The sequence below is a fragment of the Centroberyx affinis genome, unplaced genomic scaffold (genome assembly GCF_046629955.1).
Source record: "Centroberyx affinis isolate AG114_WGS23_722 - 3 ecotype Tasmania unplaced genomic scaffold, CSIRO-AGI_Caff_v1 ptg003856l_1, whole genome shotgun sequence".
NCBI classification, from domain to species: domain Eukaryota; kingdom Metazoa; phylum Chordata; class Actinopteri; order Beryciformes; family Berycidae; genus Centroberyx; species Centroberyx affinis.
In genome coordinates, this window is record NW_027281703.1 from 117,979 (window position 1) to 187,786 (window position 69,808).

Genomic DNA, 69,808 nt, shown 5'->3' on the forward strand with positions numbered 1-69,808 from the left:
TATTGTCGAGTAATTGGGTCAATTTAATATGGGCTACATACTGATGCTTGCCCTTAGTGGCAGTCTTTTTTGTTTTAACCTTTATCTATCCAGAGAAAGTCGACTGAGCACGCCTGCACTTCCACAGAAATGCCCTTCCTCACATTCAGACGGTTACACACAACACAGTCTTCTGCTGTTTGCCACTGGAGCAGTTGGGGGTTCAGTGCCTTGCTCAAGGGCAGGTTGAGGTAGTTGATGAGGGAAGGATTAGCATTACTCATCCACTTTCCCTACCCATATTTCCCCGGTCATTCCAGGGATTCAAATCAGCCATCTTTCAGCTACAGTCTTGCTTCTTTAACCTCCAGGCTACCAAGGTATATTTAACTAAACTCCAATGTATGTCTGAAAATCTGCTCTGAATGACACATGACCTGTTTCTCCTTTGTAAGTCAATTCTTAGTGTAATCTTAGAGGTTTGTTCAGATCATGCATGCATATGTGTGCATGTGCATCAGTGTGTGTGTGTGTGTGTGTGTGTGTGTGTGTGCACGTGCGCGTGTAGATGTGTGTGTGTCTGTGGAGGAGTGTGTGTTTGGTCACTGGTGTGATGTCATACAATGTGCGGGAGCGGAAGGATTTGATGAGCATAAACCTCCATAAGCTAGGACCTTAAGGCTTAGTGGCTTTACACCCATCTGTCTCTCTCTCTCTCTCTCTCTCTCTCTCTCTCACTCACTCCCTGACCGCCCTTCATACTCACCCTCCTCTCTCTCTCTCTCTCGCTTTTTCCCAACCTCTTTCATAATCACTCACCACTCACACAGTGGTGGAAAGTAACTAGGTACATTTACTCAAGTAGTATTTCAGAGGGAAATATTGTACTTTCTACTCCACTACATTTATTTGACAGCTTTAGTTACTTTTCAGATGGAAATTTGACACAATCAATAATATAACAAGCTTTTAAAATACAACACATTGTTAAAGATTAAACCAGTGGTTTCCAACCTTTTTGGCTTTTGACGTCTTACAAAAAGCAGTGTGTAGTCGGGGTCACATTTCAGATGTCTATGAGTTGTTAACAGCTCCACCAAATAGTGATTTTTCCCCTCTAAACCTCACATGGTGTCATTTCAATAAATGTTCAAATGATCCAATATTTCAGCAAAAATCAAAGATTAGAGAAAAAGTCCAAAAACTGAAAACAGTTTTGTGTATCAGAACTTTGTTTTTTCTTAATTAATCATCTCATGACCCCTCAGATTTATCTGGTGACCCTTTGGAGGGGCCCGACCCCTAGGTTGGGAACCACTGGACTAAATTCTAACTGTATATAAAGTAGTTCAAACTAGCTCCACTTCCAGCAGCTACAACAGTAACATGCTGCTTACACACTGCTGCTTCAGTATTAATAATCTAATGATGTCATATATAATAAAATATCAGTCAGAGGGACCAAACCACTACTTTCACTTTAATACTTTAACTACATTTTGCTGCTAATACTTATGTACTTTTACTTAAGTAGGATTTTTCATGCAGGACTTTTACTTGTAATGGAGTATTTTTACATTGCTGTATTGGTACTTTTACTTAAGTAAAGGATCAGAGTACTTCTTCCACCACTGCACACACACACATATATCCAACACATGCACACATACAGTACTGTACACAAGCCTCTCAATCTGCTCAGTGGTCGATGTTTCCAGATTGTGCATGTCGTGTACCACTAAAATGTCTCCTGATCACGATACAGTATGGTGTTCCTGTGGATTAGAACGGCCTGCCTACCTCATATGACTCGGCTGTTGTCTGCTCTCCAACACACATCAGTGTCTGTTGGATCAGAACCAGCAGCCAGCAGTAGCAACAGCAGGAAAACTAGTCCATGGCTGTAGCTGTCAACAAGTCACACCAAAAACGATCCATCCATTACATAGAGAAGTCTAATATTGTGTAGTGTTGTGTTTGGTCCTGTGTATCGATCTGACACTTAGTGCGTATGGATTTCTCATCCCTCAATAATAGTATGCAGGGTGGGAAACTAACACCAGCCACCAGCAACCAGCCAAATGCTGGTAAATCTTTGGCTGAGGCTGAAAGATCCCCTGTTCTACCAGCCTCTTTGGCACATGACCAAGCATCACTTTGGGGTTTTATTCTACTCTAAAAACCTAGTTGGCTGGTAAAATAGTGAAAGTGGCTGGTGCATTCTGAGATTCACCAGCCATGATGATGGCTGAAGACAAAAAAGTATGAAAGAGTATGGCTAAAGTCTGATCGAGAGAAACAGATGAATGTCAGATCCTCTTAAAGTCCATTGACTTCACAGCTGAGGCACGCACATTTGCCCTGCTATGGCAGTAGCACTAAATAGGTCAGAGTAGCGCTGAATGAGGACATGAAAAACATCAGTGGCATTTGCGAGGGGCAGAGGGACAAGACAAGAGGCAGAACAACATTTCAGCCTGAGTCGTTTTGGAAGGCAGCGGTGGTCCCACAATTGAATTATCAGTAATGACTGTCATGTGCTGGGCGGCTGTGTTTTGGCGGTCGCTTTGAGTACAGGACAAAGCAGGGTGTTGTTGCCCTTGGTTGGGTACTTCCTGTCCTCTCCCAGTGCCATTACTCCTTTGACAGAAGAGCTTTGCAAGTAAACAAGGCAAATCTGATGCTCTGCTCTGCCATACCACCACTCCATGGTCACTGCAATGTAGTCGGCTTAGTTTCTACAAAAGTAGATTTAATGATCATGGTAAGGACACATATTAAGGCTATGTATTTCAAGGCCATCCCCAACAAAACAGCACTTTAAAACTCTTATAATATTCCTATGGGGAATCATTCTTTGGTGCACAATAGTAAGTTTACAGTGATCTTATCTTTCATATGGTATTTTTAATCTCCTATGAATTGCTCCATCCAACACTCCATTGTGTTGTGGTATTTGTATGGTATCCTTCTTAAATGAATTATCACATTGCCATAGCTCATATTCAAAAGGGATATAGGCTATTTCAAGACATGTAAGATGATAGGCCATTTCTAAACGTGTAAGACAGAGTATAAAGATAAAAGAGCAGTGGTGGTATGTTTAATTGCTTATGATGACAATGTATTTATTTAGTTTTTTCATTTATGTATCCTTGAACTTGAAGGTTTGGACATAATTTCCTGAAAAAAACGAGAGATATGGTTGTATACAGTGTTTTTCAACCAGCCCACCTGAGCTCCTCTGCACTCCGCCAGATGGATCCTCCCAGCAGCTCCAGCAGTGAGCACAGGCACGGACCATGACGGAGGAGGAAGCACTGCGCATGCCCGAAGCAACTAAATATGAATGCAGTTCCACATCTCAAGACATCTCACGTCCAGGTAGGAGTAGTTATGTCTTGACAGTTATTTTTCGTTCGTTGACCCGTCTTCGGCTGAAAGCAACAAAAGCAAATGCGTACCCCTGATGTCGGTTTCGTGATTTACATGCATTGCTTTTCAACTAATTCAAGCCGACTGCTCTACACATCAACAAATACCGAGAAAGCCTGTGGACCAAATTAATTTGCGGTTGGTAAAATCAATGTTAGCTAGTGCGGTAACGTTAGCCACTACATTGTAGCAAGTAAAGGTGGTCTCCGCCAACACTTGCATCGCTTCCTGTCTGTCTGTCTTGCTTGATATTTTGTTGGCTAGTTCTCCTTGTCTGGTTAAACTGACTAGCTGGTGAAACACACTGACGTGAGTAGCCTGCGGCTAGCTAACGTTAGCAATGCTAACTTGGCAAGCGTGAATGGAAAAGGGTGTATCAGATTTACTCGGGCGGTAAATACCCTGTGACCTGTGTGCACTTCTTGTAACGTGCTATAAAGCTACTGTCACCTTTAGCTAGGTAGCTAACGTTAATAGTTTCTTCGACAGGAAACGGACTAGTTAAAGGTATAATTTAGTCATTCTGTTAATGCACACAGCGGTGTCGCTTGTCTGTCAGTTTAGTTTGAACACCCTTGCACGCATTCAGAGCTGTCAATCCCCTGTGTTGACATAACTTACAGATTCTCGACTGGTGTTAGCTATGCTCACCTAGCTCAGGCTTAATGAGGAGAGGTATTCCTGCATATAACGTCTTTGCATCGGCATTTGCTGAGCCTGTAAGAAATCTGCAAACCTTGATTTACCTTCAATACCTTACCCGCTCTGTCGAGTTTTGCCCCGGTGCAGTTTAGTGTGACAGCTCCAGTACGTTACAGTTGGCCTCTGACTAGGAATCAGCTTCCCTGTCCCGTTTAATTTAATAAAAGGGAATTTGCAAACCTGATCCCCAATCAGGCATCTAAGGGCAACACCTCCTTATTGTAGATAACAGTGCGCATTATTATCTGTCGCTCAGACAAGATCTGTAACTTAATATAGTCATGCGACAGCATGTGCATTTTGAGCACAGCATTCCTATGCAGGTATTGAAAAGTAAAGGAACTGAACAAAATGCCTGGAAGAAAACTGTTTTTCAGTGCTCATTCAGTGAAATACATATTTAATATATTTGTTGATGCACTGTCATTTCTCATGTTGTGACATCTATCTGTTGGAATGAGTGTAAAGCTTATAGCATGACAGTCACATTACCCAGTCACTGTTATGTTGGATCACTGTTCAAAACCAACCAAAAGTTTAAAATTACAGTCATTACGAATGGAATTTTAAAATGGAAAATGTGTAGGAATGCTGTGAATAACTGAATATTGCATAATAATTGTGCAGGAACGTCAAAATGTTCTTTGCAAATAACTGTGCTTGGGATTGTTTATTAACACCAGAGTCTTGGTCTAAACAGATGAGAATTATGGCATGAATGTTACTTGGTCTTGACCAAAACAAGACCTCTTGGTTCCAGTATGGACAGTAGCCTATAGTGTAGACCTAAAAGCATATGCATAAGTTAAGTAGGCTAAGCCTTCTTCAGAAGGACAGGAGCCTGTGAGCCACCTGTGTCCTGTTTCCATAGTGTTAGACAACCCATCTCCACTAGTAGTCTCCACTGCAGGACCAGAGCCCCTCACCCAACAACCCATCTTATTGGTGCCAGCCATTCTTGTACAGGATACCTTATTCAGTCTCCGTCAGGGATGTGGCTGAGTTGCCCCAATTTTAGCTATCAAGGTGGACACTTAAATCTAAAGGCAGCTGTGCTTGTTTTCAGCAGTTATGAAATAGCTTTTTTGTGTCTGGATTCAAATCTATCTTTGGTCAATTATATCCATTGTCAGAAGTAAGAAGATGCATTACAGGAAAACATACCCTCTGAGTAGGACATTTTATCTCTCTACATGCTCACAACAAGATCTTCCCGGTTCACTTCAAGTAATGTATTGACATGAATCTCCATGTGACCACTTGGGAATCAGTGTGAAATGATGAATCTATGACAGTCATTTCCAATACTGCTGTATGTTTCCAGTACTGCTGAATGTCTTTTACCACATCCAATGTATAGGCCTATATTTTTTTCATTTCCCTCACCACCATCAGTCTAACAGTTTAATGACTTCAGTAACAAACCCGGTCTAACCTATAAAACCTATCTCACACATATTTCTGCATCAAAGGTCATCTGAAGTTGTTTTGTGGCTGTCACATGCCACCATTAAGATAGCCCCGCACTGCATTCCACTCTAGCTATGGTGGCTTTGCTTGAAATTTTGTATCAGCTGTGTGAAATGTATGACGTACACGACTCCTTCCCATCAAGATCTTTACCAGAACACAAATCTAATTAGTGAAATTGGCTAATGTTGTTTTACTGACTGACTGTGGCCAGTTGCTTACACGCCCCTCCTAACCTGTTTATAATCACTTCTAAACCAATGGAAACAGATATGGATAAACATGCCTGCTAATCCTGAGTCTTTGTATTATCCTTAGCTAATGGATATAGTTAGCCTACAAGCTAGCCAATTACATAGGAACGGATAGGCATGGAAGAATCTCAGCTCTCTGGCTCCGTACTTTTATCCGCTGCCTCATCGCTTCTATGGAGAATACAGTAACATTAGTAGCTGTACCGGTAGAAAATATAGCTTATAGCATGCATTTGTGAATAGAAGTGTGATTTTGTAATGAAAAAAAAGTACTTGTTTTGTCTCACGATCCTAAAAAGATTATACAGTATGTCAACATAGATCACTATATTGCAGCAGTTCATGCAAACTAATAGATGAAAAACCCAGAGGTATGTTATCCTGTTGGTATTTCATCCATATTAATTTGCATATGAGAAAAAGATAATGGAAGTTGTGTGAAAAATTTCAGCTAAGATGTGAATGTTTGGTGATGAAGTTTGATAGTGCCCAGGTAGAGGAGTGAAGTATCTCACCCCTGAATTCAGCTCTTGAAAACCATGGTGCTTTTGCAACCGTGCTGTGGTAAAAAGGCTATTGCCATGATAGTCTAACCCTATTTTTCAGTAAGATGCATTCTCATCTGTTCATTTTTGTTTCCTCTATTCCAGTGACCATCATGGGCAGTTAAGAAAAATAACAAAATCATCTGTTGTGTGGAGGACAAAAGGCTAGTCATACCCCGGAGCCTCCCTCTCCTCTCCCAGTAAGGCCACAGTCCCAGAAGTTTCCAGCACCATGGCTGAGGAGGACTACGGCAGTTTTGTGGACTGGAACCAGATGGGGGAGCTGGCCAAGAGCAGCGGGCCCACCAAGGTGGACTGTAAGGACTTGAAAGAGTTCAAACAGATGGCTCGGCAAGGCCACTGGGCCAAGAACCACAAACTGCGTGCACAAGTCTATCAGCAGCTCATCAAAGCCATTCCCTGTCGTACAGTTACCCCAGATGCAGAAGTATATCGTGACCTCATGGGAAGTAAAGCCACCAAGAAGACCTCCGCCATCATCCCACTGCCGGAGTTTGTGGATGGAAGTCCCGTGCCACGCTACTGCCTGAAGGCAGAGGCAGTGGCCTCGGCCCATCGAGTCATCTCCTGCCTGGCTGGACAGTTTCCAGATATTTCCTACTGCCCGGCGCTGCCCTCTGTCACCGCATTGCTCCTGCACTTCAGCGCAGATGAAGCACAGTGTTTTGAGCTCGTCAGCCGCATGCTGTCCTGCAATGAGCCAGGCAAACGACTACTAGACCAGACGTACCTGGCCTACGAGTCCAGCTGCATGACCTTCGGAGACCTGGCCAACAAGTACTGCCCAGCCGCCCACAAGCTGATTGTTGCCACAGCCCAGGATGTGCTGGAGGTCTATTCAGACTGGCAGCGCTGGGTGCTGGGTGACCTGCCCTTCAACCATGTGGCCAGGGTCCTAGACGTCTACCTGGTGGAGGGCTACAAGGTCCTCTACCGAGTCGCCCTAGCCCTGCTCAAGTTCTATCGCAAGAACAAGGCAGGGGCTCAGGGGGGCCAGGCGGGCCAGCAGCAGCAAGACTCTGAGGGAGTCAGGGCAGACATTCAGGCATTCATTAAGGGCATCGGCTCCACCGTCACACCTGACAAGTTGCTAGAGAAGGCCTTTTCCATCCGTCTGTTTAGCCGTAAGGAGATCACCCTGCTGCAGCTCACCAATGAAAAGTCCCTGCAGCAGAAGGGAATCACTGTCAAACAGAAGCGGTATGACCTATACATATATGATTTTTAGTGGGTGGATTGTGAGCATCTTAGGCTGAGGAAACTAGGCTGTGCCTAGTGGGTTTACTTGGCAATCCTACTATCTATCCGGTATCAAGTAAGGAGACTGAATCCCACATTCACTAAGACTGCAGTGCATGTGCAATAGCAAATTGCCTCAACCATGTTGATTTGCAAGACCTAAAAGAGGGAAATTAATGTCTCAATCATGAAGTAATTTATGTATATCAAGCTAATCCTTCATTCATTTGCAAGTAGTGTTCACAGTGCAATAGTGGGAGGGAAATGGATTTTGAAAATAATCGTATCTGAAAAGATTTTATTGCCATCAAGCACATCACATCGACTCATTATTTGAAAATGTTTCAACTCACATCAATCTTTCTTAGGGGAAATTTAGGGATTTAGGGATTTGCCAGATTCCTCATGAAGTTAATTCTCTGGATTACAAAATGCAAGCAACCAATGTTCAGGTTTTGGCTATTTTAAAATATGACCAATCACAGTTGGACCACTGTGTAGACCTACTCAATTATTTTTGAATAATGCTAACTGCATGGCTAACTCCAGTCTTTCTCCCACCACTTCTTACAACCAAGCACACAAGTCATTGATATGATCTTAATCTTAATCAGCTGATTTGAGATGGGAGGGTCATAGCGATCATACCTTCAAGATTCACAATGAAATTCAATGTCTACACAGAAATATCTCGCCCAGGTTTTTCTATGGCTGTAATTAGAATTGGAATGGTCTACATCCGTGCCGCTTCCCCATTAATGCGAGTATAAATAAACACAAGACACAGTTCCTAGACCATAAACCAAATCATGATGGTATGCTAGGAATGAGAGGCAGGCATGCAGTCCTACAATTGTACAGAATAAGTTTGGAGTATTTAATACAATTTACCCCATGTGCACACTGCAGACTGTATGAAGCCAGTAGATTCATTGCTAAAGAAGTTTCAACTGGTTTATTGGATGTCAAGTTTTTTAGGCTTTGTATAATAGCTTGCTTTGGGGGAATGGTTTAAGTTGTCAATCCTTGTCTCACATTCTGTTCTTGTTTCCTTTTTGTTTGGTTTTGCCACATCCTTTCCCATCCACCATCTTCTGTCTCATCTGCACCCCTGTGTTTACTTCATTTGGTTCTTTTACAGTTTTAGGTGGGTTCTCTTCTCTTCTCTTCTCTTCTCTTCTCTTCTCTTTTCTTCTCTAATCTTCTCTTCAAAACCATTTCTTATGTATCAAATAATGCTCATTAAGCTTCAAGTTAGATGTGCTCTTGTAGTTATGCTTGGTTATTCCTTTATGATGATGTACCATTTTGATTGGCCCAACATAATTGCCTTGAATACAGTAGCTGCTTCATCTGCTTTGGATTACTGATGAAAGGTTTGTGCATCACCAACTGTGTGATCTGCCTCTCTTCCTTCCACTTTACCTCTCCATCTCTCCCTCCTGCCATAAGATACTGCTATGCACCTCCTTCTTTTACACTTTGTTCTACATAACGTACTTGTTTTTGTACTTTATTTCATCTGTCTATTGTTTTTACTGGATGTGAAGCATTTTGTAAACTTAAGAAAGATGATAAATATAATAATTATTATTATCTTTCTTTGGGTCCCCAGGCGGAATGTGCAGCTAGCACTAAACCCTGAGACCTTCTCTTCGGAGATTGTCAGCGCCAAGGAGATGCGGGACATCTGGTCATGGATCCCCGAGCGCTTTGCCCTGTGCCAACCCCAGCTCCTCTTCACCACCTCCAACCACGGCTGCAGCCTTAACAGGTAGACCAGTGCCCACCTCAGTACACTGCACGCATCCCACTTTGGGTTCCTGCTCAAGTTCTGTTTAGCCCTGATTCACAATTACAGAAGCCAGTACTATTCCACAAGAACAGATTCTACCTGTCCTGATCAGCAGACTTGCCTTTATTGTCATGGAGTGAGTTTACAGCCATTATGTTAAGCATTTCCTTCACAAACGCCTGTTATTTGGTTTATTCCCATAGTGAAAACAGAAGTAACTTCAGTAGGATAACATGACCTGTGTACGAGTTTTGTTAATATTTACCCAGTGCGCTGCTTCACTGTACACATGCTTCAGTAAATCTTATCAATCCAAAGTACACCAGTATTGCCAATAAAGTGAGCCATTAAAAAAAAGTCAATGAACCTTTTTCCCCCAAACCAAACTAGTTAAACCCCCTCCTTCTCGCTCCAGATTCTACTCCCATTGTGAAGGCTACGAACCCACTCTGCTCCTCATCCGGACCACCGATGGCGATGTAAACAACACACACACACACACACACACAAAGCAAACTGCCTCACGACTCCCCTCTTCATAGTATTCTCATGATGTCACATGCATTTCCTACCAATATGGTGCTTTACCATGTACACAGCTCATTGGCTGTGGCTGTCATTTGATTATAATCACCTGTTACTTTATTACAATCACCTGTTACTTTCCTACCAAGATGGCTGTGTGGTGATGTAACAGAATACTATGAATACATTTTCACACACACATCCATGTAGTAGTAAGATTGTCAGGGAATATTTAAAATACACTTTGAAAAGCTTATCTCATCAACAGTGTTAATCCATATAATCCTTTTGATTCTTATCTGCTTATAACTTTTTTTGCAGCCTACTATGCTGTGTCCACAGTGTATCTGATATTTTAGTTCTGAACACTGATGTAGGCTACATTTCTGACCTCTGACCTTTGGCACTCATATTCAACCTGCTGACTTAGGCTAGGGACACGGTAAAAGACTAAAAGGTTAAAATTGATTACTGATTTTGAAAACGCTTTGCATCACACACGTAACAGCAACTTTCCACAGATGTTTTTCTCTCAGTCATGCTCATGCTCACACTACATAATAAGACAAGGACAGAGTATCACACACGTAACTAACATGTACATCAGTGATGTTTCAGGAGTCAGCAGTATACATAATTATCCTGCTGACTCCTGAAACATCACTGACGTACATTAATATGCACATTACATCTTACGTCTTACAATAAATCTAATCTGTTTTACAAAAAAATTTTCGGGGGGTTGAAAATTTGGTTAAATCCGTGGCTGATGGGAGGCAGTCAACATGGGCACAGGGGGACGTCCTGGTGGCTCAGTGGTCTAAAGGCGCATTGAAACGCAAAGTCCTGGATTCGAATCCGGCCCAGGACCCATGTCATCCCCCTCTCTCTCCAGTCTTTCCTGCCTCTCTCAACTTTGAACTGTCTAATAAAGGCGAAAATGCCCCAAAAATATTAGATACACATTATCATGAATATAACTTGTTAATATAACATTTTTGGATAAGACTGAATCTGTAAACTCCTCACACTACCAGATAAAATGGTCGGACAGTCAGGGTTTCCCCTCCTCCGCCAAATATCGTGTTAATCAGCCTGATAATCCTCTCATGTGTCCCCAGCCTTAGGGGATCCTCCTCCATGATCTGTCCATATTTAGACCTATGGAGAGAAACACACTTATTTTAGGGATTCCCTGTTCAGTACAACAGAATTGCCCTGATATTAAAGGTACCAGGTGAGGTGGAGTGGAGTCAATAAAACAGTATTAACGTCACTGCCATAGCCTAGTTCCTGACATGATATTTCCCATTTCAGGCCCTTTCAGATCTCAGTCAATTGGAGAGATGATGATCAGTAAATGGAGCTAGCTTAATGCATTTGAAAATAGAGAGAGGCTCTATTCTGAGCCCACAAGAAGTGTCATTTGATTGGGTTTTGGTATTTCACAGGGACATTAGCACAGACATCAGCAGCTAATACTAACTAACTAACTAATACCAGTCATCCAGCAGTATAAATTTTGGATCTTTTTTTTTAAGGTTTAGAAAATAAAGCAAACCACTGCAGTGAATCTTGCTAATACTAATGTGTTTTTTGCCTTAGGTATGTGGGGCCTTCCTCTCCACGGACTGGGAGGAGCGCAAGAGAGGAGGCAACAAAGTCAGCTTCTTTGGCACGGGGGAGTGCTTTGTCTTCAGGGTAAAAAGAGTACTTTGTCTTTCTGGTTTACTTATTTCCATTGCAACCCATACTTTTTCGCTTTCAAGTAATTTTAGGAAGCCTTTTAGGTAGATCAAATGTCCTTTCAAGGTAAGACGTTGCACTTCATTGTTTTTGAGCAGTGCCTCAATGTGGCCACCAGAGGGTGCCATCCACAATGTTTCCTTTAGCTCCTACTAGTGTCAGTGTGATTGGCCCCCTTTGGCCTCTCTAGCCCCCATCTGGCTCTCCAAGGAAAAGCCTGTCAAGCAGGTCAGAAGTCACTGGGCCTTCGTGGCCATGTCTTCCTCTGCAACAAAAAAAACTCACACCATGCTTTTCTGCTTATGATGGTGCTGCATTAAGCTTTAGTTATCATAACACCTGGCCTGCAAATAGCAAATAGACAGGCTTTCTAATGCCTTCTGCATGAATTATTAACTTGGCTATCTGTGTTGATTCACAGCTGTGGGCTCTCTGAGCCTGCTCGCCAGAAAACACCATCATCTCACACACGCATACGTAAGCACACACAGATCGGAAACTCCTGTAACCCGAGCATCTCGGTACAATAGTATCTGACTGGGCCATCACCTGACACCAGAAGACACAGAGACAGAGAGCAGGGACTGACATCTATCAGACAGCCGTAGAGGAGTAGAGGGGCGGAGAAGGGAGTTAATGAAGTACGACCTTTGCCTAAGCATAAAATAGTCATGTCTGGTTATCACATGAAGCATCTCATACTAATTATGTTTATCCATTTTGGAATCAAGATATAGGTTGTGTCCTTGGATAATTTTATCAATTATAAAGATATTATATTGTGAAATAAGCTAGATAAATGTTTATTTCTGTTTATATAGATTAATGTGAAAAACTGGTTTATTTAATGTGTGATGCTCAGCAACGTAATTGATGATGAGCATTTGTCACTGCTGTGTTTTCCTGTCTAGCTGAAGCCAGAGATGGAGCGCTATGAGTGGGTGGTGATCCGCCACCCTGAGCTGGCCTCCTCCATCAAGGCCCAGGGCCAGGAGGACATGGCCTCCTCCGAGGTCCAAAACTCTGACAGCCAAAGCTTGCAGCAGCCTGAGAAACCCGCTGGAGACCTGTCACCCTTCCTCTCTGCCCGCCACTTCAACCTCAACTCCAACAATACTTCCATGTTCATGGCTGGCAACTTTGACTCCATCATAGTGGGTCAGTGAGAGACAGAGAGAGGTTTATTTTCCCTAGGATTTATCAAAGGCATTGCTGAAAGACACAGTCTGACATTTTATCTTAAACTCTTTATCAGTCATCTTTGGTGTCTGAGATAAGGAAAAATGAGTCATACAAAATGCTGCTTGGCTAAAGCCACTTCAGACTTGGCAGCAAGATAATGCAATACTATTACAAAATTTACTGAACTCTGGCAGAATCCAGTAAGATCCCCCTTTCCTTGCCATGAGTTAAACTGATGATATTGTCAAAGGAATCACTAAAATTGATAAGAAATTAAGTACCTCTCTTTGGCAAGTCTCTTACATGAGTGTAAATTGTCAGTCATCCACTTTCTTAAAGGGAAAATCCACCCTAAACTTCCACCCTTTAACTTTAAAACCGCTATTGCCGATGTACCTTGCATTTCTGCCCCATTTGTTGCTTGGTCGTGTATTTTCTTATTCCCATTGGATAACTTACCAAACATTGACAACAGACAAAATTTCGATGAAGGGCCATGACTCTCGCTTTTCTTGACTGGAAAAACTCTCCTTCTGCTATCGCTACTTCTTTTGCTCTCTCCATCTACATGCCTAACCCACAGCTCAATGCAACAAGCTTATGCCTGTTCTCTGGGGGATGTTGAAAGGCATTCTGGGAATCACAGGAAAGGGCTAACTGAAGTAGAAGTAGACGAGGCATGTTAAGGGAAAATGGGTACATCAAAAAAGTAAATTACAACACAAAATAACTCACTGAACATGACAGATTGATATATATAACAGTGTGAGAGGAATTTTAGAAGTGTGTTAGTGTAAACCTTCTTTCTTATGCTTGTATGTCAACATAAGCATGAAGAAAAAACATAAACCCAGTGTCTGCAGCCCCGGTATAACGCTCTGCTCTTCTCTGTATAACCAGGTGGAGGTGAAGGCAACGCTCTCTACATCGACTCTGAGCTGAACCACGGGCGCACCGGCAGCTGCACCACCTTTGACAACCCGCCGCTCTGTGCCGAGAGCTTCCAGGTCTCTGTGCTGGAAGTGTGGGGCTTCCAGGATACCATGGCCTCATAATGGGAGATGCATAGTGCTGTAGTGTACATACATACACACATACATACATACACACATACATACATATACAGTACTGTGCAAAAGTCTTAGGCACATAAAAGAAAAAAATTAAAGCGAAGATGCTTTCAAAAATAATTAAATGAAAAGTTTATAAATATCAAAAAATTTACTATAAAGAGCAGTCTACTGACACACTAATGCAGAAAAAAAATGAATAAACATCTAAGAAACATTTTATATAAAAACTCTTGGGTGCCTAAGACTTTTGCACAGTACTGTACATACATACATACATACAAACATACATATGCATGCACACAAAATCAGTATTTAAACACTGAAAAAGATTTAGACACCAACACTCACAATATAAAACGTCCAACAAGGTGTTTGAGGAAAAACCAGACATATGCAAACAAAACCACCTCCGTCCAGCAAATACACATATCGTTAAGTATTTTTATTTATTAATGCAGTTATCCTAATTTGAGAATATCATCAAGAATGTGAGTTTTTTTTTCTTGTTTGTTATTGTTTTTTGTATTTACATATTTCCATTATGTTGTACTACTATTTTTGTTAACCCTCCTTGAAAGGGTTTGGTTCTATGAAAAAACGTTTTCAGGATTTGCTCTAGTTACAGCGACCAAATGATTCAGCTACTTAAGCTTTTTTTTTCTTTTCTTCTTTTTAAATATCTCTTTGGTCAGCTGTGATGTATTCATGTTCGCGCTGAGCATTTGAATTTCTTAATCGACGTTCATTCATCTGTGCAATCTGGTTTAGCTCCAGTCGCCAAATTGTAGCTAGCAATGCAGTCCTAAAAAAATCTAACTTTACCCGGCCATGTTGATAAACTGAGATTTATGATTAAGTATGTGAAGTCAAGTGTCCATTTGGTGAAGAGTGTTTTTAAATGTTGGAGTTCCAAGACTAAGATGCAGTCAAGTTGTACCAGGTCATGTTGTATGATTTTGGTTAAGCCCTGTTGTGCTTTTCCCCCTCTTACCGACTTATTGTACATATCTGGGAGATCTATCAGATAAGTTAATGTGTTGCTGTATTGCCGGTATATGTGTGTGTGAATATCAATGATGAATGTCAGTGTAGCTATTTTGCACCATCTCTCTTATCAGCTCACCTATCTGTTTTGATTGATATTGCCGCTTCAGAAACCCCCTGTGTATAGTATATGAATATTTTGGTCATTTGAATGATAGTGTGAACATTATTTTTTAAAAGAACAAACTGCGGGGAGTTTTTGGTTTACAACAAGTAGTGAAGATAAATGCAGTGTGTTCATCCTTCTTTCTACGCTCAGTTTTCTTGATATATCCGTCCTCCTCAGTATTGTGATAGTATCAAAACAAGTCCAGAATTGTCTAGTGTTGGCTGAATGTTCTTGGGGCTATACAAAATTGAATATTTGTATTGATCTGTATGTTCAAGGATGTGTTCCAGTGAAATATCAAATGAGTAACTACAGATGTATCCTACATGTGAAAGTACAGAAATACACTTCCGGTAGAGCAAATAACTCTCCTCTCTTTGTTTTATTGTCTAGCTCCTTTTGACTTTGACTCTTTTTTTCTTACTCAATCACATCTCTGCCCTTGCGTGGGGAGGATTGTGTGTCTTCAGATCCCGTCACAGAAGTGTGCCAGATGCCTTTTACTATCAGCTGACCCACTATCTAAACCCTAGTCCCTGTCTTCTTGGTATTGTGCTGTATCACAAGTAGTTGCAACTCGGGTGCTTGTTATCAATATTTTCAATCTAGTTATATCATGATTCTATAAAGATTGTGGAATTATATACTTGTGTAATGCTATAGTATCAACCGTCCCTGTCATTAGTCATTAAGTGAAGTTTTTTCGTTGTCAGGGATTTCACTGCTAAATCTGTCTTCAGTGTATTTTTTGGCAGCCAAAACTAATTCAGCTTGTGTGTTTCTTCTCTTAAGTTTTCAAAATTTAAAAAGAAAAAAAAAAGATGTATGTGTCATGAATCCATAAATATTTGGAGTATTTGAGTGTTGCCATTGGATACTCAAGAATAGGCTATCTTCTTCTATGGAATAAAGCAATAGATTTTGTTCTAATAAAATAATATATTAAGACCTACAAATGCACAAGCAAGCACCCTCCAACACTCAATCTAAAAACCACAAGAATGTGGTGAAAGAAACTTGACTTTACCTACTGTATCTTAAACTATACAATAGTTTGGTAAGATACATGAAATGGCAATGTGGCTAATAGCATATCTATAGGTCTGGGGCTAAAAGATTGTTGCAAGTGTGACTACTAAATTAGTCATAGGAAAAATGCTTCTTGATGCACGCTGTCTATTTTTTGTTTGGAACCTTCTGACGGTGAACTGCATGACTGGAAAATATTTAACAGAAATGAGTAAGACCATATAGGTATAAATATATCTACCAAAGCCTGCTACTTGAAACAGTCAAAGTTAGATGTGGTGTAGGATTCAGTTTATTGAAGTTACTGTTGGATTTTGATCATAGTTAATAGTAAAATAGGCGTCCTACAGGTGTATCCTGTATGCAGGTATTCTGTTGCAGTTCTGTTCTGCAGTGCAAATTTGATAACCAACTGCTATCAACTGTTACCCTCTGTCCTTCCTTTTTGTCAGGCATTCGATACAACATCAATTTGAAAGCATTCCAGCTGAATACTTTAAATAATTCAACACTGTCAATCACACCCTGATTCAAATGTATTATAGGCAATTCATTTGCAGTGGGCGTGGTCCGGCCTAGTGCATCGGGGGAATATACTGTAGTAGAGTAGACGGCAAAGTGGTCGAGTAATTCCTTCTCTTAAGTGGCATTGAGTCGCCTCCTCTTGCCAAGGCTGTGCTGTTCATTCAGGATTCACACTCTGCTAATCGCACATGCGCTCCTATATTTAGCTGCTCCGTTGGGTGTTGGTCGGGCGCATCTCCTGAAAACCACGCTTTCCAGCCTGAAGCAGTAAGATGCTTAAGTGTTAAACCCTACATTGAGACGTGTCTCTCCTTGCCCAGCCCCCTCCCCTCGGACAGCAAGGAGTTGTGGATAGGGGATTAAGAAGCAGGCCACGAAAGGCCGGGCAAATATTGTTTTGGCACACGCTGACGGTTGTTACTGGTTGTTGTGGGGGGAGGGGGGTCTGCTTACAGTGAATATATCATGTCACAAATCTGGATTCTGGGCTGTATGTGCCATTGAATATGTGGCAGTAATTGAAAAATTTAAAATGTCATCCTTCTGTGTGCAGGCTAAGGTCCTCTATGAAAAGATTTGTTCTCTCAAATGAAATACAATCACCATTCATGCAGGATTAAATCTATTCAATTTGCACAAGATTATATCCTGAGCATTTTGATCTGTAAATGATTTTGTTCATGCCAACAGGAATGAGGGATTGCAGTTATGATTTTGGCTACACACTGAAAACTAGCCCATATGGGACAAATGCCAAACCTGAGAGTGGCTTAGCTCAGCGACTTCCTTTATTTAGATCCTGGGCAAATCTTACTCAGAGAGAGTAGAGCTCTCAGTGGAGTAGTATCCTGCTCTGATTGTATCTCAAGTATTACAACACAAGAACAACTGAAAGGTGTCTGAAAGCTGTCAATCTGTCTTAAGTTGCATTATATTGTACATAACCAATTGACAGTAATATCTTGATTCATGCCCCTTGTGAGAATTTCTCACAGTTCCCTGTTCAGTTTCCCATGTTCCTTAAACAGAGTCTCAAAATGTATACTATCCTTATCCTCTCCTGTTACAATGCATTGATCAGTGCCACTCTATGACAAGAGCATCCGCCTCATCTTTGTGTTTATCCACCCAAAACAAACAGGAATGTACAATGTGTGGATACACAGGCTATCATATTACAGTGTTTTGTTGAATGAACAGGTTGTGAATGTCTGCTGAATATGTATCCCAGTTACAACATCATAACAAACCAGCCTCAGTGGAGAGGCTGCCTCCCTACCCACCTCAAACATCACAGTAAAGAGATTCCTAATCAATAAGTCAGTCAGTCAGTCAGTCAGCAGAAAAAGAGAAAATGAAGTGAAAATCATCTCTATTTGGTTGTGACCTTTATGTTCTCAATGCATCACTGACACACATCATTCCTGCCTCAAAATGATCTGTTTTTGATGCATAATGCGATACTGAACCTTGGATTTGGCAGCTGGAGTAAGATGTTGGTCAAGGAAAGGGTATAAAGGGAGTTCGGCCTGTGATGCTGGTGTATAAATTACATCACGAGTGAAGGGGCTTTTACAGTGATAAGGGGGGGGAGGGGGCCTTTTCTGGTGCTGACTGACTAGGCAATGCAGAGGGGGCGGATGGAGGGATGGATGGAGAGAGGTGGAGGCAGGGGGGGACTGCACAAGCTCTCTCTGACTCACACACTTCGTCACTCCCATGCTGCCCGTAGCTCCCTCGGCCCCCTCCTCCCTCTCTTTGCCTGCACTTGCTGGGAGCTATACAGTGGAGTGGGGATTCTCGATTCCCTCCCCCACCACACACAACCTCAAAATCTCTCACACTCACGCTCCACATCACTGCTGCATATCACAGCTTACTGTAAAGCACCCTCTCCTGCGTGGTAGTGTCCTGGTGCAAAATGCAGACATGTATTTGAATATATGCAATGTTTCACTACTTGGACAGGTGTGTCTAAGTTACCAATTTTGAGATTCCTTTAGAGAATGCCTGCTGATAATGCAAATAGAATAATAATGCATTTATTCAGCAACTGTGTGCTGCTGTTTCTCTTGACTTTCACGGATATGGTAGATAGGATAACACATAAACCATATTCCTTTAGAGTAGCATTGAAATAGCATCCACACCCTCCTGCTCATCCCCATCATTTCATCCCCCTGGTTCTGAAGGAGAGGTGAATGCCTAGATATCAAAGGGAAAGCCTGCAGCGGAGCACACCAAAGTGATGCCTGATAGGGGATGACCTTCAAAAACAAAAAAAGGAGCGAAAAAATAAACTACTTTCCTTGCATGGATAAAGGCATTTGCATTTTTAAAAGTGTGATTACAATTTAATATATGCGCTGTGTGGCGCGGTAAATCATTAACTGAGCTACTTTTAGTGCGCCCCCCTACACCCAGTCGATGATAGGTTTTATCCGTATGGCCAGTCAGGTGATATTTTCCGCTTCGCCATTTTGTGCTGCTGCGCCGGGTATTTATCAGAAGAATCGTGACTAGTCCGTTTACTCTGTCAGTTAGGTGGTCAGACGGCTCTCAGTTCACTCGTTTTTAATTCAAGATTGTGGCCTTTGATCGGTTTAGCGAAGTGCGATATTTGGGGTTAACGCATCAGTAGTCATTTTGTATATTTAGTTTTTTATATTGTGTGAGAAAGGATGTCGTCCGAAACAAGCCCCGAATACTCTCCGTTCTTCGCAGTGATGGGTGCCTCTGCGGCTATGGTTTTCAGCGGTAATTATCTCACAGACATCACCTTTAACGTTTGAACTGACAATTACAAAATGTCGCTGTGTTTGTTTGTTTCTAACCCGTTTTTGCATCCATGTCATTTTTTAACAGGCTGCTTTGAATTGTCAACCTTGGTGCGTCTCTTGAAACTCGCTTGGCAAAAGCCAGTCGCTAACCTAGCTAACGTTAGTTCGCTGTGCTAATCTCGAGCTGTCACCGTAATGCTAGGTAGCTTTTGCACATTTTCTTTAGATTTTGTAGGGACAGTGGATATTTTAACATGGCAATGCCTAGTATACAGTTGAACTTATTGTTGGTAGCCTATCTGCCTCAAGGGTAAACGTTATCGACTAAGTCAACACCAGCAAGCTAGCGTTAACGTCGACTACGTTTGTAGTTAGCGTTAGCTTAGTTTGGCAGTTTGTTAGCTAATGACCAGGAACGACCAGGAAATGATACTAATTGATCAGAATAGAAAGCGATGTTCAAAAAACATATTGTGTCAAGAATGTATTCAATGTAGTTAGCCATTTGTCCCTCATGATTAAAGGGTAAATGCATAGTTAGTGGCCTGCAAGCTTGCCACATATATGGGGTGGACTTGGGGTGCGTAGCACGGTCCCCACTTTTCCTGCAACATGCGACACTCCTGCATGCAGAGCTGAACAGTGTAGTTGGTAGTAGGGGATAACTTTTGCCTTTATCCTAAATTATTGTCATCACATGTGGCTTCACAGTGGAGACCTGACTACTAGACTACTAGACTACTAATAATTGAATCGTCGGCGTAACACGTCTGCATTAAATGTACGAACTCATTTACCATGTAACTCATCTGCCTGACAACATATCAGATCATGTGAGTTATTATATTGTACCAAATACCAATGCTTTTTGTTCAACGTAAGCATTTATCCATTGGAGGCTAGTATCAGCTGGTGACTTCCTTGTAGCACAATGGAATGACACAAGATCACATGATTGTCACATGATGAGGCGTCTGACTTGGAATTGCCAAGTGGTTAGTGATCCTGTGAATTGTTATGTGTATTGCAACTATTTTTTTTAACAAGGTAGCAGTAAGTCAGTGCTCAGGAAATATGGTTCATTTTTACAACAAAATAACTCTACAAGTGGTTAACACCACCAATCGTATCAGTGGCGTGTTGGAAGGAAGTTGGCCAGTGGCAAAGAAAGTGAACTTTGAAACTGACCTCATGCCTACTTCATAATTGGTCATACCTGTTTTATATCCCATTTCCTACTTCATCATTTGTCTTCCTTTAATCAGGACAAGAGCTACATGATATGCCCATGGTATTTTGTATCACAGCACAGGCCATCATGTGACTAGGCTGACTGGGGAGACGGGTGCAACTCCTGTGGCAAATTGACAAGCTACTAATTGTCATGTCATACTATTGCCAATAGCTTGAGGCCATTTGGCACTACTGGGTCCTCTGATGGTGGGTGGCAGATAGCTTTTCATTGATAGCAGACACCAGTCGACAGAAAATGGCTACAATGTACAACCAATGCACCCATAGTAGCAACCTCTCAAATATCTTTAGAACCAGGGTATGCAGCACACAATGTTGTTTCCTTTCAGTATGGCTGCATTACGTGTTTCATATAGAGAACCTGAAATTGTGACCAAGGATGCTACCCCCACCTTCTATTCTGGCTTGTCACACATGCATACATAGACATGGCCATCTAATTTAGGGATGACGGCAATCTCTTAATGTTTTTTTTCTTAGCGCATTTTTTGTCATTTTGCCATTTAAAACCTCCTCAAAGCTAGTGACAGGCACTTTTACACTCCTTACCAGGGACTAAAGACGTGAGAACTGATTGCCTTGGCATTGTTTTAGAATCTCAGAAAAAAGAGAAATTCCCCTTAAGACAAGGGAAGTTCTGATTTTGTAGAAATACACATTTTCTCCTAATGCCCGGAACAACGGGCAGCATGCATGTAAGCTGGAGGCGAGAGTCAGACCTCCTTGTCAGAGCTGAGGTGTAATGGGTAGCGATAGGCGAGGGCAGTGTGTGGCCCCTGTGTCTGGCAGTAGGACTAGTCTGTGATGGTGAAGGAGTGACAGCTGGGGAATTAGCCAGGAGGGAGGGGGGGGATCTGATAGTAGTGGTACTGGCACAAAGAAGGGATGGGGGTGGTCGGCTGGACAGAGACACATCTTACAGTGTTTCTAGAGTCACTGACAGGAAATTGCAGCTTCCTCTCATTTGATGTCACTCACTGCTGTGTACACAAGCCGTCATGAAAATGATCTATATATACTGTAGTTGTGTACATATTAATTTGCCATAGAACTTGTAGATCTGTAGATTATGCTGCTAGTGTCGAAAGCTCAACTTGATCCACAAAGGTCTGTAATGTATAATTGATTTGTTTCCTTATTACAGTCAGTCAGTCCAGTCTGACAGCAGTGATCCAAGATAATTACCTTTCCAAGGATTCTGATTTGTTTTAGGACTCTACACGAATCTGTTTGAGTCCAAGCCCAAGTGTCCTCTCCCCTTTGTTTGCTTAGAGCTGCAAATTGTCAATCGGTATTCTATAAAAACTGTTGGTAGCCACTTTTTCTGGAACAGATCCTCCCATCATCAGGTGAGGCTTTCATTGTATTCGTAGTCTGGTGTTTGCTGTCCTATTGTGCGAGCTGCTTCCAGTGATGCTTAGCTCGGTACAGGTGTCACTGACCAGGCTTCAGCATCTGTGGGAAGGGTAACCCCATTCCCATCGTGGCTCTGATCCAATCTGCTGCTGTCTGCTTCTCCAATCCTTTCATTGCTGTCTAGGTTAATGTAACAGACCATTTTTTTTGCAATTTGGAGTAAAGGGTGTTGCCTCAGAACCTAGGTCCTACTGATCCACAACTGTGGCTAGAGAAAAATCAAGCTGTCAAATTTTAAGGGTTTAGTTGTGAGGACGAATCTGCTCAAAGTGGGGCTATCAAGAATTGAAGCACGTTTAAGCATTCGTGTTTATCATACAGCTTTAGCAATATTAAAACTCTCTGGCATTTCTTACGGTCTGAACAAGTCGGCCCAAATTACATCCTTGCTATGCATTTTGTGCATGTTCCTATTTCCTGTGAAAATGCAGGCATGTATTGTCTGCAAAGTGCAACACGATACCAACCCACAAAATTTTCCACCAAATAACTCTTTCTGCTTAGTCATCATTTAAATGAATAGTACTTTTATTGCTTGACCTTTTGGCCCATTCAGATTCTCTCTGTCTCTCTCCTTCTGTCACACATGCGCACACACTTCAGGGATACTTCAATGAAGCAGTCTTAATTAGTGACAGCAGTCCATATGCTCCAGACGGTCCCTCAACTTGTGATACACAGGTGCAGTAGATTGGTCAATGCGTCCTGTAATTTCTACACCCAGGCTCATATCTTTGCAGTTTTACAGAGTGTAGCTTACAGCCAGCGGACTGTTTTTTCTAAGACAGGAAAGCATTGTGAAGAACTAAAACCTTCCCACTGCTGTCATTGGTTCCTATTAAAACTAATGCCACACATTCACCTACTATTCCCGGAGTAGACCAATCCGTTGCTGCTTGCGTGGGCGTTTTGCATGCTAGTTCATCCCTAGCAAGGGGCAGCTCCCGATCTGACGCTGCAAGACGTCACCAGGGCATCCCATACATCAAATAAATATTCTGGGGGGAGAAAAAAGGAACGGAATGAAAGCTCTTTACCTAAGCTGAGGGGATTAGGATTAAAACCCAGGGGTTGTGCCTCCACACCACCGCAGCAGCAGCCCTGCAACACATCAGACCTGTAATCATCAGAGCAGAATGGCAGCATTTGAGGACTCTGCTGTTTTTCTACCAACCTGCAGACGTCACGCCTCAGTGAAGCTTACTGAGGATGGATGGAGTCGGAGGATAAAGTTACTGTTGGTAACTATGGTTTGACTGGTTTAGGGATGGATGGCTAAATGGCTAAGAGGAACAGCTGTTGTGAGGAATGCTTATGTGTTTCTAGAATATTGCCCTAACGATTGTTTTAAGAAGAAGCAAAACAAGGATGTTGTGAAAAAATTCTTGATTTGGCTGCACCATCAGAGCGAGTCATTATCTTACACTGCAGAAGTTTGTTCCATGTCCTTCCTCATATAGTTGTGGTATGCAAAACAGTATGTTTGTGGTGATGTAGTAGATACTTTGTGTTGGAGATGCCCTGTTTAGTAAGGCATTTCGCTCCATGCAGTCAGTAAGGTCTGTGTAGACGGGGGCCAATTGTACTCTGGGGCAAGCTCCTTAGACGGGCCGGAGTGATTTAACCTTGAATTGATTGCATCAGACTGGTGATAAATAAGTGAATGTAAGTAGTTGGGGAGGTGGCTGGCTGCCATGTGCACATTTGAGGATTGGCCCACCAGCCTTCCTCTACAGCCATCTGCCAGAAAGCCTCACAGCTAGGCTCGGAGTTAACTGGCACTACCTCAAGGCTACTTCAACACACATTGTCCCAAGAAATGAGGAAAGAACACAAGGCCACCTCAGGCTGTATGCAAAGGGCCGTCTCCCAAGACAGTATACTTAAAATTTCAGATGAAGTCAATGTCATTAATGTGTGTCTTGCAATGGAGAGGGAAGCACAACAGATGAGGTGCCAGATCCTTTTCCTTGCACAGGTCATATGACTTGCACAATGTCGGAATAATACATTTTACTCAAAGTATATTGGTTGGAATTTTCCTGCATTTCCTCTAAAGATGGTTGATGTTTCACCAGGTTACATAAGACTTACTGGCTGTCATGAGGCCATTTTGACAAATCTGTTCACACATCACATACAAGGAAAGTGTTGCAAGAGGGTAAATGAAGGCAAATTTGGAATTTCAATCGAACTTTCTTGTAGCTTTTTCAGCTGATACAGGGAATCACACGAGCTTCCTACTCAGTCTCACTGCAATACAAATCCTTTCATTTGAAGTTGAGGAAGGATGGCTATTTTTAGCTTGTGCAGAAATGAAACGTGAGATGTTTTGTGCTGTCCTGATATATTTTCCTGTTCTAGGATTAATCACATTTAAATAACTAATAAAAATACTGCCAGATGGTGTGAGTACAACCAAAATTATAGTGAAACCATCAATGCTAACATTCTCCAAAATGGTGTAATCTAACCTAAACCAGCATGTGCTGCAGCTAAGATGAAGATCAAGAGGAGCTTGGATCTTAAGTGCATAAGCAGGCATGGGCGAGTAAAATAGATGCTCTGCCTTGGTCAGTGCCATCTCACAGAGCTGTCGTTTTACTGTGCTCCCGCTGTGGGTGAGGAACTGAGCATGCTCACATCCTCACACACACACACAGAGCTGACGTGGGGGAAACTCGTCAAACCAGCCTGCCTCTGATTCATGACACGCTTCCCTGCTCTTGACAGGCTCTGTCCGATATTGCTAGAGACTCTTGTTCTCTATTCTGACCTGGCAGCCATTAAATTCTCTTTGTTGTTCAACCGAATTATAACCAGTCCTCAATGGATGGTCATAGTGCTGTTGCTGTGTTTTCCAAACCCATTATAAATGTGAAACCATCAGCTCCTTTTTACCAAGCATTAGGAAAATATTTGCCATTGCTGGGTTTTGACTTTCAGAGCAGTGCCAATATTAATTTGCTATTCCACAACCGAGCACAGATTTCTCTGCCCTACTCTCCTCCTGCAGTCATTCCTGGTCGTGTGTGACGTAGGTGGCACGATGCAGTTCTCCCCAGCGTCACGAGCTTGCCACTAACATGCTGACAGAGCGCTCTGCTCTCCTCTCTGTTACATTACCAGGATGCTAGCTAGAGGATGTGGCGATAACGCACAGCAGATGTTGCATGAGTGTGTACTGCTGGTCCCCCTGGTACCCATCCTGTGCTGATGCGGTCTCTGGAGATGTGGCATCCTGCTGCTCTCATGACGTCACCAGCCTCCTGTTTGCTAAAGCCTAACAAGGCCTTTTCGTTCAGAGGAGTGATTTACAACACTGCAGCTCTCTGGCATAGTCGGACGTTGTCTGCCTTTTGTTTAAAAACACTGCCCAATTGAAGCCATAAAAGAGTTAATTCTGATACTCCAAGGGCTGAAGCAGAGGTCGAGGAGATGAGACGCAAACTGTGACTACAAAGCAGATATTTTTAGTCTCAGAAACACAAGGGTGGCTAGCTGGTCATGTAGTATCTGGGTATTTCTGGGGAAAGAACGTGATCTGTTTTTCCCCTTTGAACACCGGCAGAGTTCCCCAAATGGAGCCATTTGATTTGTAAAGGGAACAGAAACTGTGAGATTTGCCTTATAGTTGCTCCACCTCCTGTTTCACTTCCCTCTTCATTACTTAACTGTGTCCTCTGGTTTCTATCGGCAACCTAGCTAGCCTGGTATCTTCTTTTTGCTGTAATCATATCATTGCACCAGCTTCTCTACCTCGGATTGTACTTTATGTACTGAAAGGATGTGCTTTCCTGCTCTTTTAACTAACCCTGCCTCTCTCTCTCATCCCCATCAGCCTTGGGAGCCGCCTATGGCACAGCTAAGAGTGGTACGGGGATCGCTGCCATGTCTGTGATGAGGCCGGAGCTCATCATGAAGTCAATCATCCCCGTCGTCATGGCGGGTATCATAGCCATCTACGGCCTGGTAGTAGCAGTGCTGATTGCCAACAACATCTCAGAGACGGTCACCCTTTACAAGTGAGTTCCATTGACCAACAGTGCTTTCAGTCATGGTTTTGTAGACGTGATTTGTTTTCATTTCCTCTTCCATTTCTAGTAAGCATAGACCACATGATAATCCCTATTGCTACTGGGGAAAGGTTTGTATTCCAAAGGAGAGTTTGTTAGAAAAGCCACAGTTGCAGTAGTGAAACGGCCATGTTCTTGTTAGGCCTGATCAGCAGCTTTCTACACTGCACTCAGTCGCTCACAAGCATGACCTTGGGAGGGGAAAAATGGATGGTCACAAGTGATTGTCTGTTTGACCTCAAGTTCCTCTTAAATTGGGGCGTATTTAGACACATATCGCAACATATAGGCCTACAGAATTGCTGTGATATCTGTTCTTACCATTCTATTCAACACAGCTTGTAATAGAGGTGCACATGATGCCTAAAGTGCAGTAAAATAATTTGTTCCTCAAATCAAGACTAACCATGATTAATAATCATGATCACAATATCTAGCAAAATTATAATTTTACCCATAATCAGGCAGCTCAAATACAGAGTTAGTGGCAGCAACTTACTCCCTTACTTGACTTGTCTTCACCTATTTGTTTACAATTACTTGCCAAGCATTGTCATGTAACAAGGTATAAAGGCTTGAAATTGGAGACCATTTAATCAGTAATGTGACACTGTAAAATATTCTAGCGGTAGTAATTAAATAAAACTACTGTCTCCATCCTGCTTTAAAAGTGTGCATTTTTTTTAGCCTGAGAAAACATGGATTCCCCTCATGTCAGGAAGAACTACAGAATTAAAAATGACAGGATACAACTGCTCCATGGAGAACATTCAGAGGTTGCGCTCAAAGTTTGTCGATAGATTTCCCCCAGGGTATTTTGCCATTTGCTTCACTGAGGCGTAGAAAGTCAAACACAACTTAATGTATGTATACATTGCAGCCATTGTCTGCACCTGTTAGACATGCATATTCAAGGGTTTCTGTAACACACTTTCTTCTGAGTTTCCTGTGTAGGAGCAGTGCTCTTTGGGCAGGGGGGGGATGCCTGACAGTGGACCCTGTTGAGTAACCTCTCTGTCTCTGTGTGTTTAGGAGTTTCCTCCACCTGGGAGCTGGGCTGAGTGTGGGCCTGAGCGGGCTGGCAGCAGGCTTTGCAATTGGCATTGTGGGAGACGCAGGCGTGCGGGGCACAGCTCAACAGCCCCGGCTCTTTGTGGGCATGATTCTTATCTTGATTTTCGCTGAGGTCCTGGGTCTCTACGGGCTCATCGTTGCCCTCATTCTCTCCACGAAATAAACACCCAAACATGTCCACTACAAGATCTGTCCTTTATGTTGCTGCTGGAGAAAAAGTGTAAAATGGGAAAAAATTGTAAAATTTCTGCCACAAAAAAGATGAAAGTGAAGGTGGGGAAAAAATTAATAAAAATGGCTCCATAAATATGGTCTTATCTCTACAATGTGTACAGTCGTCCCAATTTGATAGTCAACTTGTAAATGCGCAATGTAGTGATTTGTCTGTCCTGTGTGTGTGTTTTAAAAACAATTGTATGATGAAGATTCCTTTTTTCCCTCCACTTATTTCAGGCCTTCAGGCCAGCTGAGGTAGCTTGGTCTCTGGTCTTAGAGAGCTGACCAAAGGGCCCCACTGCTTTTTCTCCTCCCACATTGATTTGGGAGTCGACACAATTTCTGCATTAATGTTGAGGATCTATTTGTAAAAAAAAATGTATGGACTTAGCTTTTTTTTTGTTTTGTTTTCCACTGATTTTATTTATAAGAAATTGTTCATTAAACTGTTTCAATGGAGCAAAAGTCTAATTCCCCAGGATATATATATATATATAAATATATATACAGACATAAATATCTATATAGATAGATTTAATGCACTGTGGGTTAATTGTGATAAGTGGTTGGAATTCCTCTGGATGTATTTCTTGGTTTAAAAATTAAGATTGCCTTTAGTATGTGGCTGGTGGAGTGGGAGTTTTGTGTGTACTGTGTATTCTAATCATTACGCAAACATTCTCAGACACTTCAATGTTTTTCCTGTAGTACCGCTGTTTGATTGCATTAAAGGTGTGTGTGCCCAGTGTTGGGTCTCACAAGTGTAATTTCCAAATTTCATCTCCTTTCCTACTTATTCACCCCTTTCCCCTCATCTGTGGCTGTACTCCATCTCCTCCACATCCCGACCATTAAAAACCTGCATGGAGTTCAGTGTTTTGTTGCTGTTGGATATGAAGCTGAAGAGCCAGGCCACTTTTCAGAATATTTAATCCAGATCAAAAGCACCTTGCATGGTCGTCTTTATTTCTGACATCTGATTCTGTTCCACTGCAAAATGAAACTGAAAGTTTAATGAAATGCCACGAAACTATACAAACATGGTATTGGTTGTAGCATGCAGCAGGGACCCACTGAGATTAGTATTCAAGTTTGGCCTAGTTTTTTTCAAGACTGGTCGAATTTGATCTGGAGTATGTTTTCTGAAAATGGAAGTGCTGCTGACGCATTTACTGAAGCGCCAATCTAAAATCCTGTATTGCCACTGATATTCAAGTTATTCTGCTGTAGTGTCGACATGAATGTTTTCACAATCGAATTAAAGGAGATTCCAACTTAGATTTGCCTTGCTTCCCAACACAGAAAAACACATTTTCAGCATTGCAAATTTCACTTGAACAAATGAATTTTCAGTATTGTAAATACAATGTGATTTAGAAAGTATTTTATAACAAGGCACAATTTCCTGTAAAATTCAAACTGACTGCTTTGAGATGTTGCATCCTGCTCTGCTGTATTCACAGTCTTCCTTTTTTCTCACCGAGGTGAAAATGCTGTTCTTCACACAGTGGCTAACACCTTTTCTGTTATCAAAGACATCTGCAGCACTCTTCTGCTGAAAAAAAAATGGCTGTACATACAAGGCCTGACTACAAATACTGATTTTGAATAATTACATCAACTATAAAAAGGATGTTAGAGAATGTGTCATTTTTTATCTTAAATATGTTTAGCAGTCCAGAAGAACAAAAGCATTAACTTAGAAATCTTCATGTGTGCGTGACAGCTAATATTTCTGCATAATATGTTTCATGGTGACTTTGTGTCCGTGTAAGACGCAATTGTGAGCAAAGAAATCCATTGATCAGTCTGTTTGTAGGCTGGTGAGCAGAGTCTGACAAATGCTGCTGATGGCGCTGAAGGTGGCGCTGTCGGGAAACGACTGGATGAAGTCTTGACCCTTCTCTATACTGGTGGTGAGCAGCGGATCCAAGGGCACAGAACCTGAGATAAAGAAGACAGACACACAATATTGACAATTGACCCCTACCTATATACCGATTGATAACAGCATTGTAGTTTCCTCTATATCACAACTGATGTGTCATTGAGAAATGAGTCACAGCTACCTATGGCCTATTTCTGAAAGTAGCACTCTTAAGCAAACAACTCATTAACGGTGATCATTAGTGAAGATTAAATGGGTGATCTGCACTGAGGCACTGACTTATCAAATACAGTAAAACCCTTCCAACAAGACTACTGTACCACACAGTCCAGTCTCTACTGCTGGATAAAGACTGTGCAGCATCGTCAGTCAAAGCTGGCTTCCCATTGCCAGGGGGCAATCTGAATTAGCTGCCTCATTACTCAACAGATTGATTTACACACAAAGCGGATAACCGTTGAGTCAAAGTGTTCAGTGATCTATGTGTTTGACCAAGTGATACTGATCAATATGTATCATGCCTTCCCCCAAAATAGCACAAGCCCGCTGCACTGAAATCTAGACCGACCATTTTAGCAGCGAGGCTGTGATGTAAAATGCCTCCTAAATGATGACTTGTGAATGAAGAGTGACGCACATTCATGGAGTGTTGTGACTCCTTGTGGCTGAAAGCTGATATTACAACTCGTCCAGTCCTATTGATCTCACCTAGGAATACTGATCCTGTCAGCTTGGCCAGCTCTTCGCCTCCACCCTTAGAGAATATGTTGCTGCACTCCTGAAAAGGAAGAGTATTTATTAAAATGGGTGCTGTCTGACTTCAAGCTTTGACAAAAACACACTTAAATATTTTAGTGACTGTCTAATGAAATACATAACTGATTAAAAAGAAAGACACTAAGGTACTTCATTTGTAGATGAGATAAATGACTCATACATAGATGTATCTTCAACTTAATTGGGAAGCATTTGTATTCCATGTTCGAATTGTCCAAACTAGAGTGTGTGTATGTGTGTAAATTAGGGCTGCAACTAATGATTATTTTCATTGACGATTAATCTGTTGATTATTTTCTCGATTAATCGATTAGTTGTTTGGTCTATGAAATGTCAGAAAATGGTGAAAAATGTCGATCAGTGTTTCCCAAAGCCCAAGATGACGTCCTCAAATGTCTTGTTTTGTCCACAACCCAAAGATATTCAGTTTACTGTCATAGAGGAGTAAAGAAACCAGAAAATATTCACATTTAAATTTAAAAATTACTCAAACCGATTAATCGATTATCAAAATAGTTGGCGATTAATTTAATAGTTGACAACTAATCGATTAATCAATTAATCGTTGTAGCTCTAGTGTAAATATTTACTCACCGAGCAGTGTGGACACACGAAACCACTCATGTTTTCTACGATGCCCAGGATCCGTACGCCCGTCTTCTTACAGAAGGTGATCTCTCTCCTCACATCCCCCGTTGACACTGCCTACAGCCACCAGCAAGACCGATAAGACCAAATCTTTTATGAATGGCAGGCATTTTACAGAGGTTTCTAGTGGATGATACCAATACCAATTCAGACATTATGGAATTAATTTCCTAAGTTATACATTTTTATTGCCTTATTTTTGTCGCTGATGAATCAAGCCTTGGGTTCACTCTCAAAGTCTCCTCCACACAGAGAAGGAATTTTTTATTTTATTAGTTTTCTTGGTAGGACAATGTCAGCAACAACAGGGAAGAGTGTTGAAAAGAGACAGCATAATATGAGTGAAACATGGTTTTGTCTGTACAAGACACTAGACAACTGAGCCACTGCCCTCATTTACCTCTTTCACCTTCTATCAAAACACCAATGCTGGACCGTGTGTTTCGCTGGAGAAGCAAATACCCAAAATAGCTAAAGCTTACATCATGTTTCACTCCTTATTTCCTCTCATCCCATCCATATTCTCATGTTATTTCTACAAAGGCACAGTCTAGTCCAGTCCAGTCTGGTGTGTACCTGCGGTGTGGTGACCAGAATGGCTCCATCCACTCTGTGTTTCTTCAGGTTCTCCAGTACGGACAGATGCTCGTCAGACGTCCCCGGGGGCGTGTCCACCAGCAGCACATCCAGCTCACCCCATGCTACGTCCGACACAAACTGGCCAATCAAAGCTAAGGGAGAAGACACGCAGAGACAGAGAAGACGATGGGCAGAAGAGGAGAAGTATAAGCATTCTCATCATTCTTCCAAGGCAGGAGGTCATTAAAGATGCCGCCTGTAGTGACAGTCAAAGTTATTAGTCCAAGATTTTCTTCAACTGAAATTGATTTTTAGTCTGTGGTGATGGATCTGCAGCTGTGAAGCAGACCCAAGAGTAGGACTGGGTGACATGGACAAATTTATATCACAATAATCTTAAGAAACTATTTTGATATCAATATATAAACATATGCCAAATCACATTAAGTAATGAAATTGATGTTCATCACATTGGACTGTACAGTGATATAAATTACGATAAAACTATTTGTTTCAGATCTCATTCTGTGAGAGATTTTAATTAGCAACAGCTTTTTATCATTAGTTTAGGCAGCAGAACTGTGTATCACGACAACTCAGTATTATTATATCACAATTTGATTCTTTTTAAAGACAAACAACAATACTGAATAATTGCCCAGCCCCTCCCAAGAGATGTTGTTTTCAAGTGTGAGGCTTATCGAAGCAGTGCCATGTACTAGTAGCAGGCTGCTATACCATTCTTCTTGGGCCCCCTCCAGATCACGGCTTCATCTGGGTCCTCCAGCAGGAAGCCGATGGACATGAGGGCAAGGCTCTGCTGGGCGTCAGTGTAGATCGGCACCCAGCCTGAGTCACACTGGTGCACATCGTTCCGGCCCACATTCAGCATGCGGGGGATACTGGGCCCGCACAGGTCAACGTCCAGGATGCCAACCTGATGGACACAGAGTGCTGGAGCATGAATTTGTCATTTCATTGCTTGTATATATTGTGTATTTTCTACTTTCAACACTGCGCGGAGTATTGGGATACAGGTGCACTTGAATAAGCTCATGGGAACAGAAGCCAGGTGTTGCATGCTGGGAGAACCACACAGTTTTTGACCATAATGTGCTGTGTTATTGTGCTGTCGTATGCGGTCATACGATTTTCATTTGTTTGTGGAATATTGCTCAAAAATTATAAATATGGACTATTAAGAACAGACATAATTGCAATTGCTTAATGGTGACCAACATATGAACTATTAAGTAAACAACACAGCATTTAAAGTGAGACAACATATTGGGATATCGGTTCATTGGTACACGTGTCAATATCAGCTATAGTCTCTTTACCAACCCCTTAGTGGGTTGGTAAAGAGACACACACACACACACACACACACACACACACACACACACACACGGTCTTTCAGCTCACCTTCTTGCCAGCATGCCTGAGAGCAAGTGCCAGTTCTGTGGTGATGGTGCTCTTGCCCACACCTCCTTTCCCTGACAGCACCAACACAACATGTCGGACCTGGGACAAGCTTCCATCTTCTACCAAAGGGAGACAAAAAAGTAGGTCAGTCATATGAGCGCCGCACATACATGAAAGGTCATTTCTAATGTTTCTATAAACGCTGGCTATGGTATGTTAGAAATGGCACGTTAGTAGGTAATCTGAACCGACTAAGTAAATTGAACACAGGGTCAGGGGCCGTTGCAGTCACGTTTCATCAGCCGAGTTCATAAGTTCAGTATTACAAGTAGGCTATATCATTTTGGATGCTGTGTACTTCATGACAGCTTCTTTCCCCGCACATAGTCACTTCTTTAACGATATGAAAACATTTCGGTCAGCTATAGCAATGTTAACAGTTTTGCTAGCTCTCAGGAGATTAAAAACTTAGCTTCGTACCGGTGTAATCAGCTGCTAGCTAGTTAGCTATCTGGCTAACGGTTATGACACAAGTAGAAATTTCTTTAAACTGCTACTTTTCAGTGTGCGTAAACATAGCTCGTGGTGAGAGAAACAAGCTACAGACAAAGACGAATCTGTCTGACGAACTTGACTGACCAGTACTTCCAACATACCATTATTTTGTTCCATGTTTTGGCTTTTGAGCTGTCACCATGCAAGTATCTCACTCCGCGCAGTTGAATTAACTACTTCCGTATGTCGTCAGGCGGCACCTAGCCAATCAAACAGTGAGCGTTGCATCTAAGCCCCGCCTCTCTGCAAAAGCCACCAATAGATTGTCGGTGCGTTGTTTCACAACATGCGCGCATATCGCATTCATCAAGGTGAGCGCTCGCACCACAAACAATACAAGATTTTTGTGGTCTGCTATTCTGTCTATATGACATATTTAAATGTCTTTGACTGTCGTTGTTTATCAAATATGACAAAGAACACTGTTAAAGGCTACAGTTCGCTCCAAGTATATTTTATATATAGCCTAGATATAGATCTTAATGTATCAACCTATTTTGCCTAAATGTCTCTATCGTCTGTCTTGATAAACGTTATCCACGATTTGAAAGACGTGACACCTGCTTTTAGAAAATTAATGACAGCCAAAAAATAAATCAAATCATGATACTTTTAAAAGATAGTAAATTATGGTTAAATCAAATCCTTGGATTATCAAAAGATGACTCTTTGGCAGAATAGATCATCTATATTTTAGACCTGGTGAATATATGATAAACTCTGTGTTACGATCTTTTTTTGTCTAAAAACTCTTGAGAATGTAACAGGGATTCCCGTGCATGTTTTATCTAGTCAGCAGACCATACACAATACTTCCACATCATTTGCACAAAGGCCACAGTTATCTTACTATCCCATTGATTGTTACCCTACTTGGTAAGCAATCAAATTTAAATAAACTCCTCCCCGAGATAGTCTTACCCAATCAGCACAAGACGAGGGCGTGGAGCAGTAATGTTTACGTCTGGCTCGCTGAGAAGTGGGACAGAGAGCAAACTGCACCTGTCGCACAGTCGGATATAGAGGCACACCGGCACTGAAATGAGCCATTGCAAGACAGTGCATAAGAGGACTACTATAAGGTAAGAGCATAACCGAGCCTGGACTGCAGCTGTATGTGACTGATATTTATGATCAAGCAATCACAAACTAAAGAGACTGTCTGAGTTAAATTGTGCCTCTGATGGTATTTCCTAATATATATTCAAAATGAATCCAGAATTTGGACAATATGTCAACTATAGTGGGACATTTACTTTACATAATTTGCATTGAAATGTTATGGTCTTATCTAGAATGACTTAAAATGAGTGCAACAGCAGAATAAGATTCCTAGATCACAAAGATTACACGCAAACAATAGCAATGAGTGCAAGGGGAAGTGACAATAAATGTAACAAAATATTCCTGTGACCATAAAATGATCATGCAAGAGAGAAATGCTTGGAAAGTGAAATAAGAGCTATGGAGAGAGAGAAGGGCTTTTTTAAACTTCAAGATAAGGGGCATGCTGATGGCAGAAGGAAGGAGGAAGGTATGGGACAAGGATAGCTAGTCTCCCTGTATTCACTTGTACAGTAAATACAGATTTTCTGGAAAGAGCAGTTGCTATTCTTTTCACATCCAATGCATTTTGGATGCACAGTAGCCTACACTAGGAAAGTAGTGAGGAAACCCTGGTGTATCAGACCTGGTGCATTTGAATGGAAGGTCTGGGCAGTTTAGGGACAGTGATTTGATTTTACAACAGAAAATGTCTCTATATTTGACACTGAAAGACAAAGCTCATTCACGTCTCTGTCACAGTCCCACTGCACTGCATTCACGTCATGGCCATCAGAACAATGATTGCCAGTGATAGTCTGTCCTGGATGAGTTGTCCAGATGATGTCATTACAGTATGTAGGGTAAGGCCCAATTAAAGTGAGACTAGCTCCAGACTAATTAATCTATACTGCAGTTATCTCCTGCACCTGCTTGTAAAGCAGGCACCAGCTGCTCTGTTCACTGGTGGCATTAACAGACATGCTACCAGGTTGGCATACACTGCATCATAAATCCTAATGAATGCTTAACCAGTTAGGAACTTATCAGCAAAACAAAACATTGAAATCCAGGGAATCAGCTGTGATGGTTAGAGTGCTGAACGGCACAGCACTGATACAATTAAAAAGTTGACGTAATAGTCAGATGCTGCTTTGAGTGAATGAGTTTGGAAGTACTTGCTTCACAAGTCATAAAGGGCAGGAGGTGGAAAGATGATCAAAATATCCATAATGTCCAACTAAATACTGTTACTTTGCTGAAACCTTACTAAAGTATCGGTAAAATTACGGGTGTAAAAATCTACTTAAGTAAAAGTACGAAGTAGCTCATTCAAAAACCACATGGTTACATGATCTTTCCCATACAACGCAAAAAAAGGCAAAAGGACAAAAGGTTCAAATGAGGTTCTATACTAAGAAAATAAAAAAAACTAAGTAAACTAAGTAAAGTGCAATTGCATCATCAACAGTGATTGTTTACTCTTTAAAAACACTGTTGATGTTGCACATGCAGTGTTAGATGCAGATGCAATTTACAACTGGATAGTTTCTGATGCAATGCTTATGGAGAGACTACAAAATATGTGCGTTGTAATGGATGCAATTTAACATGTAACAAAGTGCAATACTTCAGTCAAAACATACCTAAGTAAAAATAAAATTACTGACTCCCACTGACCAAATGAACACTGAAGATCCTATGAATTCTGTGATCACCATTTGGTCTGTAGCTGTTCACTGTGTCATGATGGAACAAAATTGTGACTTCAAAATTTTCTCAAGTCTTCAAATAACTATCATTATAATGTTTGAAAGTGGAAGATAAAATCATATCAGAAGCCTGTTTATTTTTTTCCACAATTCATCCATCCACTGCCATTCTCAGAGTTAAATACAAACCTTTCTTCCAAAATCAATGACATTGCCAAGACTGAGATATTTCTGTGGCAGGGGGCTTGAGGTCACTGTTAAAGGAGGAGTGATGTATGTAAATGTAAGGATATGAAATGCTTACGATTGGTAGACATTGTAGTCACTGGGTCAAGTGACCTTATCTGTGTTTATCTGCTGTTGAAGCTAGCTAGCAGACGTCCTGCCAGAGTGGCAAAGCAGAAGGCAGAAGGTTTAAAGGTTGAACAAGTGCATGGAAACACTTCCTGCTGCCAACAGTGGCATCTGGGACAGATAGAACTAGGCTAGCTTGCACACAAAGATCAGTATCTAGGTGTCTACAAATGTTTCCACTAAAGGATATTTGTGCAGTTTCCTATTAACTGGTAACAGGTGATGGGGAAAGACAAAGGTTAGTGAATACAAAGTTGATCTTAGTTAAGCTGCTTTTACATAATGAAAGCTTCTTATTAACAAAATGAGCTAAATAAGACATTGCCAAGAGCTTGTTTACAAAGACCCGATTCTCACATATTCTGTCATAGCATGCTCACAAATTTGTAAGACATTTGAGAGACACGATGTGAACGGCAGCTCACACTGTCTCTACACAGCTGCACAAGATGGGCTGAACATGTGAGGAGTTTCATCCCAAATGTTTATCAATTTTTGAAAAAGCTTGGAACCACAAATTCATCAGTCAATGTTTCCATCTTCAAAAATGTAACAATTTCTGTAAGCAAACATCTTAGGATGACACATAACTATATAACTAGTAACACAATGTGTGCTTTACTTTCATACTAGCAATGCTTTATTAAGTATGTATGTATGTGTCAATTTTTTTCATTTTGTGGATTTCTCATTTTGAAATGAAATGTTTATATTCAGCCTATAGTCTATATACTGTATTGTACTGTAAGCTGAAATAGGAAGTATTTCTAGCTCCCTCCTTTGAATTTAGCCTGCTTCGGGTTAATAAATAAACTGTGAACAAACAGCTCAAAACACCACTTACTTTACATATATGAAAAGTATATGACACATAGCAGCTGGTCATGAGGTGCTGGCTCTGCTGTCCACAGAGCGACCATGCTGAGGAGGGGCAGGAACGGCCGGGCTTGGCTTTTGGCTTGGATCGAGACACGGCAGGAGACAGATGCCATGGCAGGGATCCAGGCTTCTGAGAGAGAGGAGTGGGAGGGCCAGACGACAACACAGGTGAGAAGGAGCCCAGGAGACATCGGGGTGTGTGGGACAGAGCAAAAAAAAGAGAATGATTATAAGGGGATTGGAGAAAAGCATTGAGTATAAAGGAAAAGAGAGACTTTTAAAATGAGCGGAAGGAAAAAAAAGGGAGTGGGTGTTATAGGAAATGCTGAAGAGGTGCATATTGGGAATGTTTTAAGAAAGAGACACTTACAAGAGACACTTACATGATGTTGAGTAGTTGCTGGTGAAATAAAGAGTAGATGTATCCAGTACTTCAGTGCAGTCATCAAAACTGGTGAGGCAGTGAAAGAGAAGGAAAGGTAACTTCAATTCTCGAGTCAACCAGTAGTTTTCCACTGGGATTGTCCCCCGTCTCAAAATGGCTGTGTCTAAGACGTGGATAGGGGGCTCTGTATTTTTGGACAGGGTCTATTTTTACCTGCTGGCACACATGGCTTGTCTCACCAATAGGAGTCATGGACAGCTTTTAGGGGAAAAGGCCATCTCGTTGGGTCTTTTGAGCATGTCATATAGGTGATGACAGTCACAGTTGTGCTGGTTAGAGTGTAGGGTGTGTGGTTAGAGCACAACTAGATTGCTGGATGGTGGAGGCAACAGGAACAGTCTGGAAGTTTTGAGTAAAAGTTAATATCTGCATTTGAACTTTCCCTGTCCAGGCTTGCCAAACTGTCACTCCGTTAGGTCAGTCTTCTTTGCTGCTAAGAAAGAGTTATTCTTTACAAAAAGTATCACAGCTGCCCGTGGAATTGAGAAGACTTCAACTTCCACCGGATCCAATTCCTTCCCCTGCCTCCAAGCCAAATTGGACCATGGCCACGTCTCTGGACTTACATGACGCTGTCTGTACTGTTTGTGTCAACCAGATCAGCGATTTGGACTCTGAGGTGGATTTCCTGGCCAGTTCCCAGGCTGTGGCTGAGGTGGTGTCCAGGCCCAGCACAGGACCTGTGATGGGGGAGTCTTTCTGCCAGTGTGACCCCCAGGAGGAGCCCAGCCCCGGGGTCGGCCTGCTGGGCTTCAGTCCCATCAGTGACTGCCTCTGTGGGGAGGAGGACCAGGGTGAGAAAGGCTGATGAACACAGTGATCTAGGGCGTTTAGCTTGGTACACCATATTGACACTAGTACAGTAATGCAGGTGGGCGGACTAGTGTAACAACTTCTCTTGATGTATCTCTAGGCTTATTATCCATGACAATATTATGAAAGTATATTATACATAGCTACATTTATAATTGGCATTTGGTAGGATGTAACCAAATATTGAGCAATATCTGCTCCACATTCATCGTAGATCACAGAAATAAGCACAGAACTAGAAGGCACTCAGAGAGCCCAAACCTCTGCCAATGCACCAATTCTACAACTTGCTGTTATACCCAAAGACATCATTCCCATCACTTCAAATTTAAGTTACATTGATTTCTTCACCCTGCAAACATTCCCATAGGATTTGGAATATAGTCTCTATGTCTGTTAGTTTCATAGTTATGGCTAAAAAACCTATATAATGGCTAAATAATGATAATTAACTAATGGCAGAAATCCCAGATCACCACCAAAATCTAATAAATTGTCCCTTGGCACAAGACCTATCTGTACACCAAATTTCATGGAAATCCAATAAATATTTGAGATATCCTGCTTACAGACAGACAAACAAAAAACAAACAAACAGGGGCGAAAATCTTGTCAGAGGTGAACAAGAATTAAGTTTTAGGTATCCAGTCAGTACAGCTGTTCATGTCTGGTGTGTTTTAGGATTTGACTGGGTGTGGGACGAACACTGCATGTCCGCCGGAGCCTTCCTGAGCTCTGACAACAGGAAGGTGAGCTTTCACTCGGACTACAGCTGCGGCACGGCTGCCATCCGCGGCACCAAGGAGCTCGCAGAGGGCCAACACTTCTGGGAAATCAAGATGACCTCTCCCGTCTATGGGACTGACATGGTGGGTGGCAGTCAGCTTGAACAGTATGGAGCTATTATAGTATGGCTCTAAAACTGAACTAGGCTTGAAAGTCAGTTGAAACTCAGTTATAACTGATGGATGTTGAGGATCATTTCAAACAGAACTACTGTTGTTCTTTTCTGAGCTTTTGTTAACCTGTACATTTTGGGTCCTGTTTTCACTGTGGGTTGGTACTGACCGGTGTAGATGGTGGGCATTGGAACTTTGGAGGTGAACCTGGAGAAGTTCAAACACAGTTTCTGCAGCCTGCTGGGCCACGATGAGGACAGCTGGGGGCTCTCCTACACAGGTTAGAGTGCAGTGATTAAAATAGACCTGGACTTATGGAACCAGAACAGTGACTTTAGTATTTGGCACTGAAAGAAAAAAAATTGGCATTGTATTTGGAATTGAAAAAAAAATGGCCTTGAAAAACAGGACATTGGCATTGAAAACAAAAATTTAACTGAAAAAACCATGCACTCAATAATCTTTTCGTACAAAGTTTTTTTTTTTTCAATAACGGTTTCCTTGGCACGCTTTTGGTGTTGAGGGGAGAGGTTTTCAGTGTGACGAGGAGTGTGATTTGCATCTAATCTGCATATTTTAGGAAGAATGCTGACTACCAATAACTGACTGGAAGTTGACTGAGAAACAAGCCTGACCTGGACCGGTCGGTAGATGCATCAGAGCTGCATCTGTTTGCTCTCCCTGAAGCCCGCTCCACCGGTCGAGCAGTGAGGCTGCGCTCTCTCTCGTAGCCTCCAGGCCGATAACAGTCACAGGACAAACTCCGATGCCTCTACCGACCGGCCCAGCTGAGAGCTGAGTTGAAAAAGTCACTGCTGGCCGGGCTTGTTTCTTCCCCAAACAAGAACACCAGCTTTCTTCTTCTTCTCTTCAGTTTCTGGTAGCCAGCATTCTCCCAAATATGTAGATTAGATGCAAATCAAGCCCCTCCCCCTCCACTGAAAACCCCTCCCCTCAACGCCAAAAGAGTGCCAAGGAAACTGTCATTGAAAAAACTTTGAACAAAAAAGAAAAAAAGATTTTTAGTGCATGGTCAAAAAAATTGAAAGTGTGTTACATTCAATTCATTTTTATGCCAATGTTTTATTTTTCCATAGATTTGTTTTCAATTCCAATAAATACTATTTTCAATGAAAGATTTTCGATGCCGATGTTTTTTTGTTTTTTTTTCAGTTCAATTTTTGTTTTCAATGCCAGTGTCCTGTTTTTCAATGCCAATTCTTTTTCAATTCCAAATACAATGCCAACTTTTTTCTGTTAACTGCCAAATACTAAAGTCACTGTTCTGGCTCCATATGGACTTACCAGAGGAACCTATGAAACTGGACAGAGACGTTTGACCTTGATAATCAGTAATTCAAGAAAAATCCTTATTCTTGTATTTTTCAACTCTGTATCTATTTGAAGGTCTCTTCCAGCACAAAGGGGACAAGGTGAAGTTCTCCTCCCGGTTTGGCCAAGGCTCCATCATAGGAGTTCACCTGGACACCTGGCACGGTACCTTGACCTTCTACAAGAATCGGCACTGCATCGGTGAGTGTTTTTCCATGAGATTCAATCCGGTCTGTTTAGCTGCACAAAACGTTTTAGTAACGACTGCCAAGTGTCTTTTCCTCATCAACAATATTTTTACTCTGTCCCATCACCTCCTCCACTCATCAGGTGTTGCTGCCACCAGGCTGCAGAACAAGAAGCTCTACCCCATGGTGTGCTCCACAGCAGCCAAGAGCAGCATGAAGGTGATCCGTGCCTGCTATACCCCCACCTCCCTGCAGTACCTCTGCTGCGCCCGGCTCCGCCAGGCGTTGCCCCGCTGCCCGGACGTGCTGGACGTCCTGGAGCTGCCGCCGGGCCTGCACACCCTCCTCCACACGCAGCTAGGCTGGGTCTTCACCCTGGACAGCAGCCCCGACGACTCGGAGCAGCCTGCGGACGCCCCTGAGGACTTCCCAGAGGAGATGAGCCTGCCTTCCAGCCCCAGCCCCGGCCCCGGCCCCAGCCCCGTCCCCAGTCCGGCGTCCACCCTCAGTGCCTGTTCCTCCCCCAGCCCCTGCCCCAGTCCCGGTCCCTTCCCTGACACGGTCCCGTACCGGTGCCCCTGTCTGCTCTCAGCGCCGGCTCAGCCGTGCACCTGCCGCTGCCCTCCCACTCCCCCCAGCAGCGACTACGATAGCTGCTATTCTGAGCCGGAAGACTACCAGAGCAAAAGATGCCGCTGGACATGACTCTGTAGCCAAAACATGTACGAGTAAGCGCTTGGCACACAGCTATTCTACCATTGCCATCAACAGCTCCTGTTGGAAAACATGGAGGAAAGAGCACCCTCGTCTTTTAGCCAATATTTCTTAACCAGGTTTGCGAGTGGGTTATACTTTCACTTCTCTTTTTTATCTAGCATTTTTGTGTCATTCAAACAACGTAGTCAGTGAATGGGAAGAAGGAAGTGAGTATGTAGCATGTGAGATAGAGTATGTTATGCAGTTGTGATGACTGATGTTAGAGTGACATCTGGGTCATTCTCATTTTAGCCAATGTCTATCTTGGAGCTTACAAGAGCCATATGTGTTACTCTTTGATATTTCTCCCTTTTCATATATGACAGTCAGTCTTTGGAAGGCCTAATGTTTGCCAGATTAGAATCTGACAACCAGACACTGTAAATCTTGTGAATGTGTAAACATGTTACTCTCAGGGATAAACTCCCAGGGAAAAAGTTGCTTTTTGATACTGTGGAAATTACATTTTGTAAATGTGTTTTATAATCAGCATTTGGTTTGAATATCAGCAATGGTTTTTGCTTACAAGGAGGTTTGCTACTCAAGTTTTTTTTCTATTTACAGGTATACGCTTTCTTACTTTGTGAACTTTCTTACTCAGGCAATTCTATAAAATAAAACAAAGAGAAAGGATTTGATGCAGCTTATTTTTTTTTTATAATTCTTATATAAATAAAACAAATCATCTTGCAGTTTATGGTAGCCCTAATACATATGCAACTTAACAACAAAATCACATTACAACATTATGTGATTAACCCTACTCAACTCTCTTGAGATTCAGATGAGTATAAATAGTGTTCCACTGGAAACTGAACATGATATCCATGTCAATCCAAGGCATATTGTTAGCCTGTAAACATCTACATTAGTAGTCAAGTGGTGACAAGGGTCCATTAGAAACCAGATTAGTCCTGTCTTACATCCATCCAGCTCGTTCTTAAGAGGGCCTGGACCAATTAGTCCAGCACCAGCTGGGGGTTGTGGGCTGTGAGGCAGCGGTAGACTCTGGCTGAGATCTCTGGTCCAATGCGTCTCTCTTTTCCTCCACTCTTCACCAAGAGGCCGGCCAGCAGCCCCTTCTTCTCCTCCTCTGACTCCACACTCTGGTAGGCCTGAAAAACAACATGGGAGATGGAAAAGAAAATATTACATGAAAAGTAGAAATTAATCCGGGTCAAAACATGCACAAAAACTTCAGATAAATAATGTCCTGTGAATAAAACTCGGCAATACTATATCCTACCACTTAGTTAAAAGTGTTTCCATGTGAGAGTTTAATTAAGCATAAATGTGAGATTTGGACATTTGCTGTTGAAAGCTATTCTTGACATGTTTTGCCGCAGCTTGACAACAATCCTCCATGTGGATTTTTACTCTTTATTCTTGATTCTTTAAATCTACATTGCATCGAAGGTAACACATCCCATTATTCTATATTTTGCACTGTAACATGTCACTGTTAACATGTAAAAAAAAAAACCTTGTTCCTCCAATTTTGCCGATTGTCATGTTTGCATGTCAACTGAAGGATTACATGCTCCTCTATGGGTTGAGAAAATTCAACACATTTCAAAACTCCATTGGATAAAAACTCAAAAATGCATTGTCATCAAGCTTAAAACAAGGCTGACTTTCTTGGTTCTTGAAAAGTTGACATCTTGGAGGTATGAGGTTTTCATCCAACAGCGTCGATAAGCCATTTTGGTGTACAAATATATCCAAAACACCCTGAGTGCACACATTTCTAGCCTGGGTGGCCACTCAGCTGTTACCTGCAGCAGTAGTTGAGGAGAGGGGTAGGCTGCGGTCACGGTGGAGGCCACAGCAGGACTAACCCTGTTCAGCTGCTGGATCTGCCTGCTCCACACCTGGCTCAGCCCCAAGCCGTCCCGCTCCGCCCGAACCCCGCTGGCCCACGAGCCGTCCACACAGAACGGCAGCTCCGCCCGCTCCGTCAGCAGTCTGCCAGGACATGGAGGTACAATCTGTAACATTTTGTCTGTGAGGCTAAAGGTGATCAGGTGGTAACTTGGCTGTCATCCCAATTCTGCTACTGCCAGCTTTTTAGTCAGTGAGTAAGTACATCAGCTTGAAAGGAGAATGGAGAGTCTGGAAGCAACTCGTTTTCCTATGATAGTAGGTGCGTACTTGAAAGGGCGTTTTGACAAGGCCTTGGTCACAGTGCACACATGGTCAGTGATGTCCTGCCAGCCATCCAGGAAGACCAGAGAGATGTTCTTGTAGAGCTGCAGGTACACAAGAACCTGGAGAGGGATGGAGACAGAAGTAAAGAGGCCATTCATCTTCAATATAGCTGAAGGAAAAGTAAATCACAGTCAAGATCTGAAAATGGTCAAGTAAGTTTAAGTTAGATGAGTTGAAACTTTAATGATTCCTGTGGGGAATTTAGATTTTCACAGGAGCAGAGAATATGATAAAGATAAGATGAAGACATATGTAGTGGATTGAAGATAATAAAACAAATCATTTTTACAACTGGTAAATAGCTAAAAACCTAATATTTCCAGAATGTTAATTTTTCAGGAACTAAGAAAACATTTTTTGTTTCCACATTGTTGACATTATCCAATGAATTTTCTCAATCCATAGAGAAAATGTAATCCTTTAATTCAAGCTAAAACATGAAAAATCACCAAAACTGAAGGTACAGTTTTTTCACACGACAACAGCGCCACACACAGAAATGTGTCCAAACATGCCAATATGCATTGTAAGCTATTCACATTATCCAATATAAAATCAATTATGCCCTGCTGTAAAACTAGTCTCAGGAGGGAAGAGATTAAAACTCAACTGACCTCCTCAATGTCCAGAGCCTCCATCCCTAACTGGGACTGTAGCATCTGACCTAGTGAATGCCCACCGTAGGCTTTAGTCCTGTAAAGATCATAGTGGGAGTCAGTAAATGACAGTAAATTACTCAGTCAGAAGGTTTCCATGAAAGAGAACAATAAAGAGTGATAAAGTAAGTAAGTAGGTAATGAAGTATGCATCTATCTATCTATCTATCTATCTGAGGAGCCAGTCACAGATGGATACACTGACCTGTAGTTTGTCAGAGAGTCTATCACTAACACAGTGACCACCTTGTTGGCATCACGGTTGAGACACTCCAATAGCGGACTAAGGAAAGACTCCACTCCTGACTCCTCCCCATCACTTTCTAGCATCTGGAGTGGCAACAAAACATGGAGGAAGACATGGAGCACAGCATAAGCACTATCAAACATACAAGCAACAAGACAGAAAACCTAACAGCCTACCTGAATTCAGAATCAGAACCACGATCGCATTAATAAATAAATGTGGAGGAATTTGTGTTGGTGAAATTGGGGCATATTGACAACTTACAATTTTACATAACATTAACATTCAGTCTTACAGTCTTACATACAGTGTAGATGGCTATGAGATAATGAGGTAGACTACACTATGGATAGTAGACTACACATTCAGCTACACTGTTGGGGATATTTTCAAAAAGTGAGCTGAATCAATAGACTCATTCAGGCTGCCTTCAACCTTCATGCTATCACTGCAAAGGAAGCTCACTTTTTTCACACAGATCACCATGTCCATGAAGTCAGTCAGACCCTGGACCAGAACGACCTGCTCCTCCTCCACCGGTCCCTTGCTGTCCTCTCCCTGCTGGCAAGACAAGATGAAACTTTAATAATGATCTCACTGGGAAAATTGAAAAAAAAAAACTGAATATAAAATTGAAATCTAGCAAATGAGGGGTATTAAACATAACGCGACCAACAATTCCAACCTTTCATGAAATAGTTACAGCATTATGAGGGTGTGCAAAATAACCACAGTGCGCCATACAAAGAAACATTAGTGAAATATGAAGTTGTATACAAATTCAAATGAGACAACATGGGATTATGAAGAATTTACAGTTTATACACATGATGTGCAAAATGTGGGTCATATTCATAAGTTTACAGAAAGCCATCCACAAGCACAGAAACTGTCTCAGCACAAAGACTTGCTTTGTAAAAAACTATTAATCATATCAAATAGGCTATATACACTTAACAGATCATGCAGATAACATAATGAGAACATGCCGATTTGGAAATGTGCATTAGTGCCTATCAATTAAAGTCAATTCAAGATTATTTTACTTTTTTAAGTGCTGACACTACACAAAAAAGTGGATTTTTTAAGTGTTGAGGAGAGGGTTTGCCTGTTGTGTGTGTGTGTGTGTGTGTGTGTGTGTGTGTGTGATGTACCAACCTCAGGTAAGTCTCTGGTCCAGGTGATGCTGTGAGGGAGCTGCTGGCTCTCAATACTAAACTTCCACTCAAAGGTGACCAGGGTGTCCAGCAAGATGTCAGAGCCGTGATGTTGTAGAACAGCTGGGGGAAAGACAGATGGGCATATATAGACAAACTGATGCACATGTGTTATTTCAGTAGTTGTTGTTGTCATAACTTGGTCAAATGCTGCCTTCAAGTGCTACTTGTAAGCTCCGACTTCTGAGTTTACCAGTTGTACGAGTGAAAACAAAAATATTCAAAATAGCAATGACTTATAGGAATCCCAACAATGCCAGATAATAATGAAATACATTTCTTTTACTATCTGTTGTTGTCATGCTATCTGCCCCTTAAACGTCACATCGGCAACTCCCAACTCTCCCAGTCATATTTACTACTTTGCTGCCTCCTTCAGGTGCGTTCAGCTCATAATACCGATATCTCCCACAGCACCTGAAGGCATCAAAAGCCTCCACACACACACGCACTCTCTGTACCTGGATCTACGCAGACAGTCAGACACCTGAGGCAGTTCTCCGGCCTGAGCCTCTTCAGGTGCTCCGCTGCCTCTCTCCTCCTCTCCTGCTCCCGTCTCTTCTCCTCCTTCTCCTTGGCTTTAGCTTCCCTCTGTCTCTCCCTGGACTCCTTCCTCTCCTTGGCTTTCAGTCTGTCCGCCTCCAGCTCCTCCTTGCTGCGGCGTTTCCTCGCAGGACTCGGGGTACCAGACTTTACTCGTGGAGGAGACAAACGACTACCCCGACTAGTAGACTCACTTTTCGTCGCTGACGCTGAGAGGGTTTTGCTTTTTTCGTGTGAACTTTGGTCCTTGTCACAGTCTGGTTTGACAGCCACAGTCTGTCTGCTCTCATCACATTTTAAATCGGGTTTCGTGTCAGCGTCGCTTTCCTCTGATTCGGATATTTCCCATGTTTTGGCTCTTTGTAGGACAGACATGTTTTCATCTTAAGGCAGAATCAAACTCGTGTAAAAATCACTGTTAATTTGTGCTTTTAATAAAACACATACCGGTCTCATCGTAGGACTGCACTTTGCAACGTTTATGCCAGAGGCTTTTAATTGTCCTATCCTCATCTCTGTTGTTTGTCTCCTCCGACGGTGTCCGTTGAGGGACATATCAAAACGCGCTCGGTTCCGCCACTTTATCTAAGGCCTTCTCATGCAAAACCGCCTTGTTTTCATCCCTGTTCTGTCCCATAAATACAAATTAAGAGCATGAATAGGGGATAGATATGTAGTAGTTTGTCCCAGCCATATGTCACATACTGTCAACCAGAATGCATGACTAAAAAGTAGATTATGAGAAACAGCAGAAGGCAGCACCTGTACACACCAGCCGGCACAGGTGTTTGGTTATTGGATTAAGCCACAAAGGTTAGTTTCGGGCGAGGAAAGATAGCAGCAGAGATTATTAGCAGTCTGACTGAGTAGCAGAGAGCAGAGTGATAGTGTTATCCTCTCTCTCTCTCTCTCTCTCTCTCTCTCTCTCTCTCTCTCTCTCTCTCTCTCTCTCAATTCAATTCAATTCACGTGCACGTTGCCAAAGCATAGATTCAAACAGAAATGAGATAGAAATAAAGTAAAATAAAAACGAAATAAACTGCATATTAAATACATAGATTCATCACATAGAATATTTTTGGAGAGTAACAACAATGACAGTGATGATAAAAAAAAAAAAGTATAATATAATAATCATAAAGTATTTTTGATACATTGCTTGCTTACTAAGCAAAGTTAAAGAAGGGATTACAGAGTTGATGTGTTCTACTGTTTCTCTCTACTCTTTCTCTACTCTCTCTCTCGTGGTTACATGACATATATTTTTTTAAACATCTGTGATCTGATGCTCTTTCAAAAAACGACATTGATTGCATGTTTTTAATTTCAGATAATTCTACATTCAGCAACATTTTGGAGACACTTTACTGGTGCCAATCAATCCAAATGCATTATTGTGAAAGCCAGGATGTGACGTAGACACACGAGGCAGGGGCAGTCAGTTCCGCTGCAGAGTTGCGTTGTGCGCAGATTTCCAAACCACGAGCAGCGCCTTTTACGGACCAACATATCGATCCATGCACTATAAACAGCGCGCAGTCTGCAGGCGCAAGCGGCACAGTCTGGGTCAGTAGCGGGCTTCACCTCGCCCTGCTCCACTATCCATGTAAACAAAACAACAGGATGGGAGTTTGAAGTTTTCTTTTATTGCCATCGTCCTTTTACTTCACCATGGCGCAGCCGGCGGAGAAAGGTAAGTCTGGCTGTTGTTTCTATTCCACAGTGATTTTCAGTCACCAGATTGAGCATCGCTAGACTTCCCTGTAGCTACAATTGTGCCAACTCAACATTTTCTGCTGGAAGTGTAACTAACTAACCAGCCTGGATGACCAAGTGGAAAGTTGCCAAATCCTTTATCAGCAACGGGTTGCTATTCATTGGAGTTGTTATAATAAAAGCCTTGTTCGCTGTTCGCTGTTGTTTTGCATTCACCACCACCCACGACTTTTGCCCCCCTTGCTCCCTTTTTGTTGTGCAAATTTCCTATACACAAACTGCATTTTTTTCTGGACACGATTTGTGGGAATGTATAAAACCAAAAATATCAAATAAATTCACCTCCCTGTTAACTGAGCTAAATTGGTTGAGGGGTACAAAATGTTCAATAATATTTCATATGAGATGTTACTCAGATTTCCTTTCTAGTTTGTATTTAGGTTGTTCAGCAATATCTTCCTTTCTAAATTATTTCAGTTCAATTGGTGAACAAAGCCAAGACCATTGAGACTTAATGGGACTTTATATAAATAAACAAGACTAGAATAGACTCTAGGCTGTAGGGTGGGCTCTCCATCAGAGCACTCAAATATAGTATTGTTTAGTTATGGATAGTATTTGAGTCCATTCTCTGAGGTTTCAATGAAAAAATAAATCATCATGCTCTCATCACTATGTGTTAAAATACACATAGGTTATGTGGTTTCCATGGTTTCCTGTCCAATGTTTAGATTGGCTTCCATTAGGCATGGGACGATATGAAAATTTCATGTCACGATTATCCTGGCCAAAATAATTGCGATTCACAATATTATTCCGATAATCATCAAAATATGCTTAAAACTCTTAAAATGGCACTAAAACATACTGGAATCACTTTACCTTACATTTTGTTAAGAAACAAATATTTTTATTGCATCACAGGACACATATCTTTTTTTTGTGAACATCCTGTTTAGTGAAAAACAAACAAGGACAGATTCAGACTCTCGCCAACACCCAGCAGGTAATCACAATGAGAGAAAAAAATCCATTAATAAAAAGAATCTACCTATCAACCTGATATCCAAACATTCAACATGGTTCAATTAGTTATGTGTTGTAAATGCACAGTAAATGAATAACTTGCACGTTAGTGAGCTAGACAGCTTTTTCAAGTCACTCGTGAGGATATTCACGCTCATGTGAGGATATTCACGATTATCCCGACAATGGAAATTCACCAAGATAAAATTATCTTGAGTGTTTTTATCGCGATAAAAGATAAAATCTTATATCCTCCCGTCCCTAGCTTCCATAGTGAAACTGGATTTGAAAAAGTCATTGAAATGGCCACCAAAAACCAGTCATTTCATGTTAGGATTTGGTGTGACTATCGTTCTTTTATTTTTGCAGCATATTATCGCTTTGTGGTGCTGTTCTTCAACTGCCTGCTGACGTTTGGCTCCTATTTCTGCTTCGACATCCCCAGTGTTTTGCAGGACCAGTTTCAGGGGGTAAGTAAGTGTTAGCAGGGCAGACCAGCTTAAAGTTACCGCCTGTACCAAATTCACCACAGCTAAAAATGTTGAATGATCGTCTTTTCCATATACATTAGTGTCAAAAGGTGTTATCCCACACTTTGTAAAATCACTGAGTCTACCTTGAGTTTTCTCACAACAGACCTGATTCCTCCACATTAACTCTGCATGACAATTGTACCTTGGTGTCAGGAGATTTTCAAATGCTGCCCTCAGCAAGAGAGACAGCAGGTTACACAATAACTATTGTCCCTGACTTCCTCCCGTGCAACAGAACCTGACCTGTCCTAATGCAACAGTGATCAATGGGACGGTGGACTGTGTGGTGGGACTGGGGATGACGCCTCAGCAGTACAACCTTCTCTATGCTATTTACGCATGGACGTAAGTACACACACACACTGACACTGGCTCCACACACTATGCTCTACATGTACAGATAAACAGTAATGTCATTTGTTATATAACATTAACATGTTATCTAACATTTGTTAGATAATTGTGTGTTTCTACTCTATCTACAGCAATGCAGTGGTGGTAATCATGGCTGGCTTCCTGATTGACAAATTGGGAAACCGCTGTAAGTTCGTAGCTGGGTAAATATGTCCTATCTGCAAGTCTGACCAAACAAGCAACAGACAAAATAAGCCCAGTCAATTGGATTTCTCTCTCCCTATCTCTCTGCAGTCGGAGTGTTTCTCTTCTCTTTCTTGTGTGTTTTGGGTTCATCCATCTTTGCGCTGGGTTCCCACTTCAAAGGAACTCCCTACCTGCTGCCCCTCATGCTGACAGGCCGCCTGCTGTTCGGCTCAGGCAACGGATCTCTGACTAGTAAGGTCACTGGACGATGCAATACACACTACTGGGCCGAGACCACTATCCCAAATATCCCTAAATCTCTCCCTCTCTCTCTCTCTCTCTCTCACCTGCTTCCTCATTAGTTGTTCAGAACCGCATCACAGCCTTCTGGTTCAGAGGGAAGGAGCTGGCCTTGGCCTTCGGTCTGACCCTGTCCTTCTCCCGCCTCGGCTCTGTCCTCAACTTCTTCCTCACCCAGAAATTCGAGGAAAGCTATGGCATGCAGTGGACTCTGTGGGGAGGTAGGTAGAGGATGGAGATGCACATTAGACACCAGACAGTCCCCTTCTTTGACTGTGGGTCTGTAGGGGTGAGACACCTGGAGGTTTGCGGCATGTCTGAATAGAAGAGAAGAGTAGAACAAGAAAATAGATTTTTCTAATGCTGCGTTGGATGTGATGCGTCATTTTCCAGGTGCGATATTGTGTGTGCTGGGCTTCATGTCTGCCATCATAGTCAGCGCCCTGGACAAGATAGGGATGAAGCAGCTGGGGCTGGAAGGCGCCATCCAGGAAGAGTCCCGCAAAGTGGTACGGATACTCGCATTTAGCAACAGTCTGAATCCAATCTAATAATATGTAGTGTATGGGACGTTACAGATATCTGGTCTTATCTTTCTTGGTGCCAATGTTTATTAAACCTTCATTGGTCAGGAGTGTGTTCGTTGTATGCCCTGCTATGATTTTGATGTTTTAAATGTGTGTGTGTGTGTGTGTGTGCAGAGGATTCAGGACGTGAAGCTGCTGTCGCTCAGATACTGGCTGCTGGTTCTAACCATCATGTTCTTCTACAATGGCATCTTCCCCTTCATCGCTGATGCCAGGTAGAGACTTTAACATCAACACACTTATAGATCAGTGAGAGGCTGATAGCTGATATTTTGTGCTGATATCCAATACCTTTTTAAATTTGACCATTTCCATGCCAACTAAAGTACAAGTATTCAGTGTTTCCCCTAGAATTGTATTCCTGGCAGGATGGAAAAGCATGAGCATTTAGACCCTGTGTAACACTCATTCTAATGATTTTTTTTTCGGCAAGTTAGCAGCTCCTTAAGTGACAGGGAAACTCTGGGATTTATTAGGCCTTTAAATGAAAAATGTATTTACAAAAAAAACGCTTAAATGAACAAAGAAAATATGCAAAGAAAATAGAATTTCAATGCAGGATTTACACACTGTTTTTATGTAGCTGTGGTCAAAGAGGGCCACATGACTGTCTGATATCCTGATATATATATCTGATATATATATATTAATAAAAAGCCAATATCGGCCCTACGTATATCGGCAAACCAATATATCAGTCTAACCCTAGTGCGCACACATGAGCATTCAAAATCAACCACTCACTCAGTTTTGTTTTAACACATGTCCACTCTGTTTTCCCTGTCCAGTAAGTTCATTCAGGACAAGTACAGTGGCTACAGTCAGAAGGAGGCTTCCTACATCGCTGGTGCAGTTTATGACAGCTCACTAGTCCTCTCAGCCGTTGTGGGCATTCTCATTGTAAGTATCCTGAACCTGTAAACCCCTATCAGGAAAACCGCTTGAAGTTGATGCTAAATTTGACTTTCTCCTGTGTGTGTGTCTTTGTGTTCCAGGACTATGTGGGTCTGCGAGGGGTTTTCGCGGTGGCCTGTGCCATCCTCACCCTGCCTGTGTTCGGTCTCCTGGCCTTCACCTTCGTCCCGCCTCTGGTCTGCACCATTTGGCTGGGAGTCACCTACTCCTTCGCTGCTGTGAGTTTGTCTCTACCACTCAGGGGTTTTGTGTAGATGATGGAGGGCTGATCCTCTGTTAGAGCAGGTATAGATTTGTTCTTAAGGTAGGAGTGAGGACACACTGTATTTAGCCTTGGGTCGAACTGAAAGGAAAAATCCACCCTAAAACACTTTAAGGCTGTTAAAAAAAACAGGTATTGGCGATGTGCTGTGCATTTCTCTGCCCATTTTGTTGTTTGGTGGTGTATTTTTTTGGTGTCAGTCCCTCAGAATCAAAGAAGGCTTCTATCTAGACTCATTTTACACCAATGTTCAATAATCATACAGGGAGAAATCAATCGTAGAAGAGGCAGGGAGACCAATTTCTCCACCAACAGTAGCCTCAATAGACCAGAATGAGATGCAGCCACAAGACATGCACCAATGTTCACAAACTAGTTGGCTAGCTGGTTTACATTTATATGCCCATACACCCAGCTTTGATTGAAAGGAAACAATTCATGCCTGTTTTCTGATGGTTGTCAAGAGTCTTCTTCTTCTGGGAAATGTAGGAAATTACTAACTGTAAAGTAAAAGTAGATTTGACAGGTTGAGGGATTGTTGGTGCAATAAAAAGTAAATTACAACACATAATCACAAAGTAACTCCTGGAATGCATTGAACATCACAGATTGATGATATATAACAGTGTAAGAGTATCCGAGAGTGGATTTTTACTTTAAGGATTTGGCCATTTGCCCAGTAGTACCATTTAGCTGTCATTTCTCTCCCTTCTCTATTACATCCTATTCAAAATCTAACCAGCATGGCCACTTTTGCATTAGCCTGATCTGGAAATTAATACTCATAAGATAGCAGGCTTAGGATTATACACAGCTCAATGGTGTTAAAAAAGAAAAGGAGAACTGTCTCAGGTGTTTCCAAATGTATTAGCATTGTGTTTTTATGTGTGTTGTCTGTCAGTGTTAACCGTCCTTGCTGTGTTGCAGGCGAGCATGTGGCCCTCCATCCCCCTGGTGGTCCCTCAGGCCACTCTGGGCACGGCCATGGGCCTGGCCACCTCCATACAGATGATTGGCATTGGTGTATCCAATCTGGTTGTCGGGCAGATTTTGGGCACCAAGTCGAGGTACAATATGCTTCAGGGCCTCATGGCAGTGCAGTCATGGTACATGTAATGGTCTTACATGCTTACTGAGTGTGTGTTCTCTGTGTGTTTGCCAGTGAAACTAAGATTCCGCTGTGGCGTTGGCAGAGGATGATGATCTTCATGTTGGCCAACACCATCAGCTGCATCGTCACCTCGGTGCTGCTAAACATTGTAGACCGCCGACAGGTCAGACCGCTCATCTGGATTGCTTCAAAAATACTCTGTAGAATGAAGTTATTTTGTCAGATATTTGGCTTAACTGTATGGTAAAAAAAAACATAGCTTGGGGTTAAAAAGGGTTTCAAAGTTTGAAGTGTACACCAGTTTTTGGGTGGTACGTGTGAATTTTATCAGCTCATTTTCAGTACAGTATAACCAGTGTGCTCAGTTGAGTTTATTTTGCTTGTTTCTCCAGGGTGGGACTCTGAACAAGACGACCAAGAGGTCTGGAGCCCCGGCTGCCAGCAGCCCCACTGACAGAGAGCCTCTGGTGGAGGGAGAGGAAGGGCAAAACGCGGAAGAGGAGGACAACGACAGGGCAGTCCGCTCTCCTTCTGTCAACTCCTAAATTTTATCATGTTCACCATTTTCCTAACTTTGAACATTTCCCCATTGCTTTTATTAAACTTTGCCCCTTAAGGTAGTTTGTTACACATCTCACTGATTGCACACTGCCTCCCCATGCTGTATCGTTGGCTGGTACAGTGGGTAGTTTACTGAGTAGCTTTATGAATCAGAACAATCCATCTTACGTAGTATTAAAATGTAAATCTTGTCTATACACTATATTAACTTTGCACCAAGTATTACAGGTTTTGACTTTATCCTCTCTAATTGATTCAAAACAGTTTGTGTACAGAAGTGCATTGATTTTATTTTTTTAAGACTAATAATTTTAACTTTCTTGAATTTTAGTTAATTGATTGCTTGATTACTTTTAGCTAAAAAATATCTCATCAGGTTCACCATTGCACAACCGTATTGTATTGACTATATTAAGGTTTTTGACCGTATTGATCTCTTTGAGGTTATTAAATATTTTTCATTTCATGTGAGGGTTTGGGTTAGAATACAGAGAGAAAACAAATATTCATGCATGCAGAAAATCAATATGTCTGTTTTTTTATGTTTTGCCTTCCTATTTCCTAATGAAAGAATGAAACGTTTGTAACTGTTTTATTGTATGTTTGTGGCTAGGGATTTCAATATCTACTTGAAGAAGGGAATTTGATCTATTTTGTATTGCCAAAACAGCAAAAATAAAATGCTGTTCACCGTTTTTGCTGGTGTGGTCTTTGCAGCTTGTCTGCATAATGAGCTTGGTACAGGAAACTGAATATCACACGTTTTTTGCAATATTCACTAACATAATATCAATATCAATAACCGCATTCAGTGATAACGTCATTCCTTTCCCCAAAAACATGAAGTACCCAAGTGTTGGTTTTATGCATAAACCATGTTGTTTTCACTATCATAATGATTCAATGTTGCCCTCTTGTGGCTGTTAGAAGAAATACCGTGTACAAAGACCATTGGCTAGTTGTAAGTGAGGGAGTTTATGTAAAATTTGGTGCAACTTGACATTATGAATTAAACAGTCAAGAGGATTTTGTCAGCAGTTGTTATCTGGTGCTGAAACTTGTTAAGGATCAAGGACAGGCCATGATGAAATCTCTGCTGGGACAAATTCTCCAGTAACTCACCAACCAGCAGCAGTAACACCAGACTCCCATCGTCCAGCAACAGCAGCAAATAATAATGCTTTTAAAACCACGATACAATGAAATCAACTTGAAACATAATTGTACAGTACAAACAAACCAGTGAGCATGAAACAAGGCTGACCAACATTACTGGTTTGGTTCAGACAACCTCAACTGATTTCACTTTAAACACTGGAATAGATTCAACTATAACTGTAATTTCCTTACAGATACTCAACACGGGTTGGCAAAGCATGTTTAGTACATTTTAACCAGTAGGTGGGGCTCCTTTTACACGTCTTTGCACCAGATAAACTGCAGCTTATGGACTGAAGGCTGTGGAGTGTGGGCTTGTAAAGACTATCAGTAAATCAATGTGTTGTTTCCCCATAAGGAAGGCTTTTATTTGGGTTCTCACTTTGGCCATTTTTCTGTAAGTGGCCTTTTCTCTTGGTTCCCTGGACTCTCAGTGTGTGTAACTGAATACATGAGTGTTACTGTTGCTGTCACCTTATTTTGTGTTGGTGTGTGTATTTGAGGGAGGTGGAAATGTTAACTGATGTATTATGTCATATCACATCCAGAGAGCCATCACACTGTCACTTGTTTCGACAACTGACATTGCAAGGACTTAGCCTGTATCAAAATAGCTGCAGACAGATATGGCAACACCACAAGCAAGTGTTATTTGTTTCAGGCAGACTCTCTTCTTCTCCTCATACACCACTAAGTCTGTCACTATGTAAATATACTGACATCTTAACATCTAACATGACGGAAAAGACAAAATAATGGTCTGTGTGCAATATTGCATATATTCCAGTCTGTGTTTTGCTGTTTTAGTCCAATTGCCAATTACTTACTATTATTTCTCCTTTTCTAAAACCACTGTAGTGTGTCTGCACGAGGTTTTTATTGAAAATGTCCAGGACAAGACAGGTTAGGATCATGGGAGACCATCATGTTGTAGCTGTGTGTTGTCGTGTGTGTGAGCAAATCCAGTGTGTTGACCTTCTGGTGAAGAGGGAGATGTTTTGTTGACATCTGGCTGAAAAGATGTAGACAAGACCGTGTCACATTCATGACATCATGTCTCTTCTGTCACTTAGCTGCGTGTGTGTGTGTGTGTGTGTGTGTGTGTGTGTAAATACTATTATTTCTATTATTTTCCAAGTAAAGGGATAAAGTAAGCTAGTTTAGTAATATTCAAGTGTGAGTGCTATCATGTCAGAATTCAGAAAAAAGAGAAAAAATGAGAACTGAAGGCATAAATCATTCCTAGTCATAATTTAAGGATTTCATTTGTAAACCATGGATCAATCCTGTTTACAGATCTGACTTTTGATTTTCAAATTAGTTTATTTTTTTAACGATTTAACCATTTCACAATCTTTGGTTTATGCATGCTTTGTTTTGGGGGGAAATAGCTAAAATAATAGCGCTGAATAAGATAGTGTCTAAATTGATCTAGACAGACATGACTGCCTTTGGGTAAAGCTGCAGTCCTCAAATACATTCACTGGGTGATTACTCTCAAGGACCAGGTTCAGGGAGCCAGTGTTTGTCCCTGAATTAGTGCCAGGTTAAATGTGGATAGTTTCCTGTTTCAAAGCTAAGGACTAAAGAGAGTGCAGTCCATGCAAAATAACATATAGATTACTGAAATATAAAGTAAAAAAAACAATCTCATGTATGATTGTATGTATGATTGTATACTGTTTAAGGCAAAGCCAAGCAATCCCACTATCCCACTGCTTTCATGGAAAATGTATTATTTTGTGTCCAGCTGGCCTTTGTATTCGGTCATAATCCAACCAAAGATCAGGCAGATGATTTTGCTGCAGAAAAGTCTTTGCTTGCACAGATGTGGTTGAGATGTAGCTTTAAATATTAAGTGATAGATTTAAACTGCATACATAACTGGATGATAAAATACAAGGCTATAGTTTATAATCTTCTTAAAGAGTCCCCCGATCACTAAGGATTCCTAGTAGGATGCGTCTCTTATTTTGACATGCTTGTGAAGTCATTGGGCAGGAGGGAAGAAGGTCAACAGATATAGAGCTTGGTCTGATTGAGAGACTTCCTAGAGCCTAGATCCTCTGTTTACCTTGAAGATAAACCCTAAAAATACACCCCTTTTAATCCTCTTAAGGGTAGTGTGGCAGAAGTTAGTCTCTTACTGCCTGACGGGCAACACACACACACACGCTGAGTCAGTCACAAAGTCTTAGAGAGCAACGTAACACCTGAGATTCAAGGGAAGGGATTTGCCATTTCGCTGCTCTGTGTTTGTTTTTTATAGTTTCAGCTGCTCCCCAGTTCTTCCTCAGAGGTTTTCCTATATGGTTTCTCACTTGGAGTCAATCTGCAGCCCGAATTGTTGGGCTCAAAGTCTCCACAGCATCGACATGCCCAACCTTCTTAACCTCAGCAGCCTCGGCAGGATCTGTGGCTCCAGTCGCGGCGATGAGATGGTAGTTCTGGACCGAGTCAAGCGCAAGAACTCTGTCAGGCGCATGTCGATTATTGAGGATGGTGAACTTGCGGAGGTTCTCTACCTTATTCCTAAACAATCCATGATGGAGCAGCTTCCTTTCCTCAACCCCAACGACTACATCCTGTGTGAAAAGATGGTGGGCATACCAGCTGAGATGGCAGGTAATGAACAGCTCACTTCCTGAAAGAGTTTCTATGGGTGACATTTTTTAGATGAGGTAGCACCACTGGTCAAGTTGTTACATCAACGACTCTTATTCCTTTCATGAGCTACAATCTATGGCCATAACTGTGACAAATATGTTGGTTGAAGTCAAATATGACAAAAAGCTGTTAATGCTCAACAGTGGTGATTCAGAATTGATTAAAAATGTTTTGGTGAATATGTTGAATATTAGCAAACTGATGCTACTAAAAAAATATGTGACAACATTGTCAAATCTGTGACTGTCTAACTGAGGAGACTTTTTCTTACATTTCATGATAGAGCAGACCCTCAAAATCTTGTATCTTGCATTTAAATCAGAATAAATGAGGGAGTTCAGGTTTGTTGAATGTTGCTGTGCTGTGATAACTGATCTTTGACTTTAATCTAAAATTCTCTCATTTAGTTGAGATGAATACTTTGCAAGATATTGTATAGCACAGTATATTTACTTGACAGTCTGCAGGAAATAACATAAATGATCTTAAAGGTTCACTTCAAAAGCGCTCTACTAGTCGACTGGTTTGGCCACTTACTGGCTACAATACTTATGTTTTCTAAGTTAAACGAAGATAAGCAAATGTTATTTGTTGGTAATTATTGGTGAGTGTTTCTTGAGCCATTAATGTCTGGAAGAGAAACGAAAGTTGAAGAAAAATGCAATGTGGACCACCAACCACCATCCACAGAAGATAACCCATCTTAAATTAACAATCTATTATATAATCTATATTATACATCAAGATGTATGTGCAAGACCACAGATGTTTATATTATTCCATAAATGGTTCCTTTGACCAAAACTGTTGAATGGATTTGCAGGTCGACAACAGCTGAGACTCAACAAAAAGCTTATAAAGCTTATGATTCCAGTGTAACAGTATGACTTTGTGCCATTATATACTGCTCATTTGAACAGTTTCATATTTAGTCACTCATTTCTCTGCCAGCTTACCTTATGAATGGAAAGTAACATCCTACACACTGTCAGTGCCATTGCCTGGGGCTAAAAATGGAGTTAATGTCTTCTGCTCTAACATTCGTTCATGTTTTAAACTGAAGTGGATTTATTACCCTATCACCCTCACCATTCACACACGTTTCCTGGTGAAGTTATAAATATACAACTGTCTTTTTATAGATTATGTCCACAAAACTATAGACTCTATAGAGACTCACTGAGACCAAAAAACAAAACACTTCATCCTGAGACAAAAGAGCTTCTATCGCATTGAGGTTACTTTTACATTCAACTTGTTTGTTGTAAACAACCACAATGATGCATCAGTCACATAAAACTCAACATTGAACAGATCTGTGGTTAATCCTGGTAGATCTGTGGCTCAAATAGAAACATTTTCATTCCAGCAGGGCAGGTTAGCTTATAAGACAAGTTCCCAGAGATCAAATGACAGCTAGTTTTATAGCCTTCTTGTGTGCTTTCTGTGCGCCACCTCATGTGTGCCAGTCTTTCATCATAGTGTGGCAAGTTATGCAGATGTACTTTATACCCTAAATGTAGAATTCAGAGTCTGAAATGATGTAAAATAGAGGGAAATTTGAAAAAGGAAAAAAGAAAATAATAGTGTCCTTAGGTGCCAGCACTCCCACTGCTTCTTGTTGTATTCCACATACACATACATGTAGGCTCATGGGTGAGGGGGAAAGGAGAGCAAAGCAGCAGTTAACACCCTACTCTCTCACTGTCTGTCTTGAAAACACACACACACACACACACACACACACACACACACACACACACAGACACACACACTGCTTCTTGCTCACATGCTGCTCCCTGTCGTTCGGACCACCCCCTTTTTCCTCTGACTATAGCAGTCTAGTCCTTCCTCTCCTCACTCTGATCCACTGCAGTGAGAGCCGTCCCACACAGACAGGCAGAAGCCAATGGTCATGAAAGAGAAAGGTAGATATTCTCGGGAGCATGTGTGTGCGTGTGTGTGCGTGTGTGTGTGTGTGTGTGTGTGTGTGTGTGTGTGTGTGTGTGTAATAGAGAGAGACAGAGCGAGAGAGCATGCACATGTATACATGTTTGTGTTTGTATTTATGTCTGTATTTTTGTTTTTATTTGTAACCAAATTATGGGCAGTGGTAAAGTGGGCTAATGAAATATATGCAGAGTCTAGCATCTGCGTATGTGTTTGTGCTCACACACATGCTTGTTGAAATGCATACTTGTGTTTGCCTTGAAATACTGTACATGTATTAGTAGGAAACTGGATGAATAGAATAAACTAGGAGCTGAACCATATGTCAGTTCATATGTCAGAGGTCTCAGTTGGAAACATGTGGAGCTGTGTCTGTAGGAATATCTGCCCTGGTTTGTGTATGTGTCTTAAGTGTGTATCAGTGTGTGTGTGTGTGTGTGAGTGTGTAACGATTCTTGCACTGACTGGAAACACTCACAGCTTCATCCATGGTTCTTATTTTGTCTGATTGCTGAAAACCAATGTGACACCAGTAATGTTATGTTAACTTTAGTATAGCAAACGAATTTGTAAATTTGTTTTTATTGATTTCAGTGAGTGTGTGTGTGTGTGTGTGTGTGTGTGTGCGCGTGTGTGTTTGTGTATGGAAAGTAAGACTCAAATCTTCTATCCAATCCTAGCCAATCTTCTTGGCTGCTTTATTGAATTGATCAGAAAAGTGGAGTCTTTTTCAAAGACTTGTGTACTGTAAAAGAGTCTGCTATGCAATCAGAATTATCTCAGTAGCAGACCTTGCTCACTGTTCCTGTAGAGTGAGATATAAAGTTATACCTGCTGTGTGAAAGGAAATGTTTGCAAGAGATGTAAAGACTGTCCTTGCTATGATATGGCTGCATGAATGCATTAACATACACATGCATCCTGAAAACACAATTCACATTATTTTATGATATACCTATTATATTTTATTTATTTACATGAGCTATTCCCAAACTACTCCCAAAGCTAGAAACTAGAGAGCCAAGATAAAGACTGTAGTTTCCAAGTGGGGAAGAGTGCAAGCACAGCTGTCACAGCTAATCAGAGCATCATGGTTGGTGAAGACCAGCATGTGAATTTAGCAATACTACTGAATTGGGCAGTCTGTTGGTATTAAAGACCCTAAAGCAGTAAGTATTCTATTTTTGCAATATTTCCCAATGAAAACAGAAGACAGATGGATATTTTATTATGGCTGAAATGTCACTTCTGCAGTGAATCTTTAGTCAAAGTGAAATTAGTGAAATAAGTTCCTTTCACTTGCATAGCAATTATGTGGGTAGCGGGTAGGCAGGAGTAAGTGACATCACCCAGTGGGAAAAAATGACTCTCACTTATTTCACTTAACTAGTGGTCAGTGAGATACGTGCCTCGACTTGGTGTCAAGCCAGTTCAACAAAGACTTTAATCTCTGATGTCCTCAAGAAACTTGGAGCTGCTCTGTTGACAGTGAATAGAAGACTGACTGCTGATTCACAGAGTGTTTGAACTCTTACACCACTCTTACATCTTACAATCCTCTGACACTGAGCTTTATTTTGTAGTGGTTAAGCCAATTCTGAATCAAATATGTTCGCCCACCCTCGTCACCCTAGTCACCTTGTCTAAGTTCAAAATCAGTCTGGCATCCATTATTGATGGAAAAGCTCCAGAGGAATAGAAAATTCTATTTGGGACAGAAGTACCTGTGCAGGGTCATTTGTGGGGCATGAAATAGTCTCTGCCATACTCAGTGAAGGTATAGGAACTGACTTGGATCATTGGAAAGACATCTGGGCGTTCCCACAGTGTGGATACATGATAACTTCCCTGGCAGTGAAGCTATACATTTTACCAAAATTCTTGGTACCTAAGATCAATGGAAGCTGGTGAAAGCTATACACCCTCATTCCTTTTCCTCTTCATCAAAAACTTTGCCATGGCAGTAAGGAAGCTTAGGTGTTACTAAAGATCTTTAGTTACATCGAATTACATTAATGACAATGACAGAGCGCATCCACATAAGGATATTTAAAGAAACACAAAAACGTTGATTATGCTTATACTTGCAGTTTATGGAAAATACATATACAGTATGACATAACAGACTTGTAGCCCATATAACACCTACTAACATTTGAACATTTGCTAGGCAGCTCACTAACATTAGAACTAATGTTGGCATAAGAGCTCCCGTTCCTGACCTCCTGAGGTGGGTAGCATATAACTGAGGCAACAAATTGTGTCAAAAATTTTAGAAGAGAAGAAGAAAATGAGCACTTCCAACTGTCAAACAGCTTAACTGGCGCCTAAAGAAATAGGAGCACAAATGACTATTTATCTGTCTCGAAATTAAACGTCTCAGCAGCTAGTTGGGCAGAAATGTGTTTAGGCGGGGAAATTAATCTATGGGGTTGAAGCCTGTCTAAAATGTTGTGCTGATGTTAACAGGCACCTGAACAGAGAGGAGGAGTTACGTATTACCTGTTTGGAATAGACTTTAGCTCTTGTGTAACACGGCCAATAGAACTAGCAATGGATTGCCTGTGACAGCCAGGAGATGTCTTTACGCTGAATTGTTCCTGTGAGGAAGCCTAAAAGCCAACCCCTCGACACTTTTTCTGCCAAACCATGGGATTAAACTCTTGTTCAAGAGATCAGATTCATCTGAGTTACTTTTAGGAGCAGCGCAGTCTCAGAAGCCTCCAAAGATATATTCATCACACAAATGCCATTTGGTGGATGCTTTTATCCAAAGCCTAACAGTACCACGAGCACGTACATGTTTAGCATGGATGATAACCATTTTACATGCATAGTCACTTGTAGTCATTTTATATTTCCTACTGTATCATTGGAGAGACACTAAAGGGGAGTTCCACTGAATTTTTTATAGGTTTTTTTCAAAGTAGACATTTTCCTATTTCCCAAGATTTTTATGTTGTCTCGTAAATTTTGTGTTATAAGTTCTCATGGGAAATGTTATCCTGTGACCTCATTGTATTGTATGAAATGGTTTATTTATTTACAGCGTTATATTGAGAATGCCTAAATTAAGTATCTAAAATATATACTTACATACTTCATTACATTTTTACTTATATATGTGATGTTAGATGCAAGTAAATACTTACATCTACATTCATTATTCTAGATGCTTATTATAGGTTTCCCCTCACCCCCACCACACACACACACACACACACACACACAGATGGAGATTTTCCTAGCTGGAGATGGTTGCACCCCTGTGATTAGCTGTCCCTCTCAGGTTTCTCTGCATTTGCTGTCTTTCTAAATCTACCTTTTGCTAATACTTAACACCATACTGTTCTGGGAGAGATCAAGGAGTACACAGTGTTGTGGCTGGTAGAGATTTGGACTCTTCGAATCTTTCCATCTGACAGCACACATCGTACAGTTTTACCATTCACACAACACAAGATCATGATCATGGTCACCAAAGAAGTCCCTGCCATTTTATTTTTAATTTATATTTTGACCTGAGTTTCTTCTTTTCTATAAATTTGACAATTAGCTAACTTGCGCTCTGAAAAACTGTGGTTTTCTCTTACTATGACCAAAAATGCTTGATTCTATTTTGCTTTTATTAAAGGTTGCAATACAATTTCCAATGTTTTTAGTGTTAATTTAGACTGTCAACTGCAAGGCTGTTTGTAAATTACAAACCTTTGTATCATTTCACATCACAAATTCAGTTTCCTGGTGTCTAAAACCCTCTGAAGATGTCTTTATTCTGAGCTCAGTGATCATCTGTTGAGATTCTACATATTGATCAATTATTGTTTGGTAATCTGAGAAGTGTGTTTTGGCCTTAAGATCCAAGGATTTATATCAGACTGTCTTACCAACAGGATGGTCTAGTGTGTGTGCATTGCAGAGTTTGATCAGGCCACAGTGAGTTTTTTATCGCGTAAACACCACACATACACTGGCTTGGCTTGTGTCTCCAAAGCTGTGTGGTCGGCTGCAGTGAACTTTATCTTAACATTTAGGAACGCAAGGCCTCTTAATCTAGTTTGTTGCTATATGCTTGTTACCATGGTTACAAATCTCTCCAGTGGAGGGGCAGACGAGGGGCCACATACCAATGATGCTTGACTCAATTTTCTTAGTTTTCGCAAGGCTGCATTGGGTATTAAGAACGGTAATAAGCTTCAAGATCGGAAAACATTTCAACTTCCCTTTTAGGTGTGTGGAAATTGTCCTGCTCGGGTTAAATAATTTCAGGCACAAATTATCCATTTTAGAGCAGCTGGGATAATTTGAGGATGACACGATTCCTGTTACATACCTTTGAGCTGAATTTGGGATTCACTCCTGCAAGCCTTGTGTAAGCAAAGCCACAGCAGATAATAACCTTAGGTAACCTGTATTTGGACATAGAAGAGAGAGGAGAGGAACACAGGAAAGAGAGCGGGAGAGAGACAGGTGGGGGGGGGGGGGGGGGGGCAGAGCAGGCACTTATGAAAAGCCAACAGTGTATGAGAAAAGAAAGGATTTAAGTCATGTGTGTTTGTGTATTTGTATTTGAGGACAGGAGGGAGACAGAGTGCTCTCAACGTGTCACATTCTTTCCTCTCCTCTGCTAATCACATTCAGGACCTTTCAAGTGAGCTACGATTAGATTGTAAAGGCATCCGCTGCTTGCCATACAAACATGAAAGAGATAGAGGGAGAGGGAATGAGGTCGATAGGAAAGGGTAGGCTATAGTTTTCTTCTCCCAAACCAAATGCTATGACACAAGGTCCAGGTTTAGCACACAAGGGCCACCAGTTCTGCTGCTCCGACAAAACACAAAGTATAATATTTCTAGTGATCGTGTTGTCAGAATGAATTTCAATTCTCAGCAGAAAAATCATGGCTGGTTCATTAGCTCTTGCCTGTGTTTGTGAGGTGGCATTTGTATTTCATTGTTGATTGATTTGGGAAGTACATGTGTTTGTGTGAGTGTGTGTTTCTGTGCCAAAACAGAGCGGGTTTGCATATTAAGTTCAGTTATGTAAGCACTGAAAGGACAATACTGAGAGATAATTGTAATGAGCTGCTCAGGCAGAAAATGGATGAGACATAGACCTACTGTATGGAAGAGAGAGAGGGGGGGGGGGGGGGGGGGCAGAGAGAGAGAGAGAGAGAGAGAGAGACAGAGGGAGAGAGAGAGAGAGAGAGAGAGAGAGAGACAGAGAGAGAGAGAGAGCATTGAGAGCACTGAGTAAAACGAATCCTGACAAGCTCTGCTCTGCGTGTGAGGAGCTTGTTAATGTTCTTTACTGTGCATGTGTGACAGCCATGGCCTCCGCTGTGCTGTGCTGTATTTTGCCTTGCCAAAACACACCGTCTTTACTTACATGTATTTATTTTGTCCTGTTTCACTCTAGTCACTGTTGAAAGTGTGACAGGGTATAGACAAATGCGGTTTCTGTGCAACCAATCATTCATTTTGTTGTTAAACACATTTTCACAAAGAGGGTTTTATATAATTTGTTTCATATCTACTTTATTCTTGCTGTATTTGCCTGTTATATTCTTCTGTAACCTGTTTTGGATTCATGTCTCGCATTTCTATTGTGTCTTGTTTGCTTTTCGTGTTTCTAAAGCACTAATACTCTAAACTCTAATTTCACAGTACATTTACACTGTGGCTGATCGAAATGACGGAAGATTGTGCTACTGAGTGTTTTCCAGCCACATGAATTGGAAAATGTACACATTCAGCAGCTTTGCCTTGGATTTATTCCCTCCATTGTAAATGTGCATACAGAACATTTACCGGTTGAGAACGACATTTATCTCTATGAGTTCAGATCAAGCTCATTGGCCTTTTTTTTAGGCACAGCAAAACCAGAAAGTTGTATTACATTCTACAGACAACAGATTGTAATGGATAGGTTAGGACTCAACTGTTTTTCATTACTCTTTGTATACTCAATGAGTCCTCCCTCTCCTGTAGTGGTTCATGCTCAGGATGCCCGTTACTCCTGTCCTCCAGCAGGGAAGATGGTCATCCAGTGCTTCAGATGTGGGGAGCCGTGCAAGGGAGAGGTGCTGCGAGTCCAGAGCAAGCACTTCCATATAAAGTGCTTTACCTGCAAGGGTGAGTAGTGTTGATATGTGTAAGTGCAGGGACACATGCAGCAGTGGAGAGACCTCAATCACACCTCAATCACATTAGACACCTGAGAAATATAAGTAGCAATCTGCCAATGAACAGGAATTCAATACATGCACTGCAGGTAAGTCTTGGTGGTTGTCATGGAGACATGTAGTGAGTGAATCACTTTTGAGAAAGGACAGCTCTGTCACATTAATATCATTAGAAGCCTGACAATGAACAGTCTGGTTCATTGTCAGTGCCCAGTAGGATTGGAGTACTGGGATTGGTTTTCATTTTTCATTAGGATTATACAAATTTGCTCAAGGTGCACAGCAAATATTCCAGTGTTAATAAGTGTTGATTGAATTTATATAAACATGGCCAGTGTTGATTTTGACACTTACAGGGTTAAATGAACACTGATAGTTTTACATGCTGTACAGTATTCTTTAGAAAAATGTTTTGAACATAAAAAGTTAACAATCTACAGGGACACTATAATCTCACAGGTCACGTTTGAAACTTCAGGTAGCAGAAAAGTGTCTAGTTGTTCAGTATGTTAGCTTTAAATTTAGCAGACTTGTCAAACAATGTCAGACTGAGAATACCTTCTAATTCAATTTACTGCCCCTAACCACAAAATATTCTACAGCTATAATGGGATGTAGTGAGATTGGGTTGTCAGACAGTCTTCTACCAGTGTTACTGTGCTTCTTCAACAAGCTTTGTCCTTGCTAATCTGCACTGACAGGCCTCTCATATTGTTGCCCTTTCATTGCATAGCGATGGTGTTTACAGCACAGAGAAAACAAAGAAGCATTTTCAGAGCGGAGAAGCTTGCAATCATTTCACAATGGGAAGATCTGAGGGACCGAAAGGGATTGTCTGCCTCGCTGATTCAGTTTGAGTGTTTCACTTTGAATTGAAAATGAATGGCCATGAATGGCACGTTAAATGAAGAGATCTGTCTCCTCAAATGTATTGACTTTTTTGACAATATTAAATTGTATGAATTGCTTTCATATGCCCATAGGGTGACTGTTTTAGTTTAGGAAATATTTATCAAGTCAAACCTAACTTCATGACTCAGATCAGATGTTAGTCCCCATGAAATGAACTCCCATTACTTTTACTTCCTGGAAAACACAGTATCTTTCATGGTGACCTCATGCTGCACCAGTAGGCATAAATATTAATTTCTATTACCAATAAAACCATCAGATTTGTGAACAATCCCCAACAAATAAAACTGCCTTTCTCTCTAAGACTGATATTCCATTGGTTTACACTTTTGAATGATTCCTCACTACATTATGTCCCATCCCAACACCCTGTTTCAACAACAAATGCATCAAATCCAGGAAGTAAAGTTGCCGTTTCATGGGGTCTTTAATAATAATAACAATAACAACAATGGTAATAATGTTACTATTATCTATCCATCCATCTATCCATCCATCCATCCATCCATCCCTCCATTGTTTTTATAAATCACAGCTAACCAGCTAAGGCAGCCCTCACTCTCATGCATTCATTACCATGTTATCAGTCAAGCAAGAATTGATCAAGTACTTGACAGTGAGGGACTTTGTATTGTTTGTATTTCATTTTCGTGACATTATTAATCAATAGGGCTAGACAAATGTAGAAACAAGTTTGAGGCTGCTTTATTCAGACTTAATAAAAGCAATGCTTCAAATAAAAATAGTGCACACTGTGAGTCACTCGCGATAGGATAGGAATAGAACAGCCTAAATCCGGCCTTGGCATCTCAGTACATTCTATTGTGGCAGGACTGTGGCATGTTTAGAGGGACAGTGCCGGAAACGAGGGAGTATCAGATGACTCTGAACAAGCTGAGAGATAGTGCTGCTGGCCTGTCAGGACCCTGTCACTGCTCTGATCAGGCTGTGGTCAGGCTCTGAGCCCACGCTTTGTGAACACACACATACATGCACACTGACAAGCACACACTCAAATGTGCACACGTACACTAACAAACACACACACACACACACACAGAAACACTGCCTGAAACTTAAGGTTAGACAGCCAAGTAATTTAGAGAAATGTGTAGTCACAGCTGAATCCTAAAAGAGATACAGGACAGTGTTGTTTGTTTTGTTATTCATTTATGCTGTTACCAAACTGTCATCTCTTTCTGTTTTCTCCTGTATGTGTGTGTGTGTGTGTGTGTGTGTGTGTGTGTGCGTGTGTGTGCGTGCGTGCGTGCAGTGTGTGGCTGTGACTTGGCTCAGGGAGGGTTCTTCATGAAGAGTGGAGACTACCTCTGCCCTCTGGACTTCCAGAGGCTGCATGGCACACGCTGCAACAACTGTGGGGAATTTGTGGAGGGAGAAGTGGTCACGGCCCTGGGGAAGGCCTACCACCCGGCCTGCTTTGTGTGCACCTTTTGCAAGTAAGAGTAAAAACACACAGGACACATACCTATACATGTTGGTGTCTGTGCATTCCCATGTGGTCTGTCTAGATGTAAACTATCCTCTCCCTCTTTCTCTGTTTTTCAGACGACCCTTTCCTGCTGGAGATCGCGTCACCTTCAGTGGAAAAGATTGCCTCTGCCAGCGCTGCATCCAACCCATGTTTCCCACTCCTAAGGACATCAGCTACTCCAATAGTGAGTATATACTTTTTTTAATCTAGGCAACTCCTGGACTATTTTCACCTGTATCTGTAGCTATGCTCACTGTCCATAAGCAATGTCCCTACCTGCTTCAAATCATCTACAATCATTCCCTTTCCCAAGAAGGACAAGGTTTCCAGCCTCACTGACCTCAGGCCAAAGGCACGGTCCTCAGTCACAACAAAGATCCCCTCTTTGACACCCTGCAGGTTTTTACAGGGTGAAACAGACAGTGAATGAACTTGGGTTTATACCGGCCACTTATGGCTCCTGTGCCAGGGGCCTGTTTGTTGAGTTTATCCCCGAATTCAAGAACGATTCAAGACCTGCGCCACAGCAAACTGTTCTATCTCAATACTGCCCCACTATCTGTCAGCCCTCTTGCTGGGAGCACACATGCATCACAGGGACGTGAACTCTTCACCCTCCTTTGTAGGAGACAGCACCCTGGTGGGCCTAATCGGCAACAAAGATTAAATCATGTACAGACTGAGGGAGCCTGCCTTGCATCATGGTGTGATGCTGAAGCTGAGCGCTCTCAAAGCTGTTAAGATAAGAACTGACTTCAGAAGGAGCCCATCTGTTCATCTGCCCCTTGAGATCAATGGCTGAATTGCGAAACCGGGTGAGTCATTCAAGTTCCTGGGGACCACTGACACCAACACACTCCAATGAGATGAGAGCATATTGTGCGTAAACAAGAAGGCCCACAGACGATGCTCTTCCTGCAGCAAGGGAGGAATCTCAATGTATCAAATTCAATCCAGGTCCATCTTTATGATCAATGAGTGAAACCGTCCTCACATCTTTGATTACAGTTGGGTGGAATTCTGCTTCCTCCTGTTCTGAGGAAAAGCTCCGGCATGTTTTCCACACTGTTTCCACGCTGGTCATTTACCATCAGGATCCCTTTTTACTTGGCCCGCCTAAGTAAATGGCCCTAATAGGGTTTTCTTGGGAGTTTTTCCTTGTATGCGTCGAGCGTCTGAGGCCGGTGGTGCCTGGTTAAGCTATGTAGAATAGGTAGACTTGCTTGTCTTGTGCTTTGTT

At 41.7% G+C, this 69,808-nt stretch overlaps 7 protein-coding genes across 8 annotated transcripts in view; 5 read left to right on the forward strand and 2 right to left on the reverse strand.

Annotated features, from left to right (window-relative positions):
* The first annotated feature begins 3,426 nt into the window (after positions 1-3,426).
* On the forward strand, positions 3,427-15,470 carry tbc1d24 (TBC1 domain family, member 24). Its single transcript, XM_071541361.1, has 7 exons — positions 3,427-3,552; positions 6,491-7,606; positions 9,261-9,419; positions 9,856-9,919; positions 11,571-11,666; positions 12,623-12,869; positions 13,794-15,470. Exons 2-7 carry the CDS (start codon positions 6,618-6,620, stop codon positions 13,946-13,948), a joined length of 1,710 nt encoding a protein of 569 aa, XP_071397462.1. The 5' UTR covers positions 3,427-3,552; positions 6,491-6,617; the 3' UTR covers positions 13,949-15,470.
* A 3,699-nt stretch (positions 15,471-19,169) lies between these two features.
* LOC139662649 (V-type proton ATPase 16 kDa proteolipid subunit c) lies at positions 19,170-28,712 on the forward strand. Its single transcript, XM_071541358.1, has 3 exons — positions 19,170-19,430; positions 25,965-26,148; positions 27,232-28,712. The coding sequence occupies exons 1-3, from the start codon at positions 19,355-19,357 to the stop codon at positions 27,434-27,436; spliced, it is 465 nt and encodes a 154-aa protein (XP_071397459.1). The 5' UTR covers positions 19,170-19,354; the 3' UTR covers positions 27,437-28,712.
* nubp2 (nucleotide binding protein 2 (MinD homolog, E. coli)) lies at positions 27,882-33,536 on the reverse strand. 2 transcript variants are annotated; one of them, XM_071541356.1, is made up of 7 exons: positions 33,463-33,536; positions 32,807-32,925; positions 32,120-32,318; positions 31,379-31,533; positions 30,749-30,859; positions 30,086-30,155; positions 27,882-29,433 (listed from the first exon to the last, which is right to left on the reverse strand). In XM_071541356.1, exons 1-7 carry the CDS (start codon positions 33,476-33,478, stop codon positions 29,294-29,296), a joined length of 810 nt encoding a protein of 269 aa, XP_071397457.1. In that variant the 5' UTR covers positions 33,479-33,536; the 3' UTR covers positions 27,882-29,293. The 2 variants fall into 2 exon arrangements, with proteins under 2 accessions (XP_071397457.1, XP_071397458.1); XM_071541357.1 differs by having other exon boundaries at positions 32,807-32,922; positions 33,463-33,478.
* Positions 33,502-41,732, forward strand: spsb3b (splA/ryanodine receptor domain and SOCS box containing 3b). The gene is made up of 8 exons (XM_071541354.1): positions 33,502-33,507; positions 34,385-34,443; positions 37,383-37,518; positions 38,394-38,589; positions 39,290-39,477; positions 39,685-39,787; positions 40,915-41,040; positions 41,170-41,732. Exons 1-8 carry the CDS (start codon positions 33,502-33,504, stop codon positions 41,730-41,732), a joined length of 1,377 nt encoding a protein of 458 aa, XP_071397455.1.
* An 802-nt stretch (positions 41,733-42,534) lies between these two features.
* On the reverse strand, positions 42,535-47,150 carry LOC139662655 (probable crossover junction endonuclease EME2). Its single transcript, XM_071541365.1, has 8 exons — positions 46,573-47,150; positions 46,053-46,174; positions 45,360-45,455; positions 44,853-44,977; positions 44,606-44,684; positions 43,935-44,050; positions 43,559-43,748; positions 42,535-42,898 (listed from the first exon to the last, which is right to left on the reverse strand). The coding sequence occupies exons 1-8, from the start codon at positions 47,027-47,029 to the stop codon at positions 42,743-42,745; spliced, it is 1,341 nt and encodes a 446-aa protein (XP_071397466.1). The 5' UTR covers positions 47,030-47,150; the 3' UTR covers positions 42,535-42,742.
* A 1,070-nt stretch (positions 47,151-48,220) lies between these two features.
* On the forward strand, positions 48,221-54,865 carry mfsd1l (major facilitator superfamily domain containing 1-like). The gene is made up of 13 exons (XM_071541363.1): positions 48,221-48,347; positions 49,766-49,866; positions 50,165-50,274; positions 50,415-50,470; positions 50,578-50,721; positions 50,832-50,990; positions 51,163-51,278; positions 51,471-51,571; positions 52,145-52,256; positions 52,352-52,489; positions 53,461-53,600; positions 53,696-53,807; positions 54,037-54,865. Exons 1-13 carry the CDS (start codon positions 48,326-48,328, stop codon positions 54,187-54,189), a joined length of 1,464 nt encoding a protein of 487 aa, XP_071397464.1. The 5' UTR covers positions 48,221-48,325; the 3' UTR covers positions 54,190-54,865.
* Positions 54,866-57,738: 2,873 nt separating this feature from the next.
* The window catches only part of LOC139662646 (actin-binding LIM protein 1-like), a 27,248-nt gene continuing 15,178 nt past the window's right edge, over positions 57,739-69,808 (forward strand). The window contains exons 1-4 of the mRNA XM_071541355.1: positions 57,739-57,988; positions 65,971-66,114; positions 68,350-68,533; positions 68,643-68,752. Of these exons, the coding sequence (XP_071397456.1) occupies positions 57,739-57,988; positions 65,971-66,114; positions 68,350-68,533; positions 68,643-68,752 (688 nt within the window). The remainder of the gene's footprint in view (positions 57,989-65,970; positions 66,115-68,349; positions 68,534-68,642; positions 68,753-69,808) is intronic.

What these genes read in the sequence shown, in the direction of transcription:
- mfsd1l (XM_071541363.1), top strand. Translation starts at nt 48,326, where the DNA reads ATGGCGCAGCCGGCGGAGAAAG. An exon ending in CCCTTCATCGCTGATGCCAG is followed by an intron (nt 51,572 to 52,144) that starts GTAGAGACTTTA and finishes TTCCCTGTCCAG; the next exon opens with TAAGTTCATTCAGGACAAGT. An exon ending in ACATTGTAGACCGCCGACAG is followed by an intron (nt 53,808 to 54,036) that starts GTCAGACCGCTC and finishes TTGTTTCTCCAG; the next exon opens with GGTGGGACTCTGAACAAGAC.
- spsb3b (XM_071541354.1), top strand. An exon ending in AGGGCCAGACGACAACACAG is followed by an intron (nt 37,519 to 38,393) that starts GTGAGAAGGAGC and finishes TGTGTCAACCAG; the next exon opens with ATCAGCGATTTGGACTCTGA. An exon ending in CTGGGGGCTCTCCTACACAG is followed by an intron (nt 39,788 to 40,914) that starts GTTAGAGTGCAG and finishes ATCTATTTGAAG; the next exon opens with GTCTCTTCCAGCACAAAGGG.
- tbc1d24 (XM_071541361.1), top strand. Translation starts at nt 6,618, where the DNA reads ATGGCTGAGGAGGACTACGGCAGTTTTGTGGACTGGAACCAGATGGGG. An exon ending in CACGGCTGCAGCCTTAACAG is followed by an intron (nt 9,420 to 9,855) that starts GTAGACCAGTGC and finishes TTCTCGCTCCAG; the next exon opens with ATTCTACTCCCATTGTGAAG. An exon ending in TCCGGACCACCGATGGCGAT is followed by an intron (nt 9,920 to 11,570) that starts GTAAACAACACA and finishes TTTTTGCCTTAG; the next exon opens with GTATGTGGGGCCTTCCTCTC.
- nubp2 (XM_071541356.1), bottom strand. An exon ending in TCAGGCATGCTGGCAAGAAG is followed by an intron (nt 32,319 to 32,806) that starts GTGAGCTGAAAG and finishes TGTGTCCATCAG; the next exon opens with GTTGGCATCCTGGACGTTGA. An exon ending in TCGTGTGTCCACACTGCTCG is followed by an intron (nt 30,156 to 30,748) that starts GTGAGTAAATAT and finishes CTTCCTTTTCAG; the next exon opens with GAGTGCAGCAACATATTCTC.
- LOC139662655 (XM_071541365.1), bottom strand. Translation starts at nt 47,029, where the DNA reads ATGTCTGTCCTACAAAGAGCCAAAACATGGGAAATATCCGAATCAGAG. An exon ending in GGACCAGAGACTTACCTGAG is followed by an intron (nt 45,456 to 46,052) that starts GTTGGTACATCA and finishes TTGTCTTGCCAG; the next exon opens with CAGGGAGAGGACAGCAAGGG. An exon ending in GACTCTCTGACAAACTACAG is followed by an intron (nt 44,685 to 44,852) that starts GTCAGTGTATCC and finishes TGATCTTTACAG; the next exon opens with GACTAAAGCCTACGGTGGGC.
- LOC139662649 (XM_071541358.1), top strand. Translation starts at nt 19,355, where the DNA reads ATGTCGTCCGAAACAAGCCCCGAATACTCTCCGTTCTTCGCAGTGATG. An exon ending in TGCGGCTATGGTTTTCAGCG is followed by an intron (nt 19,431 to 25,964) that starts GTAATTATCTCA and finishes CATCCCCATCAG; the next exon opens with CCTTGGGAGCCGCCTATGGC. An exon ending in GAGACGGTCACCCTTTACAA is followed by an intron (nt 26,149 to 27,231) that starts GTGAGTTCCATT and finishes CTGTGTGTTTAG; the next exon opens with GAGTTTCCTCCACCTGGGAG.